The following is a 70,469-nucleotide window of genomic DNA, read 5'->3' on the forward strand; positions in this document are numbered from 1 at the left end:
AAACTTCTCCACAATTGACTCACAACGTATGTTATAAGCATACATAAATGATATGTAAAAGAACAAGTATTCTATACTTCACCTATAAAACACAAAAAGAACAAATGCTTTTTACAAATGGGGTTGCTTCTCAGTGACTCAGCAGTTAGAGGAAAAAACAACAACAAACATGAAAATAACTGCAAATTATGATTAGTCATAATCACCCTCTTGAATAGGGAATAGTTGGCATGCGTGCAAGGCAAAATTTAGCAGTGTTTTTTTCCCATTGAAATGGACCCTCCATATCATCATCAAAATTTATCTATTCAATGCTTATGTAACTAAATAATGCTTTACTCATGCTATTCTCCATAGTTTTATTATACATTTTGATTTCCACCCTCTCACCCCTTTAAATATATATTCTCTTATAATAAAATGATTCATTACTGGATCTTGATTTCTTATTTAATACTCCTAGCTTTTTACATGTTTAAATTACGAAATGAAAAAAAAAATAGAATGTGAAGTCAGCATGAGGATTATTCATAGAAGGACAAGACTGATAATGTTTGAAAACAAAAAGATTGCCCTAATTAATCTTAGATAAAGAAAAGAAACTCCTCAAACACACACCATAAGGTTGGTGAAAGCGACAAATGGAGGAGCCCTTTTGCTGATATCAGGTAAACTAAAAGACAGAAGCCATAGTTTCAAGTTTGTCATTACACCCAACCTTGCCTCCTCTCAAATCTTGTTGCAAATTTCAGTTCACACTCTAAACTCCATTTTTATACACACTAGCACAATATGTGAGTAGTTTATTTATTTTTGTTTGCCAATCTTGTTTGGACATATTTTCTCTGGAAATCTTGATATTCTCAAAAATAGTTCCATTTATTACCAACCCTATAAATAAATCCCTGTGTGGATTGATTGTTCACAAATCACAATCCCTGTCAGCTTAAATCAGTTTAGTTTGCCTGCAAGTTCAGATTTTTATTCTTGAATTCTTTTACCAGTGTGCTTTTTGACATGTTATATACTCCCCTATCCTTGTTTGAACACCTTCCTGTCTGAATTCCATTTGAAGGGCAATTTGTTCAAGTTTTTCTTGTTTTGTGAACTATATTCTTGAACTCTGAATAGCCCTCATTTTCAGTAGTTGTGTCATCAATGGGCAGAATCAGCCCACTAGTTCTCCTAGTGATAGTGATTCTTGCAATTGGCTTCTTCCTACTTGGATTGCTACAGCTTGTGATTAGGTTTGTGATGAAGTGGCCATCATTTTCCTCAATCTCACACTCCAGCAGGCTCCCTGATGCTGCTTCCCACACATTCCAGAGGCAGCTGCAGCACCTTTTCCGTCTGCACGACTCCGGCCTCGATCAGTCACTCATCGATGCTCTGCCACTTTTCTACTACAAGGACATCATAGGATTGAAGGAGCCATTTGATTGTGCTGTCTGCCTCTCTGAATTGTCCTTTCTTGACAAGCTCAAGGTCCTGCCTAGCTGCAGCCATGCCTTTCACATCCACTGCATCGAAACATGGTTGCTGTCGAACTCCACGTGCCCTCTGTGTCGAAGCCTAATCGGAATTGGGAATTATACGGAGAACCCCTTGTTCAGTACTTGTGATTTGGATCACCAATGGAGCAGCTTGTCTTTCCCTAGTGGCGCGTCTCTGCCAGAGACGAGCAATGCTGGGCCGGGCAGGACGCTCTCCATTCGTCTTGGGAAGTTCAGGAGCACTAATGAAGGAGTAGAGAGTGAAATGAAGATGCAAAATGAGGTCACTAGCAGCAGCATTGATGCTAGGAGATGTTATTCTATGGGTGCTTTTCAATACGTTGTTGGCGAGGCCAACCTTCAAGTGGCCTTGCCTCGTGGCAGTGGCGTTGCAACGAGGGCTAAAGTGCGACTTGGGGGTGATAATGTGGAAGCGGATGGGAAAAAGATTGGTGTTAGGAGTAGAGGGGATAGCTTCTCTGTATCCAAGATTTGGCTATGGTCCAAGAAAAGCAAGTTCACTACTACATCACAAGCAAATGAAAATATAGTAGCAAGTGATTTAGTATGAAAAAGGGGTTGTTTTATTATAGTGTTAGATGAGGAAATAGTATAGTTTTCTATACACACACACTACATTAGTTTTTCACCTTAGCAGCAATGATGATTAATTTTGTTTTACTATAACTAGTTTTGTTAGTATACTGCACACAGATGGAGGTGAACAAGTATGTGGCCATTTTTCACATCCCAGATTGTTTCTCAAGATGTTGGTATCTTGTTGCTGTCTGCTGATAATATGCTGTTTTTATGTTCATTTTAAAGCATCATAATGATTATAGGTTTGACAACCCTTTTTGACTAAATATTTGGTCAACACTGATCACCAGTAAATTGGGGATTGTGTTTTAGTGATTCTTATTGTGAGGATTTTGAGTAATAAAAGATGTTTCAGATATTACAAGTGGTTGACTACTTGACTGTTTTGAATATAAAATACCTTTCGTGCATTGTGGAATTAAAAAAAATGGCATTTTCTTGAGAAAGAAATGATACAATGCTTAAAGAAGAAGATTTTTTCTTGCACCTTTAGAGGAAAAAAGGGAAGGCCACAAAGTAAGAGGCATGTCGAAAACTTTATTCTTAGTGGTGAAAGCTGTGACTGGGAATTGGATTCCCACTTGCAAACTGTAGTTATTTGTGGAGTGATTTTCAGTTGATTGATCTTATTATTGTATTTGTATTATACTCCTTTAGACAAAATAAAAAACATAATTTAATCTAGAATGATCAACTATGGAGTAGTTCACTAGACACATTATACTTTCAATAAATCTGGCTGGTCATGTTTTAACTCAAAGACAAATATATAAATAATTGAAAAGTCTTGTGTTAGACATGTCCTGTAAATCTAGTCATTTTTCTTAAATTCGAAATAGCGAATTTAACGAAGCATAGATGCTGCGATGGCACAGTTAACGAGAGTAAATGTAGCATAGTTCGTATGAATGCTCTAGGTCGTGAGTTCGAGACTCTCTACCTCCATTCCTACTTTTTATTACTTAGTACCCCCTCCGTCCCTGATTAGGAGTCACACTTTAACCGGGCACGGATTTTAAGAAATGTAAAGAAAAGTTGGTTGAAAAAGTTAGTGGAATGTGAGATCCATTTTTTATATTGGTTTTATAATAAAATGCGAGTGAATTGAATTAGTGGAATGCAGTGGCGGATCCAGACCCCGAAAATGGTGGGGGCGAAAATTTAATATTTAAATATTTAATATTTAATTTATTAATATTTTTAATAATTAAATAAATATTATTGTATTAATATTTAAGTAGCACTAGCTTCGTTAATAAAATATATACATGAATTAGCATGCAAATATAGGCAAATTAGTAAAAGTTTAGATTTCATAAAGTATTTAAAGGTATTATTTTGATGATAATAAATAAATATGAATAGATTTTATAAAGTATTTAAAGGTATTATTTTGATGATAAGAAAGAAATATGAATTGATAAACTAAAAGAGTAAAAAATGAAAAAAAAAGGCTCTCGTTGAGGATTGATCCTTAGACCTCTTAGAAAAAAATCAACACACAAACCATTAGACTACTCCATTTTATATGCTATTTATTGAAAACAAAGTATATTTCTACACTCCACGGTGGGGACGGATATGCTATTTTCGGCTCGATTCAAGGGAAAGTTTAGGCTCTCCGAACGGCCGGGAAGGGGCGACCGCCCCCTCCTGCCCCCCCTAAATCCGCCACTGGTGGAATGTGAGACCTACTTACCATTTATGGTAAAAATGAAGTGTGACTTTTAATTGAGGACGGACCGAAATGGAAAAGTGTGATTCTTAATTGGGGACGGAGGGAGTAGTATTTTTAAAATATGTCATTCTCTCTTATTTTTATTTCTTTCCAATTTATATCACAATTAATCTCTATTGGCTATTTTTCTTTAGCTTCCTGATTCTGATTTTTTTTTTCCTACTATGTTCTTTATTACAAAGATAATAATATATTACTACTATTATTTACGTCGCTAGATATCGTTAGTGTTTTCGATGCAAACGTTTCTTCTATCGACAATTATTGTACTACATCTTTTTATCACCAATTTTCTAATTCATTTTCTCCCATTACTTATCTATTTCATGCAAATTCTACCGTCAATAAATACTACTAGTACAACCTTTTCGAGAATTCCAACTCCGAAAAAATCTCATAATTATTAAGTGTAGTTGGGGTTCCAACATTAAATGTGCGCCTTTGACTTGAAGCTTGCATCAAAGCATGACATCTGCAAATTAGACGTTGAAATTGATAACTCGTTATGCAACTATAGTATGTATGCTTAACTCGGATAGATCAGAGGACAGTAACTACAAATAAACTGATACCAAATTTCTGTATGCATTAGTGGCCAAATTGTCCAAACTCATTCTTTTTGGAATTGATAAATAAATTTAAATTTAAAAGTCGCGCCACCCCGACTCAAATCTAAGCAATTAACCTCTCTTCTTACCCATCTGGATAGAACATCAATAATTTCTTAATTTCACATTCTTCCAAACTCTTTCCATTGTGGAGTAACACTGTTTCACATTCAATTAATTTCATTGTCATATATATCTAGCTAATTTCAAATATGATTCGAAAAAGAAAAAAAGGAAAAGAAAAACAAAAGAGGAAAAACTGTAGGATCGGACCTCCGTCACGCGCCCACTGCGACGAGGCAGTGTGCGTGGGCCGCCACTTGAAGATTTCTCAAAATCCCCCCCTTTTGAAGTCCATCAAAATTCACACTCGACACACAACAGAAACACCCCGTCTTCTCTCCCTCGCTCACCATGATCATCCCCTGTCTCTCAGAGGCAAGACCCACTCTCACAGTAAAGGTATCCAACATCCCACCCATAGCCATAGCCAAAGACCTCCAGGCATTCCTCGAGTCCCTCCTCGGACCAGACACCCTCTACGCCGTCGAAATCTTCACGGAGCGTGACAACTGGAAGTCCAGAGGCCATGGCCGCGTCCAATTCGAGAGCCCAGAAGCCAAGATCGAAGCTTTATCCCTCTCCCAGCACCGGAACCTCCTCTTCAACGGCTATTACCTCACACTCGCCCACTCATTGGAAGAAATCATCATTCGACCCGTAGACCCGGTTTACCGGGTCGGAGGCGGCGCCGGCTCGCTCCTGTTTGCTGGGATCATGATTAGGCCTGATTGCATGGGGACTTTGGAATCTTGGGGTGGAATGAAGCTCTGGTTTATGCCTGACAGGAAAAGCATCCATTTTTTTGTGGAACACGAGCTCCAAAGCTACAAATTGGAGGTGCAATTTGGGGATGTTTTGGAGAGCGGACCGTGTTGCTTGGATAAGGGTCATAAGAAGGTTAACGCCATTCTTTTGAAGGTATGGTTTTTTGCATTTTTTAGTGGTTTGGATTTCTATGCTTAAGGTTTTGGGGTTTCTGCACAAGTTCTCCTGTAGAATGTGTTTCTTTAAGTATTGTGCGATGATGAATGCTGTATGGCTATAGTTTCCTTCTAGTTACTGTTTAGTTTGGGTGGTGATCAAGTTTCTATTGTTCTTAATTTGATTATTGGAGTAGGGCTTTCTGGTTTTGTTAGCAGTTGGCATTTCGTGTTTATTTTATTCCAGTTTGATCAGAATGATGAATTAATGTATACATGAACTGGTTGGCGTCTATTACGATGATTTCTTGAAGTTTGGTTGGTGTGAGTTAGTGGTTATGATTGATTTATTTGGTTGTACTGCTTAAATAATGTAGAGGCTTATTATTCGTAAAGGAGATCTGTGTATAAGGCTTGCTGCACTTGTCCTTAATAGATGTATGGACATACAAGATACGGTCGAAGAGCTTATACATGGTGATACGATGTGGAGAAACTGTTACTAAGTTTGAAGATTTGTGTTGGCTTATTCGGGTTTGGAAATTAGATGAGCAAAATGTCCTTTCTTCCCACTTGTTGGCATCTTAGGTTCATTGCTTTTGAATCTTTTTCTTTCTCAATTCCAAAAGAGCTAACTGTTGTTTATCATGACCAATGTTTAACAAAAAAAACAACTGCAGAAAGATAGTGAACTGGGTCATGTATACTCTATGAAGGCTTTACTTAGCTTGTTGTGTTTATATTTATGGTCATACGCGTGCCATTTATTTGTTTTCATTTTGTACCCATTTCACTATTCACTGATCATGTCCAAGTTGAAGTCTTCTTTGTTCTACGCCTATAGATCATGCATTGATATATTTCTGTTTGGAATTGTTTGTTTTGTTAGAATTTGTATGAGTCAATTCTAGTTGCAGTCTAGCTTTATTCTTTCCTTTCTATTCCCCAGCTTAGACATGCACCAAAAGTATTCAAAAAGGTTTCTGGGCCAAAGATTGCATCAAGATTCACTACTGATAGGTATCACATCTGCAAAGAAGATAATGACTTTATATGGGTTCGAACAACTGATTTTTCGGGTATCAAGTCAATTGGATATTTGTCCGCACTCTGCTGGGAGATTGAAGAAGGATTCTCAAATGTAGACCTATACACATCTTTGCCGTACTACGCAAAAGATGTGACTGAACTATGGTTTGAGGAAGTGCAGTTTGAACATGCCTCCAATTTAGTTCCAATTGTGAAAAATAACTCGGATTTTCAAGTACCTTATGAGGTCCTTTTTCAGATTAATTCACTGGTGCATCGTCAAAAGTTGAGCCTTTCAGCGATAAACAACGATGTATTTCAGGTCCTTAGCAACATGGACATGGATACTGCTCTGTTAATTCTCAAGGAAATGCACAAGTTGCCCTCTACTTGTTATGAACCTAAGTCATTTATCGAGAACCAACCTTCCATTACCACTCACAATTGCAAGAATCTTCCTTCAGCGGCTTCCAAGAGACTGATCGAGCATAACATAATGAGCTGTCATAGAGTTATGGTGACTCCAACTAAGATATTTTGCTTGGGTCCTGAACTTGAATCCTCAAACTACATTGTGAAGAACTTTGCTGATTACGCTTCAGACTTCATGAGAGTCACCTTTGTTGATGAAGATTGGGGCAGGCTTTCTGTGGGTGCAGTTTCCACAAGCATAATGAAGGGCATCTTTGCAAAGCCTTATAGAACGGACATCTATCGCAGAATAGTCTCTGTTCTCCGGGATGGGATTGTCATTGGAGACAAAAAGTTCGAATTCTTGGCTTTTTCTGCCAGTCAACTGCGTTCGAACTCAGTTTGGATGTTTGCTTCGAACGATCATGTCAAAGCAGATGATATCAGAGAGTGGATGGGATGTTTCAATAAGATCCGAAGCATCTCAAAATGTGCAGCGCGGATGGGTCAGATGTTCAGCTCGTCGGTGCAAACTCTGCAGGTCAGTCCGAGGGATGTAGATCTTATTCCTGACATTGAAGCTGTTTCCGATGGCGTGAAACATTGTTTCTCAGATGGAATTGGAAAGATTTCCACTGCATTTGCTAGAGAAGTTGTCAGGAAGTTGGGTTTGTCTCATGTCCCATCGGCGTTTCAGATCCGCTATGGCGGCTATAAAGGGGTGATAGCTGTCAACCGGCATTCCTTCCGGAAACTTTCACTGCGAAGCAGCATGCTTAAATTTGAGTCCTCGAATTGCATGCTCAACATTACAAAGTGGAGCGAGTCCCAGCCGTGCTACTTGAACAGAGAAATCATTACTTTGTTTTCAACTTTGGGAGTCAAGGATAGCGTGTTTTTGGCAATGCAAGACCAGCAACTACAACTGCTGGGAACAATGCTGACGAACGCCAAGGCAGCGCTGAACGTGTTGGAGAGCACCGGTGGGGGTGATATGAAAAGCTTCATGTCAAGAATGTTGCTCCAGGGCTATGAACCAAAAAAAGAGCCATATCTTCTGACAATGCTACAATCGCATCTTGAGAACCAGATCTCGGATATACGAAGCAGGGGTCGCATCTTTGTCCCAAAGGGCCGCGTTTTAGTTGGATGCCTAGATGAGTCCGGGACTTTGGAGTATGGCCAGGTTTTTGTTAGACTAACCATGAACACAGCCGAGTTGGAGGGTGGAGATCAGCCTTTTTTCCAAAGGGTGAATGAGACTACTTCCGTCCTTAAAGGCAAAGTTGTGGTGACAAAAAACCCATGCCTCCATCCAGGTGATGTCAGAGTTCTTGAAGCTATATTCGACGTGAAACTACTGGAGGATAATATGGTGGATTGCCTTGTTTTCCCCCAGAAAGGAGAAAGGTACATTTTTCTTTCTTTCTTAGGTTCTTGCGTATTAGCTATTCGTGTTTCTGGTAGGAATTGACGTGATGGTTTTGCAGGCCTCATCCGAATGAATGCTCTGGTGGAGATCTTGATGGTGATCTCTATTTCATAAGCTGGGACATAGATCTCATCCCACCTCGCACTGTGACCCCGATGGACTACACCGGGCGACGGCCACGCATCATGGACCATGAAGTGACCTTAGAGGTAGTCTGAATTCTGAAACTTGCTTTTTTATCTTGTTTTTATTAGTTCCATTACCTATTTTTCTGCATTTTTTTTTTCAGGAAATACAAACGTTCTTCGCCGATTACATGATCAGCGACACTCTGGGCGCAATCTCTAATGCACATTTGGTCCACGCGGACTGTGAACCCGAAAAAGCTCTCAGCTCCAAATGCCTCGAGTTAGCAAACCTTCATTCTATGGCAGTCGACTTTGCGAAAACAGGTGCTCCGGCTGAGATGCCAAGGTATCTAAAACCCAGAGAGTTTCCCGATTTCATGGAGAGGTGGGAGAAGCCCACCTATGTCTCACATGGCGCGTTAGGCAAGCTCTATCGCGCCACCATTCAGTTCATCAAGGAGATGAAGCCGGACCCGGTCTTTCCAGATGAGATCCCAGCAGACGCATTTGATCCGGATCTCATCGTCGATGGCTACGAGTCCTTCATTGCAGCTGCTGAGAGCCACAAGGAACAGTACATAGACAGGATGAATGCGCTTTTCAGTTACTACGATGCAGAGAGCGAAGTGGAGATTCTAACCGGGAATCTGCATCGCAAGTCGGGGTACTTGCAGTACGATAACCGGAGGTATGGAGAGGTGAGGGAGCGGATCTTGGTGTCGGTGAAGAGCTTGATGAAGGAGGTGAAGGGGTGGTTCAGGAGCAGCTGCGGGAGCGAGGGGGAGGAGCAGCAGAAGCTGGCATCGGCGTGGTATTATGTGACGTACCACTCGAGCTACTCGAGTGGCAGCCAGAACTGCCTAGGGTTTCCATGGAGTGTGGGTGATATCCTGATGGACATAAAGGAAGCTAAAAGTAAGATGCTGCTTGAGTACTCTGTTGAGTGACATGCTGGCGCGGATGTAGAAATTTGTTTTAGTAGGGACTGACTATATATTCTAAATTTCTAAGATCGGAATTTTGAGACGAAATTAACTAAGTTTTGTTGTGATGATAGGGGTTTCGCCAAAAATTCGACAATGCCATATGAAAAAAAAAATACTACTAGTACTACTAGTTTGGTTTTACTATTTTACACTTTCATGTAGCATAGCATCTACAGACCACTTCTACTACTATCATTGTTAGCTATTCTGCATTTTCAATCTTTTTGTTTTCCTTTTTATGTTTAATATTATCCGTAATTATGTTTTTGGAAAGTTGATCTGCTTAAAATTAATTAATTTTAAATTTAAATTTTATTAGTATTAAAATATATGTGTAGACATAATTTTTTGGAAGAAAAAACTAACTTATGAAATTTTTATTTTTATTTAAAAATAAATGCATTAGATGGAACCATGTAGGTGTGTTGATTCTTAAAGTTGAATTGTTAATGTTCATAGTAAAGTTTGAAATGCTAATGCAAGTACACAACAATTAACTAAGTTGCTATAATAATATAGTATGATAGTATAATACAATCAAGAGAACATCAGCTCTTGATCTGATTATAAAAGTAATCTAATTAATAAGATAGGAGTTATGTTTTTACTCCATCCAGTAAGTTGAATGTTTTGAGTTTAGAATAAATGGAGAAACAATATTAATTCTCTTTTAAAATACGCACTATCTTTGTCTCGTTCAATATGTCCATAATCATAAATGGCACGGAGTTTTAGAAAAAAATATTTAGTGCAATATAATAGGGAGATGAAAGGTAGTTGGATATTAAGTGTAATATAGTGTAATTTGTTTTCAAATATGAAAATTGAACATTTTAAATGAGATAAGCTAAAAAGGAATGGTGAACATCTAAATGGTGAGGGAGAAAGTAGTAAATAAATAAATAAAAAGTGCTTTTATCTATTCGTCTTTGTCCATTATTTGGTTCAAAATTCGCGCACTAAGAAAGTGGATATTTTCATGTCAAGAGTAATAAAGAAGCACTACCCTGTCATATCTTCTATCTACATGCTTCACCAAATGAGATAATGTTTAAAAAAACTCACGAAAAAGAAGCATCACTTCCAATTTGACTAATCCACATCAAAACTTTAAAGTTTAAACCGCCAACAAGAAACAACAATAATAATTAAATCCATGAGTCACATAAAACAAAAAATGAAATCTTTAAAGCTTGCACGCATCTACATATATTCAAATATAAACACAACAGTTCTAATAGTTCAGGAACAAAAAAGAAACGACGTCGGAAGAGCCTGCATTTGAGATCAAATACACTATCTAATTCGCAAACAAAACAATCATAAAAAATAATGTAGTTTTTTAATCCAAATAATTGACTGAACATGAAAAGAAAAAAACACAAGTGTGGCGTGTACAGCTAGACGAAGGTGGGCCCATCGGTGCCGAGGTCCATCGAGCCCTTGGCGTACCTCGACGAGAAATTCCGCGACGCGTAATAGTAGCCGTCGGCGTCGTCCCCTTCCGGCGCGAATTCCCCGCTGCCGTCGTCGAAATTCATGGCGTAGCTCAACGGATCGTATTGGAAATTGGCGTGCTTTCCGGCGCTGCGGTTCCGATTGAAGCGCCGGATGAACGTCTTCCACCTAGGGCCGGCGACCAGCTCCGACCATTCGCGGATCTTCATCACCGCGCCGACGCCGCGAGACCAGAAGGAGGGGCGTATTCTCTGCCACCACGTGGGGCCCGCGGGGTCCCGGTCGAAGCAGGGGAAGCTGAAGCAGCCGCGGCGGCGGAAGAGCGATTCGGAGGAATTGTCGAGCGGTTGTGTGATCTGGATCGGGGTTTCGCGAGGATCCATTGTATGTATAGAGTTGTATAGGCGGCGCGGGGGGAGAGTGTTATGGTCCGCGAAGTATTTTCTTCTCACTCATTTCTCTCTCGAGCTCTGCTTTTGCAGCACATAACGGCTGAAGAGAATAATTATTGATTTGGAAAAATATCGGCCCAAAAAGGGCTCAAGTGTAAAACGGTGCAGTCAGGAAGTTTGGTTAAACTATCGCGCCAATAATATAAAGTACTACTAGTAAAGTTAGTAAGAATACATTATTCACGTGAAAATCCACTGAAATCAAAGATGGTTCTTTTAACTTTAAATGTTCAATTGCTAATATGAATATAGTCACATGAATACTCATTAATTAGATATATCAATCTCATATTCCATTCATCCCATAAAAACAACCAATATCCATTTATGACAATATTTTTTCCTTTCTCTTTTACTTTAGTACTCCCCCATCCGGGATATAATCAATTGCTAACTAATTACCAATCCGTCCGGGATATAATTAATTGCTAACTAATTACCAATCCCAAATTGAGATCAATTTTCAACCATTAGATGAGAAGATCTTGTGGTTAATATAATGCCAAGTGTAATATATTTTAAATTTAAATAATTATTAATTAAATTAAAATGGTATTAATGTCAAATCCTATGTAGTAATTATAACTAACTACTTTCTCTCTCCTCAAAATCATCTCAAATCTTTAAATTTATGTAACTCTCTCAATTTAAATTATTTTTTCGCAAAAAATATATCAAATTAAAGATAATTTAATAAGGATTCCAACGAGATCTCAATTGCATATGTTCCGACAACGTTCGGATGATGAAATTTGATATTTTTTATTTTAGTTTTCGTAAATGTTGATACCCAGATTTTTATCAACAAATACATCAAAAAATCTCAATAAAACTATGTAAAAATCTCAATAAATATGTGTTGATATTTTCTTGTACTAATGTTGATATTCTTATATCATATTGTTGATATTTGTAATACACAATGTTGATATAAAAAAACACCCACGAAAATTATCATATGATAACATAATGACGATATTACCCTTTTGTTGATATTTTGTCTACTATCTATTGAGATTTGTGAGCTTTAATCTCATCCACTCATTTTAAAATCCAAGAGTGGAGATTTAGTCTTGATTTTAGATTAGGGTGCTATAAGCATTAGAATAAGACCCCTCCCCCGTCCTATAAAAATATACACACTTTCCATTTTCGTCCGTCCCACAAAAATATGTGCATTCCATTTTCAGAAAGTTATATTGATTTAATAATGTATGTCCCACTATCTACTAACATTATTTTTACTCTTACTTTACCATACCATTCACCTCCTCTCTCTTATTTTACCAATTTTTTCTTAATTCACGTGTCATACCCATTGCCCATACTTCTATGGGTCGGAGGGAGTATTCATGGGCTCCATCATCCGTTACATAATTTCAACTATTTTGTCTCTTTCTCTCTTACTTTATAAATTCCGTATTGAAATATTTGTCAATCCTAATTCCTAAATGACATATTTTTATTGAACGGGGGAGTATATAATTTTCAAAAGACTTGACTATGGTACTCATAAGTCATGCATATTCTGATATTCATATCTTACTTCCAAGTATCATCATGGAGTATAACTTTTGAGCATCTTTTTTTACTACTTCCTCCGTCCAAAAAAAAAGAAGACAAATTTGTCATTTTTTGTTGTCCACGAAAAATAAGGCACATTCAAATAAATGGACTCCACATTCCATTAATACTACTTTTTTTTTATATTTATTTTCCTTTTCTCTTACTAATAATATGAACTCCACATTCCACTACCACATTCCACATTACCACTACCAATTCTAAATTAAAACTCGTGCCACTCACAAAGTACCCTATTTTTCGTGGAGAGAGGGAGTATATTATAATTTCATGTTTATAAACGGAATGTTTAAGATTAGAAAACACTAAACTTTCGATGATGAAATAATCAAATTTGCTTCTTTTGTCACCATGTATAAGAGTATAATATATTGATCTCGCCAATTAGATCTATAAATTTAATGGGTCTTTTACATCGCATTTGATTTGTCAATAAGTACATTATATAAGTTTTAATTAAAATGAAGTATTAACAAAAGTTCTTAATTGTAATTGTAGGAAGACAGCCACCAACCTTGCCAAAACAAAAACATTTTTAAAGAAAACACATATTTAAAAGACAAGTCTCCTTTACCAAAACACCTAAGAATTAGGATATGCTAAAATATGATTGTTTGAAAATGTACAGATTATTTTATGAAGCTAGATGGCAAAACTAACTAACTTGAGACTTTACCGCAGCTGTATTCTATGTCTGTATTTAACAAAATCCAGATTATTTTAAGAGGCTGGATGGCCAACCTAACTAACTTGACCATCTACGGCAGCTGTACAAATAAATGGAAGATCTCTTTTCTAGCTTTTTATGTCTATTCATAAATATAACATGTTCTCAATTTTTCAATACTGGCAATGCATATACCAGCTAGTAACACACACAACTTTTTTAAAGACAAGGCAAGCATACAGCATACACATATATAACCACATGTGTGTGTGTACATAGATACTAGAATATCACCAAAAGAAGAAAAACAATCTGAAAAAAACTATAGAATAAAAAAATAGAAATGCAGACTGAAAATAAATAACAGAATGAATGTGTTATGTGCATTTCAACGTGTTACATCGTAGGAGTATTAATCTCCCAAACACAAAAATCTACATAAATGTCACTTTATATTAAATCCAGGATATCCCACTTTCTACTAAATGCAGGAAATGTCACAAAAACCAGCAAATATTTGTTGAAACACACTTTTGTTACATTATGTTTCTTCTTCACCCATCTCCATATAGGATCACAATCATGAGAGTTGACAGATCGAATAGGATAGCCCAAATGAGATACCTATCGTATCCAACATATGTGCACGACTATACATGAGCAGTTCTCATAGAATATGAACATGAAGATGGACGATAAAGTGTTTACTAGCAACAAACAGACACAATTTATCCCTACCAATAGAAAATATCTGGTTTCAAGGACGTTGAGGCAGTTATATAAGGATAGTTTATCCTAGGCTTGCATCTGTAATATGAGAATCCAAAGAGACCTGAAGTCCCTTTCCTTGTCCCAAGAAAGAAACATGAGAACAATGGTTGAAGAAAACTAAAAGTCATATTATGCTGCCTACATATGAACTACTCTTAGTAAAATAAGCATTTGTGAATATTGAACGAGGCCTTTTGCTTACAATTTTGTACTAATTTTTCACAAGTTCAAGAACCAGACTAAGAGCCATTTATAAGACAGCTGAAAAGTTAAAGAAACTAGCCTGTCAAACAAGCTGCAACCATCAATTTCACCATGAAATGCTTAAACACACAGTCAAGTAATATACACAGAACACTCGATATACCGAATTCAAACACATAACATTGAGCAAAGATCACAACTCTTAGAACTAACAAGTGCATACATCAGTGGTATTATACAGTTCCAAAAACACACATCTAATATTAACAGCCTTTACCTACATAGTCACCGCACTCCCAACTCCAGCACGGATTTTTCCATAGACCTTCCCGGCCTCATCTGAACTCCCAGCATCAATTGCAATTGCCCCGAAAAGTGCACGGAACGCACCACAGACCACAGAAGGAGCTGTGGCATCGGTGTTGGTTGCAACTCTCACAACATTCTGCAAACTGAGCCGAATTCCCTCAGCATTGCAGGAACCCTCCACCTTAGAGGCCTCAGAGATGGCAAGGTTCAAATCCTTGGCAGAAATATCCACATCTCTCCTCAGTGATTGCAGCGCCACAGAGGTTTCAATTACACTTTCTCCCAACACACTCAGAGCCTTGTTGTTCTCCTCTGAGTAGGAGGAGTGTGTCATTGCACGTCGCAGCAATCCCACTCCATTAAATGTATAGCTAACACAGAATAATTCAACAAATTTAAGCATAGAGAAAATTTAAGGTCACAAAATTGCATAGGAACAAAATACGCATAAATGGTGTTTGTGAATACACAGAGGCTTACTTGATCTCCTTTTGTAGATTAGCGAGTGATTTTGAGAAAGACGACGGCAGTGTTAACGAGAGCTCCGGCAAAGATGATTCTTCCTCGGAAAATGCCTATTGCCAAAAAAACAAAACTGAAGAAATGGAAAGCACCGACACGCACGAACACAAATAACTTAGCATATACATTTTTATGTGTGCTTTTTTTCTCAAAATGATGAAAAGCAAGGTTTTCAATGATCGTGCTTATGCAAGTTCATGTACCACATTTTAATTAGTTATTTAGAGAGAGAGAGAGAGAGATTACCTGCGCTGAGGAGGAAAGGACGGTAACCAAGAGAAAAAGGAGTAGAATAGAAACCCTAAAACCCATGGTTCGCTCTCCGTAATCGATGCTACGACGATGGAAAATCAGTGAATTTGAAAGATGAACTGCTGATAGTGAGTGATCTTTACCTTTACCCTTCTGAAACTCAAGTCAACAATAACACCATTTTTTTTTCACAGTTTATTTAGTGGTAAGTGATACTGATTGTTGGGCCTCTTGAGCCTTTATTTACAGGCCCAATATGTACATAACATCATTTCAGGGATGTGAATTTGATCCGGGCGATATCCATGGATTGACCCGAATAGCCCAACAATTTTATAGGATTTGAGTTAAAAAATTTATAGTCCCGAAAAAATGACAATCTGAATAGCCTTAAATTGAAAAAACTTGTAAACCAAGGTTGGCCAAAATTACTCTCAGCCCATAGGATTGGCTTAATTAAATAATTTCGTATAAAAGCTTTGTTGCATAGTTTCATGGGAGCGTACGATCCGTTTTCATTTCTAACGGTACACATTAATTAGGGAGATAATCTCCTTCCGCAAGAAAACACTAACAAATTTACTACACCAAATTCATAGCAATTGTGAAAGTCCTAATTTCCCGATATCCAAGCCACTATAAATAAGACCCATTCTCCCCCACATTTCAACACCACACTCTCCCCTATCGCCATGGACACCAAATCAAGCTCCGTCGACACATGCACGCCGGGCGGGCCCCACCACGGCCCCACCACCGACCCCTCGGCCACCCTCGGCCGCCACATCGCCCGCCGCCTCGTCCAGGTGGGCGTGGAGGACGTCTTCTCCGTCCCCGGCGACTTCAACCTCACCCTCCTCGACCACCTCATCGCCGAGCCCGGCCTCACCAACGTCGGCTGCTGCAACGAGCTCAACGCCGGCTACGCGGCCGACGGATACGCCCGCGCGCGCGGCGTCGGCGCATGCGTCGTCACGTTCACGGTGGGCGGCCTCAGCGTGATCAACGCCATCGCCGGCGCATACAGCGAGAATCTCCCCGTGATCTGCATCGTCGGTGGCCCCAACACCAATGACTACGGCACCAACCGCATCCTCCACCACACCATCGGATTGCCCGATTTCAGCCAAGAGCTTAAGTGTTTCAAAACAGTCACGTGTTATCAGGTACTACTAATATTGCAGGGCATGCCACGATTAAATTTTAATACTCCACTTGATTATGTTATGTTTTAGGCAGTTGTGAGTCACTTGGATGATGCACATGAACAAATTGATAAAGCCATCTCGACGGCACTGATGGAGAGTAAACCGGTCTACATTAGCATCAGCTGCAATTTGCCTGGTTTGCCTCATCCTACATTTGCAATAGATCCTATCCCTTTCTCTCTCTCTCCAAGGTATACATATTCATAACTCACCCATCCACTAAATTTTTCCACCCAAGTTTCATTACATTTCTTAAAATCCGTGTTGGGTCAACTTAGCACACTTAGTTCGATACCTACACCAATTGGTTTTAGGATGAAACCCATGGATTTTTAAAAAAAATACTCCCCCCGTCTTTGAAAATTTGTCACTTATTTCTATTTCCGTCCGTCTCTAAAAATTTGTCATCTTTCACTTTTACCATTTTTGGTAGTGGACCACATATTCCACTAACTCATTCTCACTCACATTTTATTATAAAACTAATATAATATAAAAGTAGGACCAACATGCCACTTACTTTTTAACTCATTTTCTATTACATTTCTTAAAACATGTGCCGGGTCAGTAATAAATTGGGAGTAACTTATGATTTCCAGCTCCATATGACTAATTTTGGTGGACGAACGAAAAGGGAATGAAAGGACTATACATAGTAGACGGATGGAGTAATGTTCATGTTATTCAACCAAATGATGTCGTCTTGTTAATACCCTCCCGGTTTCACAATAGATGTTTCATATTGTTGTGAGTTTTAAATAATTGTTTAATTTTGCAAAGAAAAGACAGTGTAAAAAGTTAGAAAATTTGAAATAGAAATTTATTGGATATTGTCCAAATAAGAAATAGGAGTATGAGAAAGTGAATAAAAGACAACATCGTTCAATTCACAAACGCAATATCCACGTATATAATTTTCAATTGTCATATCAGATTCAACTTCACTTTAAAATAGTCATGAGATAGTTGCGAACAAATCTGAACTTCATAATTTCTCGGAATGATTTCAAAAGTACAGATTAAGCAACAAGGTAGGGCTAGAGGCGGCGGTGAACGCGGCAGCGGAATTCCTAAACAAGGCGGGCAAAACGGTGATGATAGGGGGGCCGAAGCTCCGGCTATCCAAGGCAGAGTCCGCGTTCGTGGAGCTCGCGGACGCATCCGGCTACCCAGTCGCAGCGATGCCCTCGGCCAAGGGGCAGGTCCCGGAGCACCACCCCCGCTTCATCGGGACGTACTGGGGCTCGGTGGGCACGCACTTCTGCGGCGAGATAGTGGAGTCCGCCGACGCCTACATCTTCGTCGGCCCCATCTTCAACGACTACAGCTCCGTCGGCTACTCCCTCCTCCTCAAGAAGGAGAAGGCCATCATCGTGCAGCCCGACCGCGTCGTCGTCGGCAACGGCCCCGCCTTCGGCTGCGTGCTCATGAGAGACTTTTTGAGAGAATTAGCTAAAAAGGTCACTAAAAACACCACTGCATTCGACAACTATAAGAGGATTTTCGTGCCGGATGGGCAGCCTGTGAAGAGCGAGCCCGCGGAGGCGCTGAGGGTGAATGTGCTGTTCCAGCACGTGCAGAAGCTGCTCACCGGCGAGACCGCCGTCATAGCCGAGACCGGAGACTCGTGGTTCAACTGCCAGAAGCTCAAGCTGCCGGAAGGATGCGGGTAATTAACGATCTTCGTTTTAATTGTACATTTATTTTTATTTTTATTTATATAATTGGAGGGGGGAAAGTTGGTCTTTTAGGTACGAATTCCAGATGCAGTACGGATCGATCGGGTGGGCGGTGGGAGCCACGTTAGGGTATGCGCAGTCGGTCCCCAAGAAGCGCGTGATCTCGTGCATCGGTGACGGGAGTTTTCAGGCAAGGGCGGAGCCACATGAACCTCAAAATTTTGCACAGTATACTAATATTTCTTCAAATTTATACATTTATTTGAGGGATTGTGATCAAAACAAGTATACATCTTATTACAGAACGCAGAACTAATCATTTTTGGGCAACACAAAGATTATTGTTAGTTCGTTTTTAGGTCATTTTTCAAAATTCGAATTTTAAAAATATTCATTATTAAACCATTTTACATCATCCTTGCTGATGAACTCAAAATGTTGAATTTTGCATATTTGAGTTCCTACAATTTATTTGCTTATGAATATTTTTGTCCCTTCTAAATTTAAATCCTGGCTCCGCACCTGTAATTTTAGGTGACGTGTCAGGATGTGTCGACGATGATACGGTGCGGGCAGAAGAGCATAATATTTTTGATCAACAACGGGGGATACACGATCGAGGTGGAGATCCACGACGGGCCGTACAACGTGATCAAGAACTGGAACTACACGGGATTGGTGGAGGCGATGTGGAACGGGGAGGGAAACTGCTGGACTTCGAAGGTGCAGTGTGAGGAGGAGCTGGTGGCGGCGATTGAGACGGCGACGACGGAGAAGAAGGATTGCTTGTGCTTTATTGAAGTAGTCTGCCACAAGGATGATTGCAGCAAAGAGCTGCTAGAGTGGGGGTCAAGGGTCTCTGCTGCTAACAGCCGCCCTCCTAAACCTCAGTAGGATTTCAATTTATCGACCAATAATCCACTCCTCCAATTCAATCTTTAAAAACATTGTTCCACTATGTTTTTGTTGAACATCCGAAAATAAAGCTCTCAAATGGGACAAGTTATTTTAATATGAATACTGAACATAAATTTAAGGACAAGTATTTTATAGTGGACTGGAACTTGAAACCCTTAGCCTTAGAAACAAACACATTAACTCACACATACAAGTCACTTTCATTTTAATCCCATGCATGCTATGCAATAAGACTGAAAAATTTATTCTATCTTCTTTTTTAAAATATTTAATTTATTTCTCTTAATTTTTTGTCCCTTCTTTCTCTCTCTTATTTCCCATTTTTTCTCTCCTTCAATAAAGGGGCAAAAATAAAATTAAAATATCAAAATTAATTTTTAATAAAGGATAAAGAATAAATATATTGAACTGCCCTCATGTGTTTGAGGATATTTTCGTCCTTAATAGTTTGAAACAGTAAAAAATAGCTCAAACGATATTACATCGAAGATAATAGACCTCAGAACATATTTTCAAATATTACATACCAAAATTGATACTCCCTCCGTCCGCGAATAAGAGTCCCAGTTGAGTTGAGTGCGGGTTTTAAGAAAAGTTTGAATGTAATAATTTAAATGTGTGATAGTGGAACGTGAGACCCATTTATATTATTATTTGCAATCAAAGTGGATTAAAATTAATTGCAGCTTCTAAATTAAGGGAAAAGTGGGGTCATTTTTTATACTCCCAAGATAAAATGTCTAACCGGGACTCCTAATGGCGGACGGATGAAAATGGCCAACCGGGACTCCTATTCGCGGACGGAGGGAGTACCTTAAAAAGCTCACAGACCAAAAAAATTTCCCTCTTCTTTTAAAACAGAGCATGAAGTACGACATGTTATCGAAATAGTTCCTTTAATTTTGTCTTTTAGAGAAAATAAGAAACACAATAAAATTCAAAATTATGGACAACGACGAGATTTGTGCACTTAATTTGTTTAAATAATTCCATGATAAAATGTGTCATTTGATATGATAGAGAAGACAATGCTGAGTCCATTTTTGAATCCCCTGCTTAAATTGATCAATTTAAAGTATCTATATAAATGAATTGTAAAGGGAGTAAGAAATTAGGTGATGCATGTCCAACTAACTTGCTCAAAACAAAATCATGGTAAACAACAACATCGAAACTGTGACAAAATTGTAACAGCTGCTGCAGGTTGACACACGAGAAATGGATCCACCAACTAAGCCTTACCTAACACTAAATTTCAAATGAAATTATTGTTTTAGTTGAAAATTGATTTCAAGTAAGTACTTAAATCTTTACGTCATTTTTGCCTCATTTGTACTGTACTATATACATTTATTGTAGTGGGCGTTCCTGACGAGGTAAAAATGTAAAAAATAGCAATTAATTATAACAAAATTTTTATTGACTTTTATATTATTTGCGACGATTAGTTGATGGAGAAAGATGGTTGATAGCAGAGTCTAGGAGAGGAGAGAGTCCCCACGGATTAATTAACTAAAAGCTGCTTTAATTAATTTGGTGCAACATCTCTCTTTTGTTCCTTTAATTTCTCTGGTTGGTGTGCGATTAATTATTAAACGTAACTATAAACCCTCATTAAAAAGGTAAACCATAACTGTTCATCACTAAGTGTACTGTAGAGGCTGAAAGAAAACAAACATGCAGGAAAAAAGAGTGGATTCTGGAGAAAATAATGCAGTGTTTTGGTTCATTTCTCTGTTGCTAGATTATATGCATTTGGACGTCATATGTTATAAAAGGTGGTAGTTAAAAAAACCTATTTTTTACTACAATATAATTTTGCCATTTTGGAATATGCTTTTCCAAATAATTATTGAAGGATACCAAACAGGCCTTAAGGGGGGGCTTTGAGGATATATAGAGAGGAGAGTGAGTGAAAAAATTTAAACCGTTCTCATTACAACAGGAAAAGATTCATCATTCATGGCAGGTCGCAGAATCTCCACCATGCTCTCTCGTTCTCTCTCTCTCCCCTCTACTGTTACTTCACTTGGTAACTGACTTCACCTCCATTGTGTGTTTTTATTAGTATGAAATGTGTTTGATCACAAGTTTGTGTTTTTGGTCGTGATTTAAGTGTTTTAGGACTTTGAAACTGAAGGGTGTGGATATTCTTGATAATCATAGTTTTTGATAACTTGATAATTATGCAAATTAAAAGACATTTGTGTATGTGTTAGTTTTAGACAATTGATGTGTTTTTTTATAGGCAAAAAATATGGATTGAGGAGGGGAATGCAGAGGTTTAGTAGTGCTGCAGTTGTTGAGGAACCAATAGCCCCTTCTGTTCAAGTTAATCACACCAAGCTTTTCATCAATGGCCAATTTGTGGATTCAGCATCTGGTAATCACAACCTCAATCATTGTACTATGCAAGAATTAGATTTAATCAGCAATCCTCTGTTCAGGAAAAACATTCCCCACGTTGGATCCCCGGACTGGAGAAGTCATTGCCCATGTTGCTGAGGGCGATAAGGAAGATGTTAACCGTGCAGTCTCAGCTGCTCGTAAGGCCTTTGACGAAGGGCCATGGCCTAAAATGAGTGCTTATGTAAGGTTATATGCATTTGTACTTCCCTACATTTGTTAAATAACTGAGTGTGTGTGTGTGTTTATATGTGTGGTGATATAGGAAAGGTCGCGCATAATGCTGCGTTTTGCTGATTTAGTCGAGAAAAACATAGAAGAGCTAGCTCAGCTTGAGACATGGGACAATGGCAAGCCATATCTGCAAGCTTTGACATCTGAACTTCCAATATTTGTTCGATTATTCCATTACTACGCTGGTAACATATCCTCTGATCAATCTTTGAGTCGCCTATACGCTGTTCAATGAGGCAAAACTCATCTGAGTCGTGCAGGTTGGGCGGATAAAATCCATGGACTGACCGTGCCTGCTGACGGACCTCACCACGTTCAAGTTCTGCACGAGCCAATTGGCGTTGCAGGCCAGATCGTTCCATGGAACTTTCCGCTTCTCATGTTTGCTTGGAAAGTTGGCCCTGCTCTTGCTTGTGGAAACACCATTGTCCTCAAAACTGCAGAGCAGACGCCCTTGACTGCTCTGTATGTTGCCAAATTGTTCCGTGAGGTAGCTTCTTGATTCGTAACATGGTTGAATTTGCTGTTTAACAACTGAGCTAACTTAGGATAAGTACATGTGTTCAAGTCTGCATCCATATCTTGATTTTGTTTTCGACTTTTAATTAGGCCGGTCTTCCTGATGGTGTTCTCAATATCGTGTCCGGATATGGTCCAACTGCCGGTGCAGCTCTTGCCAGTCACATGGATGTAGACAAGGTTTTTGTCAATCTGTTATTGCAAACAAACATACTCTTACATTATATGTTGATTCTGTGTTTCAAACTGCTTAAACTTGTTACTATTAGTTAATGAAAACTCTGCTGCTCTTATGCAGATTGCTTTCACCGGATCGACTGAGACAGGCAAGGTCGTGCTTGAGCTAGCTGCGCGGAGCAATCTGAAGCCGGTGACACTCGAATTAGGAGGCAAATCTCCATTCATTGTATGCGAGGATGCTGATATTGATAGCGCCGTTGAGATAGCACACTTTGCTCTCTTCTTTAACCAGGTTACTTTAACTACCTTAATTTGTTGATGATCATCACATAATGTCATAATCAACTTTCATCACTTAAATCTACCATCAAATCTGTAGGGCCAATGCTGCTGTGCTGGTTCGCGCACATTTGTCCACGAGAAGATCTATGACGAGTTCATTGCAAAGGCTAAGGCGCGCGCTCTTAAGCGCACTGTTGGCGACCCCTTCAAGAAAGAGATCGAACAAGGCCCACAGGTAGCTTCCTGTACTAGTACATTGTCACGATCTTCTTAGTCGAAAGTCATGATTGATTTCGACATCTTATCAGATCGACTCAAAGCAGTTCCAGAAGGTTCTTGGTTACATAAAATCCGGCATTGATAGCAATGCTACTCTGGAGTGTGGAGGGGCGCAGTTCGGGTCTAAAGGCTACTTCATTCAGCCAACGGTGTTTTCCAACGTACAGGTGCTGTCTTTACACCGTCCGTATTAATTTTGATATGGTATCAAAGCAAGCCCAAGTCAACGTGGATTTAATCAGTCCACATCGACTTAGTAAATGATCATGGCTTTATGCAATACTAATTGAAGTGTGTGTGAATCAGGATGATATGTTGATAGCACGGGACGAGATTTTTGGACCGGTCCAATCCATCTTGAAGTTCAAGTAAGTCTTGCACTAATCTAGTTTGATTGCGAATTTGGAAAAATTGTTACACAAATGATCGATTTTGGGGCGGGTAGGGACATCGATGAGGTGATAAGACGAGCAAACGCGACGCGGTATGGCCTAGCGTCGGGCGTGTTCACATCAAACATTGACACGGCCAACACAGTGTCGAGGGGGTTGAGGGCCGGCACGGTGTGGGTGAACTGCTTCGATGTGTTCGATGCAGGGATACCGTTCGGAGGGTACAAGATGAGCGGCATCGGGCGGGAGAAGGGGATCTACAGCCTTAACAACTACCTGCAAGTGAAAGCTGTGGTTACTGCTTTGAAGAATCCTGCTTGGTTGTAAGAAAATCTTTGCTTCAGAAATGGAAGTGTCAAACATTTTTCATAAGGTCCAATAATTGTTAACTTACAACATCACTCTCAAATATGTGAGATTAAATATCTCACCAATTGAACTATAGTCTTTCGTATAGTACTAATAGGTTTGTGATTTATGAAAAACTTAATTGTAATATAAAATACAGAACTAAAATCCAGAGGTCATTTTTAAATTAAACAAAAGTTATTTTTTGTAAGTTTTTAGGTAATTTTAGAAAGATACCTAAAATAATCTAAAAATGACCTTAAATTTGGATTTTATAAAATGACCTAAAAATTAGTAATTAATAATGATATCCATGTAAAATGGGTTTTTATTGATCATTACATTGTCAAAAATCCAATCATCAAGATTTGACCTGCATTTTGTATTAAGATTAAATCTTGTTTTGATCAAGATTCAAAACCCTACTATACTAAAAATACCATTAGAAATATATCATTGAATTTGAGCGCAATTTGCCTAATCTTGTCTAATAAAGACAAAATTGTCCCTCAATAATTAGGATTTCAATTAATTCACTAATTGCCACTAGTCACAAAATAGGGGGACCTGACAAGAGACTACACAATTTTCATTAACTCAAAAATGGGTGATTTTTGTAGGATGAGGTCGACCTAAAAATAAATATCAGTGTCACAATATGTCTAAATCAAAGCATCTGTAGTGTATGTCTATGCATACAACATCGTATGGGCTACACGTTTCGTTTTCTTCACCACATGAACAAGTTACTATCAATATTATTAGTATTGGGTTCTTTTGTTAAAGAGAAGTTAGTGTTCGTCAACATATCCCAATCCCACTATACACACCATTGGGACCATTAGATCTTCGAAAATGATAAATAATTGCAAGTACAAAAATACAACTATCAGTCAACGTCATGTTGAAAGATTTTATAGGAGTTAAGTTTTTTCTCTCAATTGCATTTTACACTATAATTACCATAGATCTTCGACTAAATAACAAAAATAAGAGTGACTATGTTAATTATACATAGAGTATATGATAGAAAAAATGATTGTACCTTTCTTTTCAGTTCTTATTCATCAAAAATCTCGTTTATGTCATTTTATAATGTTAATCTCACATTTAATATTTTATCTATAATCTTTTCTCGCATATCTAATTCTTATGAAACTTCATCAAATGAAAACATATAGTATGTGCTAATTAGTTAAATACTCCATATCTATTCTCTCATTTAACAACAAATCGAACTTAATTATTTTATAATTACACTAATTAAATATTCATTAAATTATATGGTTAATAAAGTATATAGCAATTTTTTCATTGAAAAAATTAATTTGATCGAGTAAGTAATACGGTGTCGGATATATCTCCTGTCTCTACGTCTTATAAATAAAAAAAGCTCGAGTTGAGGGCAAACACCCTTTAGAATGCTTATTTTTAACCAATGCTAGCTCAGTTTTAAATGGATGTAATATTAAAATGTTTATGACATTAAATTATCAAATTAACTATGATAGGCAAGTTTTTCGAATAATTATCGATTCGTTTTTCTAAGATCTAGTATAATTTTGAATTGGATCAGATCATGGTGTGTCGGAGCTTCAAGATTCAGAGGTGCATAATGTGATTATAAGATTTTTTCTTTTAACAACTATATATTGACATGAAATGATGTTCTTTAGTCGAAACATTGATTTTTTTATAAAAAGTCTTTCGTCTTTTGCTTGGAAATTAGAAATGAATTGCGGTTTTAAAAAATCCTGACTAAGTGATTCTCGGAAATCAGAAGTATGTTAGTAAAGTTCTAGATGATACTATGCTCACAGGTTATTTACTCCCCCCGTCTCACTTTAGGAGTCCCGGTCACTTTTGCACACCCATTTTGTAAATAGCATAATAAATAGGTAAAGTGGTGAAATGGTAAAGTAAGAGAGAGAATAATATAGAGAAGACTCTTATCTACATTATTCTCTCTCTTACTTTACTATTTCTCCACTTTAAGTATTTATTATGATTTTTACAAAATGGATGTGTAAAAGTGACTGGGACTCCTAAAATGGGACGGAGGGAGTATGATCTACTATCATAAACAAAGCCATATCACACGTCGAATTTGCTTAATTGTAGTAAATTTTTTACCGTATATATTAATTTTTTATGAAACTATCAAATGAAAATTTAAATAAGAACTAGCTAAGATTAATATTATTTGGATTCCACTACTACTGTTGTTCGGTCATAGTATAAATTATTAATAATTATCATAAGTTGATTTACCATTGAATTATGTGCTAGTTTAACCGAAGACATCCACGCAATATAATCTACGTGGACGAACAAAATTGTGACGAATCCACGCGCTATAAATTGCCATCTTAACCAATTGAAATAATTTGGAAATTACGCGTGTGTTATCAGACTAAATTATTGAATAATATACCAATCAACTGCTAAAGTAATCAGTATGCACAGGTGGAAATGAAGTACTAGTTCCTTGATATTGAAATTGACATATGAAACAATTATTATTATTATTATTATTATTATTATTATTATTATTATTATTATTATTATTATTATTATTATTAGGTATGCAATTACGGTATAATACTACTAATTAGGATCACTAATATATAAATCAATAAAACCAATATAAAGTTTAAATATATACACAAATTAATTTAATCAAACTAACATAAAGTTGAACTAGACTAAAGTTGGGCAAAAGGTCTACAAATTCATGAACTGGTAAGTCGTAACTCGTAACTGTTACTATTTTTTAATGACAAATTCAATCCTGATTAAGAACTAGCTGTCGTGATAGGAACGGCTATTATATAGTATAGTATAGTATAATAGGGATGTGATAAAGGGAAGTGTTAGGATGTCACCATTTCTTAAAGTAACATTATACCAGTATTTCTAATCAATTATTTATATATGTGGACGAATAATTAGCTGCCATGTGGCAATAAAAAAATGTTCAAGAATAAAAAGAAAAAAGTCAGCAATATTTTATACAATATTCAACAATTTTTCTCGGACAACAATATCCAACATGCTAGACAGCAACCTATAGATTGTTGTCTAGCGTATTAAATATTGTTGTGTAGCGTTTATAATATTGTTGTATATGTGGTGTCACAGTGTCACTTTAAGAAGTGTTGTCATTTTAACACAAACCTGTGATCAAATACTACTAATCATCTTAATGTGCTACTTGCTAACTAAATCAACACATTATATTAAAAATGTCAACATAATGATATGAATGTCAACATAAATTTGTGTTGACATTTTGTAAATGTTAAGATAATTTTGTATTGACGTACTCATGTTATTGTGTTGACATTTTTAATATAATATGTTGATTAGTGAATAAGTAACACATTAAGTAAAATGTCAAAATAAATTTGTGTTGACATACTCTTGTTACCGTGTTGACGTACTCATGTTATTGTGTTGACATTTTTAATATAATATGTTGACTAGTGAATAAGTAACACATTAAGTAAAATGTCAAGATAAATTTGTGTTGACATACTCTTATTACCGTGTTGATATTTTTAATATAATATGTTGATTTAGTTACCAAGTGGAGTAGCATATTTAGATAGTTAGCACACTAAGCAACCCATAGTTAGCGTACTTATATATATCATGTTACCGTGTTGACGTACTCATGTTATTGTGTTGACATTTTTAATATAATATGTTGATTAGTGTATAAGTAACACATTAAGTAAAATGTCAAGATAAATTTGTGTTGACATACTCTTGTTACCGTTTTGATATTTTTAATATAATATGTTGATTTAATTAGCCAGTGGAGTAGCATATTTAGATAGTTAGCACGCTAAGCAACCCATAGTTAGCGTACTTATATATCATAGTTTTATAATATTGAATCATTTAATAAGTTAATAGTGTGATCATATCATGAAGCAAAATAGCCTTTAAAATTTGTATTTCTTTGTGTGTGAAGTTAAGGGGGCATTTGTATGAGTTCAATTAGATTGATTGTTAGATTATTTTGTTTTATATTTGAATTTATTGATAGGTGTGTATGGTAAATTGAAGAATTATTATTAAAATGCAACAAATTAGGATTTATTTATTATCATACAAAAATACATAAAATTGTGAGTAAATAAAGTAATAATAATTTTTATAAGTCTGTTTTAAGACCTTGTAATATGGATTAAAAATGATTAATCAACTACTTCAAGAGTGATAATATAATCATCCGACTGAATGACTGGGATGCGGAACGAGTTCTCCATTTTCTCCATTAGCATACAAATCAAAACATTTATATCTATTTATTTTAGTACGTACTGACATATACTCCCTCCCGTCCCCAATTAAGAGTCACACTTGTATTTCTGCACTAGTTTTGTAAAAATGATAATAATAAATAGTTAAAGTGGAAAAATGGTAAAGTAAGAGAGAGAATAATGTAAAGAAGACTCTTCTCTAGCTTATTCTCTATCTTATTTTACTATTTATCGACTTTAATTATTTATTATTATTTTTACAAAATGAGTGTAGAAATGCAAGTGTGACTCTTAATCGGAGACGGAGAGAGCAGTAAAATTTAAGCTCTTTCGATCCCTTCAATTAGAATTCTGATAGTTAAATTTTAAAAATATTACGAGCACTCACCGCAAGGAATTAGAAGTTTTGAAAGGGAGAATGACATTTCTTCAAATAGATTTGACCCAGATTTTTATTCAATTTTCACTGTAATCAATTTTCAATTGATTGCAAATTGAAAACTCCATTTTAAATATTGATATTGATTGATGAGGTCTATTTGTAACTCTGTGACACGTTACTCGTTCAATCCCATAAATATTACTTTTATATATTGTTGTCAAATAATAAATTCTTGCTTACATGGTGCAACTATGTCATAGATTCATATCTTCATGATCTAGTAAGCATATAAGACGTAACAAATGTATAAAAAAAAAAGGCATATTCACTTGAAATATGTATACATTAATTCAAATTACAGAATATTCTAATTATCATTAAACAAATAATTATAAATTACGACATCATAGTATATTTAGTTATTTGTTTTGTTCTGTCGTTTGTTTGGTTTCCCTTTTTTTCTTTGTGCTAGTTTCTAGCATCTACTGTATTTAATCTATCGATCAATTGGTGGTACGGTTAATGATTGTGAGCGGCCAAAATATTGATAAATGTTCCAAAGTTCCAACTCATCTTCTTAATTAATGATGAAATAGTCTAATTACTTTTATCTACTAAGCTAATCATAAATGCTGAAATAGTCCAGTAAATCACAGTTTTTAATTTCTAAATTAAAAATAAATCAAATCCCAAAATTAAAGCCCTTTTTTCTTTTTCTTACACGTAATGTAAGGTAACATAATTGTGTAAGAATGTGAGTTAATAAAATAACCAATAAAACAAGTCAAAATAAGAGTAATATAACCTCTGCGCTTCAATTTTGGCATAGGATGTATGTATTTGTAAAAAGTGGGCATTTTTCATTTTAAAGAAAGTGGACATTTTTACCTATCAATGCATTAATTTAGTGGGAAGTTATCTGAATATCTTTTATACCGATAATTGTTCTTGCAGTTGCTTTTCACGATGCTAGTTTACTAGATTTGGTTTCATATATATTAATTACACATAAGTTATTGTTAGGTACTAATAAACTGGATAGTCAAGGATAAGATAGTCACCAAATTTAGTAAGTGCAAAATTAACCAATGTATCAAAGAAATAGTAGTATATAATTATTCTAAATTATTTTTGTCAATCTATCGCACGATTCACAGCCACTCAAAAATAAACACAAAATATGATAGCAATACTGATAAAATCAATCTGTTGACTGTAGCTCTGAAATATGTGATTCGTAGGACATGTCTGCCTCGTATAGTCCAACTGATGACTGGGTTCAAACTCAAAGTTAATATTTTGTTACATAAAACAAATAAAACTAAAAGTCAGCTTGTGCATGAATCCATGAAGCATGATTTATATATTAATATTTGAAGACTTCTATGATAAGTGAAGATACGACCAAATTAACACGTTTAATTCTCCACTTATAAAGAAACCCCACGTAACTAATACTACTAATATATAAAAATTTAACTTAGTATGTCAAAAAAAGACAGTGGGTTGTCTCTTTCGGTAGTAAAATCTTAATTGCACCAAAAAATCTCTAACGCAGCCTTAAATTACCACGTGTACACGATGTCGGTCATGTAATCATTGTTTATACTACGAGTTTACCGTCCTCCAATCTACACTACAGTTTTCGAGTGTGATTTCAGTAAGATAATAAATTGATAAATTAAATTACTCCACTTTTTAATACTACTCCATTTTTAAATACTCCACTAAGAATTGCAAAACTGCGTTGAGGTTTAAATTAAGTGTGTACGGATAACATTTTCCGAAATGAAGGTTGATCAATAATAAAATAAATTGGGATCTACTAATAAACTTATATATTCTCCTGAATTCGTCTTCTTCGGAATAATAATTTAGTAGTATTAGTTTCTGCACTATGTTTGTGAATTTTGAAATGCGGTAAGGAGACAAGCCTCTTCAAAAACCTTAATATAAATAAATTAACTGATATTAGAAAAAATGGAGTACTTAATGATATTGATCGATAACTACCACAAAACCTAATAATAAATTCCGCTCAGCTCTTCCATTGATGCATTTATTCTTTGAGGCTATTGTCTAACGTGTGGATTAGGCAAGCTGCAATATAATGTGTGGTTTAGTACTTTAGTGAGATTACGTGTTAGCTTATAATTCATATGGAGTACTATGTAATTCCTGTAAAAGAGGGTATTAGAAGTTATGCCATTTATATGTAATTTGAATTGTAAAATTATACTCCCTCCGTCTCACTTTAGGAGTCCCGGTTGAGTTCGGCATGAGTTTTAAGAAATACAAATGAATGTAGGTGAAAAAAGATAATGGAATGTGGGTCCTACTTTTTTATATTAGTTTTATAATAAAATGTGAGTGGGAAAGGGTTAGTGGAATGTGGGGCCTAATACCATTTATGGAATATTTCAACCGGGGCTCCTAAAGTGAGACATCCAAAAATAGTAAACCGGAACTCCTAAAATGGGACGGAAGGAGTATATATTTGATCTACAGATAAACACACTATATCAACAAAGATCAATTTCTAAGCATTTAAAACAACTAAGTGCGTTTATTTGATCAAGAAAGTTGACTCATATATATACTCATATTTCAATCAATGACTAATCCCCACCTGATTTATATGCATATCAATGGGATAGCATGTCTTAGGATTTAAAACTGCTTCATACCTAAAGTCCCCTACCCATTTGATTAAAGATGGATGAGTCTCATTCACTCATACACACCCCTTAATTTTATTTGTTCTCTTATTAGTTATTCCATTTGTAGCATTATTCTCCATTACACACGTTAAAAACGTAATGAAAATAAATGCAATAGCTTAAGACCTAGCTCTAATATAGTTGCAACTTTCATCTAGCTGAACCTAGCTCTATAATAGGAGTACTACAAAGTTACAAATATCATCAACACTTTCAATCACGAGTACTTAAACATTAAATTTACACTAAAAAAATTAATATTAGTATTTTTTTTATCAGGAAAATGGTACGCCATCTTTGACCCGCGTATGTTTTAATAAAATAATTGGTCTTGTGGGGATAAATGAATTATGGATCACTATTTATAACCAATACTGTCTAATTAGAAATGAAATATTTTCTTTTTTAGTTTATTCTATTAAAAATGAAACATTTCCTAAATTAAAAATATCTCTATTTCTATTTTTTCATCTCTCTTACTTTACTCTCTCTTCATTAACTTATAAAATAATACTACATAAAAACCTGTGCCGATTTCCAAACATTGCATATTTAGTGGAATGAAGGAAGTACAATTTTTTGGTATATTCTGGGTAATGCTATGTGGCCATAATGTGGCTGGCCACACAAGGACATAATAGTAACTGCTCTTATTAAAATAATAATTGTAATCAATGTAGTTATTAGTGTTATAGTGTTTTTACATAATAAACCTTGCCTATTAAAATCTGTTGGAGTATTTCTTTTTAGTATGCTACTACTATTTAGTTTCAATCCGATTTATAGCATTAAAAATGAATCTAACAAGAAAATCAATAACCCTCTCGTCTACTCTTTCCTTCACTAGAAAAATCAACAAAGAGAATGCTTTTTTTTTTCTTTCTATTTTCTATACATATCAGGAATGCTTTTTATTTATTTTTCTGTTTTTTTCAATTTATCAGTTGCAATCAAAGAGAATTTGTTCACTACACCATAATCCATATCTTATAAAATGACAAGAACAGTAATGTTGATAATAATAACTTGATAAGTAACATTTATATTGTATCACACGTTATCGTTAAAAATTAATAGCTTCTAAAATATCATATAATAATATTTAAAATTTATCAATTATTTTATAATTGTGTTCAATAATATTTCATGGATTGGTATCATAATTATTTATTTGCGTATTATGAATTATGATATATTCATGTGTGTGCACTAATTAGAGAACTATATACATTGTTGTATTATGGCATCACTATGTTTGCTACTCCTTCCGTCCCCGAAAATTATGAAATCTTTTCTTTTAAGTTTGTCCTTGAAAAGTATTAACATTCTAATTTCGGAAAATATTTTCTCTTTAACGAGGTGAGACTAATTCTCAACTAATAATATTATGCATTAAAACTCGTGCCGAACAAAATGTTAATACTTCATTTGTACCACCATTAAGTGATTTGTATTAGTATATGATTAAAATTTTAACTATCGAATGAATTTTAAGAATTATTTTGAATTCAAATTAATTCATGTCTTAATTATTCAATGGAACCTAATATCAAATAAAATTACTAAAGATTATTATCAAATAAAATTACTAAAGATTATTCAATGGAACCTAATTATTTAAATTTTCAATTATTTTGAATTTAAATTAATTTAGATCTCAATTATTCAATTGAACTTAAGATTAAATAAATTACCAATTGAACCATGATCAGCCGAATTTTTCAATAACAATTGAAATTTTCAATTCAACATTCAATTGTTCAAATACATATGGATTTAGTATTAACTGAAACTACTAAGGTATTTAATTAAATCTAAAATTTATTTAAAATTTTCGACTACCAAAAATGGTAAAAAAAAAAGAAACGTGACAAATTTTATGGGACGGACATAAATAGAAAAATGTGACAAAATTTGAGAGACGAAAATATGATAATTTGTTATGATATAGAAAGATATAATTGATATGCTATATATCTTTCGTGAACATTATCTTTAAAAGTAAAGTATACTATACTATACTAATTTTTAGACAAAACACACCTAGAGATTCTTATACTAATATATGTGTGTTATTAGGTTCTTCTACAAATTTTTGGTTCATTATATCTTTGTACAAATGTATTTTGTTTAGTTGGGTCTTAGAATTAAAATAGTTGGACTTGGACATTTCAATCCATCTTAAATTCAATTTAAATTTAATTGATATTAGAGTCACTTTCCAAATTAAGGTTTTCAATTGAAGATTTTAGTTGATATTCGTCGGAGTTGAAATTTAATTAATTATTCACCAAAATTATACTTCATCAAATACTAGACTATAACACTATTGTTGCCGTAAATTATTATTGATTTGCAATTTCAAATCATTATGTTTTATAATTTTTTATTCGCAAAGTATCCTAAGTATTATTAAATTCAGTTTAACTTAAATAAATGAAACTACATTTAATAATGAAGTCTTCTTATCATGGAAAATTCATAAAATAGTTTTAAAATAAATTGTACTGCATATTAATATTATAGTTTCAATTTCAATAGATTTTTTTATTATAGACTACATAAAAGTGTCGCAACTAAGTTAAGATATCAAATGATTTAATTCACTTTCATTGTTAATCTTATACTATTTCACTTAAACGTAATATACTACTATTATTTTATTTTTTTATTTTTTTGTAATTTTTAATATTGAAAAGCAATTCTTTGTAAAAATATGTGTTACTCGTAAATCTAAATATTTTATATTATTATGGTTAAATGTATGTTGTAATAAAATATTGAGAATTAGTATAATAACAAAATTAGTGAATAGGTAATTAAATTCGTATAGAAAATTACGTGAAGATTAAATAATTTTTGTTGCATTATTTTGAATTACTAAGAAAAAAAAGACTCTTTCCGCATTGAAAACAGTGTATTTTATTTTCATAAGTATGGATATGGATACATATTATATTTTACATAAAATAATTAGTTAAGGGTACAACGGTCTTAAAATAAAAAATTACACTTCCAAGGTGAGCTGATCTCATTAAATGAGCATTAATTATACAAATTTTATTAATATTTTATTATTATGGCTGAGCCATAATATGGCCATTTAGCACTACTGGTTCTAAAAAGATTTGTATAATTCAAACACAGCTTAAGAAGTTTCAACTCTCAATCCCAACACAAAATCAAAGAAGCATCGTTGCCCACTTGATTCTCGACACGTGTCCCCAAAACGTGTCTAGTATCTTCTGCACCCGTACACCGGCAGATTCCCGCCACGTGTCACCAAAAAATCTAGCGGTTAAACCCTCCATATTTATTCCCCAACCGAATTTCAAATCATTCATTTTTCCCCAAATCCTAAGAAACCCACAGATTCAAACAAAACTGAATCGCTTCAAACATTCCAATCCAGATGATTCGAAAATTCGACCGGAACCACCGCCGGATACTGAAATTCCCGGCGGTCAGCCCCTGCGAGGGAATATCCCCATCAACACTCCTCGAATCTCTGATCGCCCTCTCCCACGACATCTGCAATTTCCGGTTCAAACCCTTCGCATCCCAGCGCAAAAACGCGCGCGAAACGCTCCGGCAGATCTCAATCCTCTCGATATTCTTCGAGGAAATCCGCGAACACGCCCCGCACATCTCCGATTCGATCATCCTCTGCTTGTCGGAGCTCCACATCACGCTCCAGCGGATCCAGTTCCTCCTCTCCGATTGCGCCCGCGACGGCGCCAAAATGCTAATCCTCATGAAATCCCACACCGTCGCGACGCAGTTCCGGTCTCTGATCCGTACCGTCGCGACAGCGCTCGACATCCTCCCTTTAGACGCTATCGGAATCTCCGGAGAGATCAAGGAGTTAGTGGAGATGCTGTGGAAGCAGGCGCGGAAGGCGAAGATGGAGGTCGATGCCGCTGATGAAAGCGCTACTAAGAGAGTGCTTTTAGTCCTCAATCAATTTGAGAACCGGTTCGAGCCCGACCCGTTTATGATCCGCCGGGTTCTCGGGTATTTAGACATCAAGACGTGGGGGGAATGCCACCGAGAGATCAGATTTCTGGAGGAGGAGATTCGCGCAGGATATTCGGACGGGGACGAGAGAGAGGTGCCGTTGCTGAGCAGTTTAATCGGATTGTTGAGTTATTGCAGAGGAGTTCTGTTTGAGGACTACGATGTAGAAGTGATCAATCAATCAGATGGGAGAGGTAGCAATCTGGAGGTGCTTAATTGCTTGAATCCCGAGGATTTTCGCTGCCCAATTTCGCTTGAGCTCATGACCGATCCTGTGACCGTGGCCACCGGGCAGACATACGACCGTGTCTCTATACAAAAATGGCTGAAATCCGGGAATTTTGTGTGTCCGAAAACAGGGGAGAGGCTGGCCAGCACAGAGCTTGTCCCCAACACCAGCCTTAAGAAGCTTATCCAACAATTCTGCGCTGAATACGGCGTTTCGTTAGCGAAATCGAGCAAGAACAATCGAGATATTTCGAGGACTATCTTGCCGGGAAGCCCTGCAAATGCAGCAGCCATCAAATTCCTGTCTGAATATCTTACACTGAGCCTAGGTTATGGAACTGACCGCCAGAAGAGCAAGGCCGCCTACGAAATCCGGCTGCTGGCTAAGTCGAATCTCTTCAACCGGTGCTGCTTGATTGAATCCGGTTCGATCCCACCCCTCCTAGAACTGCTGGACTCGTCCGATCCCACAATGCAAGAAAACGCGGTTTCTGCGTTGCTGAAGCTGTCTAAGCAGCCGAGAGGGCAGAAATCGATCATTGAAAACGGTGGCCTCAATCCAATTCTCGCAGTGCTCAAGCACGGGAAGAGGCAGGAATCGAGACAGATCGCAGCTGCAACGATCTTCTACCTCGCCTCAATACACGAGCAACGCAGGAAGATTGGAGAGAACAAGGAAACAATCCCTTCCTTGCTGGAGCTGATCAGAGATGGCACCGCGTGTAGCAAGAAAAACGCGGTGGTGGCCCTCTTCGCGCTGCTGTTCTACCACAGGAACCGCGACAGGGCCATAGCAGCTGGCGCGGTGGCAACGCTGTTAGGCCTGTTGGATTCCTCAGACAGGGCTGAGGTGAAGACAGACACGCTGGCGGTTCTGTCCAGATTGGCAGACAGCTTTGATGGCTCGGTGCAGATCATGCTGGCTTCGGATTCAGCTCTGCCATCCATCCTGAGGCTGCTCTATGGTATAGAGACGCGGGCCGGGAAGGAATACTGCGTCTCAATCCTGCATTCGCTATGCCTCAACTGTGGAGCTGATGTGGTGCCTATTTTGGCGAAGGACGCGTCTCTGATGACCGCGCTCTACTCACTTGTCACTGAGGGAACGTCTCACGCTGGCAGGAAAGCGCGGTCGCTCATCAAGATCCTGCATAGATTCTGCGAGACGAGGTCGTTTGATCAGAAGAGGGAGCTCAGGCAAGAACAAGGACAGTTTATTGATGTGTGATGTTTGCTGCAACTTTTAGTCAGCTGCATTCCTCTGTGTAAATAGGGTCAGTCAAAAGGTGTGTGTATCTTCATAGAGGATATGATTCCTCTTTGTATTAATAGGTTTTAGCTCGAGTTTTAGGGAGCTAATTGCCTGCATAGTTCATCCATTTTGGGACATTCATACATATGTCCATTCTTTGCTGTAATAATACAGTGTGATATATTACATTCTAGTATGTACTTGAATAATTGATTTGGTTTTATTATCAATTCTAAGCTTATAAAAGCAAAATGTCACTTATTAGTTTGAGTTAATATTTAGCAATTTTGATATATATGTTTGAAATTGCAAGATCATTGACCATGCAAGTTGCTAGTACTGGGGAGCAAAATCCAATTTATCTTTTCTTAAGGGATAACATTGTAATTATTCAAATACTGCTGATAATATAAATACGGCGTCGTATGGGTGCGAATTGTTCCTGAACAAATAGTCCGTGATCAGTATAATTCAGCCGAAAAATAAGCGTCAATAGTTGGAAATCTTCTTCGATTACTCTGTAAGTTACTGTGATTCGAGTCTATCTCTTCATTTGTATGCGTGTATACAGCGGTACGTGCTGCTCAATGTCCTCAAAATTTTTGTTTTTAATGCGTTTATTTTCGATAAATTGTTGTTTTTTTTCCTTGTAGCAGACTGGAATGGCGACGGAAGGGCAGAAGCCATCAGCTGAGGAAGTAAAGACCGATCTATTTGAAGATGACGACGAGTTTGAGGAGTTCGAAATTGATCGAGGTGTGTATGATGAATTAGATTTTGATATGTTATTTATTTTTTCAATTTTATGATGTGAATGCTGAATTGATTTCAATTGCCTAATGGAATTCTGTATGATATATGCATACTTGTTTGGTTTCTGTTATTTTGGGTGATAGTATAAATGTGGATTGATTTTTGTTATGAATTTGATGCATTGACATAAAAAGCTGGGTTTTGTTGATTGATCTACAATCTATATGCAGGAACTAATGCATTGAATGATTTGATCTGATTTTATCGCCATAACGTTTGTGTTTTTGATGCTGTTGATTGTGTGTGCAACAACTAATGCATTGCATGATTTGATTTGCCAACATATGGACTCTTTACTCTTTGTAACCAAGATGTGTCTCATAAGCAAACTGATGGATTAGGATCATATTTGTAGCCTTTAAATGTAATAATCTAGTAACAGCTTAGACATGCATATATATGGTTTCTGATGCTGTATATCTTTGCTTTTTTCATCAGTGTGTGAGGATTTGGCCGATTGGGATGAGCAAAACGAAGGCGAAGTAATAAATCAGCAATGGGAAGATGACTGGGACGATGATGATGTGAATGATGATTTCTCTATGAAGCTGAGGAAAGAATTGGAGAGCGAGGCTAAGTCCACATAACTTTGCTCATGTTTTACACCGATTTTTGTCTTAGGTTGTGCGTTGTGATTCTGGTTACTGAATAATTTTCTTAATTCATTTGCCTTATTGCCTATCATTTGTCTACTTGCTTTCTTTTTCATATTCTATGCTTACCTCGAACATCTAGATTGTTGTCTTGGCTCTTATGTAGAGGATGGAGAGTAGGTTTGTTGCATTGCATTGAATTTGTGGTTTTACGTTGATAGTATTTCTACGACTCATCTTCACTAAGGCAGAGACCTTTATGAAGGTAGAGACTCGAGTCAAGGATCATGTTCAAATTTTGGAATTTAGAGAGAAGAGAAGATGCATGCATTTGAATTCATCTTCTAGGCGACTTGTTGGAAATTTTTGTGCTAACACATAACCCATTGTGGTGAAGTCTAGTTGTATTTCCAACCCTTCTCTACTGTGGATAAATACTCTAGATAGATGGGGGAAGAAGTCCAATGATTCTTTCATTTGGCAATGGAGAATGCATTGGTATTAAAGCAGGGAAGTTCTTGTGGTAAACACTCCCAAACATCAATGATTAGCATAAGCAATTTGATTAACACACTGGGAATCTTTAAAAATTTGTTTTTAAAAGATGCCCTTAATCCAATGTTTACATTTGCTTTTCAGGTAGGAGTACTTAATATTTTGCACTAATTTGAGTGCAACTCGGATTCCATTAAATTTGTTAAACCGCATAAAAAAGTATTTAAAAAAACTCAAGTAAATCTGTTAGGAGTACTACTATACTACTATTCCTTTAGAAATTAGACAGCCTTTAGTAAATCTGTTAAATCTGGTATGTATCATCGCCACATATGTAGGTGTCATGTGTTCCCCTTGTGCCTGAGACGTCTTTCTTATCTCTTTGATGGAAACTTTGATTTGCTAGTATTAGTATAGGCTTTGTATTTGCTCTTCGTTATGGGTGCCCACAACTGGCTATGTTTCTTGCTTGTCTTTTTTGTTTTTGTTAGCATTTGGGAGATTAGCTTGGTGCAGAGTGTTTGCTCCTTTTGTGGACCTGTCCATTTAATTCGCTGATTTTAAAAGTTAATTTTGTGGGACAACTGAGAAATGTACAAAATTTATAATTTAATTTGCTTATATTGAAAGTAACTGGATTGACTAGAAGTTTGCCAAGAATTATGATTTAAATGACATTTTTCTATAATAAATCCTAATCAACAACACAGCACTAAACTAGAACAGAAAGAAATTAAAATTAAAACAATAAACATAAAAACTGAAATCAAGAATCTTAGTCAAAGAATAACGCCCATTCTAAAAACATTTATCGTGGCAATACTTCGTATAGTAGATGATACACCCTCTTCATGAAAACTATTTGTTCTCTCTCTTTCTAAAAAAATGCCAAGTTTTAACTCGAAGTATCCTTTAGAGAATCACCCTCGGTGGTCATGAAAATACAAAATTTTAAAGTAACCAAATGGTATAATTCAAAATATTATAATAAATGGACAACAAATTTTACCTTTTTTCTAGCTGCCTTAAACATAAGTAGTCTCACTCTCAGAAAAAGGTCGGGGTAGGAAATTCAAATATAGTAAATGGATACATTAAAGCATTTTCATTAGGATCTTGAGATTCATAAGTAGTCACACTCTCAAAAAAAGGTCAGGGTAGGAAATTCAAATACAACAAATGGATACATTAAAGCATTTTCATTAGGATCTTGAGATTCTCGATGTCTTTTGACTGTGGGCGTGATATATCCTCCTTTGGAACCTCTTGTTTCAGATCTCCGGTCATGTTGAAAAGTATTCCTATCGCAGTACCGTCTCGTTTGCTTTTTACGGCAACACCGTTCAACATATTCCCGTGAAAGACTTTTGCTTTGTTTATGGCTTCGAGACCATTAGTAGTGATGGGTAGGAGTGGGAATATGAATATCGGGTATTGGGTTTATCCATACCCGACCCGATATCCACCGGGCATTGGATACCCAATATCCAATTTTATAGGATTGGGTATGGGATAGGATATTAAAATTTAAAATAAATCGGGTATTGGGTAACCCGAATGGGTATCGGATATTATCTGAATATCCAATTTATTATTTAAAGCATTTTTTAAATTAGGTTTAGCCATTTTAGGCTTCAAGAGCTGAGCCAATTTATTTACTAATTACAATTTACTAGGTTAACTTTCTCTAAACTTATATAAATAAGTCGATCTCTCTTACTCTAGGTCACGGCTTCTCCAAACTCTCAAGTTTTACGTATTGCATAATCAACTCATGTGGTTTTTATATTTTAGTTAATTATTTTGACTTTTGAACAATATTATTGGTTGCTTCTACGGTTTAATTAAATGCATAACTTTTATTATTTTACTTACATATTGCATAACTAATCCCCATAAATATAATCATAGACTTGTGTTAAAATGATAACACCTTTTAAAGTGACACCGTGACACCACATATCTAACAATATTATAAACGCTACACAACAATATTATAAACGCTATACAACAATCTATAGATTGCTGTATAGCGTGTTGGATATATTGCTGTATAGCGTGTTGGATATTGCTGGCCGAGAAAAAATTGTTGTATTTGTATACTGCTGGCCGAAATTTTTTCACTTGAGCATTTTTTTTTTATTGCCACATGGCAGCTTATTATTCGTCCACGTGTACAAATGATTGGCTAGGAATGGTGGTATGGTGTTATTTTAAGAGGTGTTGTCATTTTACGCACCTCTATAATCATATACTTTAAAATAAAAGTAACATATTTTTTATAGTTTTATACTACAAAATAAATGCAACATTAAAGATATTAGTCAATTTAAATATTTCTAAATTTATATTAATATAATAAAATTTGAATTTTTTTTACTCCCTCCGTCCTAGTTTAAGAGTCAAATTTTGCCATAAAAGTCCGTCATAGTTTAAGAGTCACATTTATAATTTTCCATATTTGGTCATAAAATTTTATCCCATTATTCAACAAAATTACATCCAAATGTCATTATCTACACAAAAATAAACCAAAAAAAATCAGAAACTTAACCTACCCAACCCCCCCAACCCCATCCTCAGTTGACTTTCATTTCTCTCTCTCTCCACCTTCCCATCTCTCTTTATTCATAATCGAAGGAACCCTAATCGGCGCATACTACAATCGCCGATCTAAATCCGCCATTACTCCATCACCGTTCGCTTCTCATGGCCGATGAATGGGATGAAACCCCAACATGGGATGCAACGCCGGAGTTTGAATCGTTGCCATCTTTCGATACACCACCCGGAACCCTAATCGTCCTTGATACACCATCGGCGGTCATTGACCGGTGGGAAATCGAATGAGCGGTCGATTGGTACCACCGATCGGGAAATCAACGACCGTTTGGGGGCGTTGACGGGTCTGATATGCTTCTACCATCTGAGGTCGTCGACGAATCTGAAATTCCCCCACCGGCTGAGGTCTTCGACGGATCTGAAACCCAGCCACCGTCTGAGGGATTTCACGGGTCTGAACGTCAACCATCCCTGCCCTTTGACGCATCTGAAACTCAGCCACCATCCCACCCCTTTGACGAGAATGAAAAAGCAATGTTGTTGATCTTGTTGCCTAGCATGAAAGATCTCCTCTAATCTGTGAGTATTTTTTCAATTTTAAGTCACCCTCTTGTGTAGGGTTTGGAAGCTGTTTCTAGGGAATTGATTGAGGGTTATTGCTGTCTTGGCTGTGTTGGTTTGTATGCTACTCCATGATGAAGATTTTTATGATGAATTACATGTAATAATCTGTGTATTCACTGCATTCGTTGGATTATTGTGATTGGAGTCACCCCTGTGATGGTTTGGAGGCTCTGATTTTGTGTGATTGTTCCTCTGTGATAAATTTTTTCTGAGAGTAAAGCATGCTATTCTGTGTATTCACTACATTGGTTGGATTATTGAGAATGTAGTCACCTCTATGATGGTTTGGAGGCTCTGATTTTGTGTGATTGTTCCTCTGTGATGAAGTTTTTCAGATGATAAGTCACCCCTGTAATTGTTTTGGAGGCTTAAGCCATATGATGAATCTTCTCTGATGGTTTTTAAACAAAAACACATGCCTACATCAGTTACACCTAGAATTCATACAAAATGCAGCTTTAGAGTTGTAATGCTTATCTATGATTTCTCTGAATTGGTTGGGTTATTGTGAATTTAGCCACCCCTTTGATGGTTTGGAGGCTCTGATTTGCAATTTTGTGGCATTTGAATGGTTTGTTGGCTCTGATGTTGTGTTATTACTCCTCTGTGATGAAGTTTTTCTAGAGTTATGCATGTTGATCTATGATTCCTCTGTATTGGTTGGTTTATTGTGAATTTAGCCACCCCTTTGATGGTTTGGAGGCTCTGATTTGCAATTTTGTGGCCTTTGGCTGGTTTGTTGGCTTTAATGTTGTGTTTTTGCTCCTCTGTGATTAAGTTTGTGTGATGATAAGCCACCCATGTATTAGGTTTGTAGGCTTAAGCCTTATGATGAAGCTTTTCTGATGGTTTTTTTTTAAAAAAATACACACTTACAAAACTTACACTTGGAATTCATACAAAATGCAGCTTATAGAGCTGTAATGAAGTTAGTTACCCTAACCCAGAATGCAACCTAGTTACCCTAACCCAAAATGCAGGCTATAACCCAAAAAACAAGTTTACATCCTAAACACCAACCTATTTTGATGCTTATACTGTAAACCCCATGATCCAAGTGGCCGATCTAGAAACATTAAACATTGTTTAAATGCCCTATGTCTTATGAGGCACCCACATCATTCTCAAGGAGTAGTAGATACTCCAAGCTTTCCCTTACCATATTCTCTTCAACTTCAAGTGAGGTAGGAAGCCCCACTGTCCTACTCAACCTTTCTTTATTCAAGTGGGGTATTTTGTAGTTGTTTCCCCCATGCACTTCTAGGATCTTGCTGAAACAGCTTTCCAATGTTAAGAAAACATTGTTAAGAGTTTGTGGTGTGAGTTCCTCAAAAGAACTCCAAACATTACCCAACAATTCATCTATATTGGTGGCTAGTTTATCATCTTGTAGTGGTTATATGGCCCTAAAAAAGCCAAGGTCCAATACATTGGTGTCTGGGGAGTTGGCTGGTTGGCTAATTAGATGGAATTTAAATCCATCTGAACTTGCAAGAGCCTCAAATTGTGAGTCAGAGTAGTTTCGGTGAGGTTTGATATTATCTTGTTGGATATATATCTCCTTGCTTGCATTGGCTGGCCACTTAGCCTTGATTGCTGGAATAATCTGTGCATTATGTATGAATAAATGAATGAATGACTAAGTGATGAAATTACCAATGTCTGATAGTAATGTGAGTTGAAAAAATATACATACCTGATTCAAGAGACAATCTCTCATGGCTTCCTTGTTAACTGATGGGATAGGCTTTGTCTTGAGTGACCCTCTTGGCCTATTCTTGGACTTTCTTTTGACTGGAACTTGTTATGTGAATAGAAATATGTCTATTTTACCATCAAAGATGGTCTGCCCATCTGTGCCAAACTGTGGCCTACTTACATCACACATGAACATCACTTTAGTGATGAATCTTTTTTATTTACACGACCTGTAAGGCTCATCCTCATCCGACAACAGGTAGTATCTGTCTGAAACCTTTGTCATGTAAAACCATTTCTCATCGATATGAACTGTGTTGTGCATTGCATGATAAAGAAGCTTACCTTCAGCTATAGTTGGCTGAATATGAGTAAGACACCATCTCATTCTAGAAATTTTGTTTGCTTCAGTGAGTGCTGGCTTTATGGCATTTGTATGTGGCCTTATCAGGTTATTCTTTGCCCATCTACCAACTGTGGACTTGCTAAAATTCCATCTTAGTAGCAAGTTTTCTAAAGGAGGATCTCTCAAGAAAAGACAAGTGTCTAAACTTATCTTCATCAAAATTTACTTTACCTGTTTTCTTAGTATATCCTGATGCTTTGCCTATAATGACAACAGGTTCCCCATTTTCAATGTGCTACCTGGCTATCCTCCATAAGCGGCTGGCCGTCTTTCTGTGCACTTTGAATCTCTTGGCTGCCTCTTGAAATGAACCATGTGGAAGTGCTCCACCTTGGCATTGCTGTTGAAGGAACTGCACAATAAGGTTCTTCTCTTGGCTGCTCAAACTCAGAGTGGCCGTCGGCCCTTGCTCTTTTCTGCCTCTTGAATCTGCTCTTGGTCTATCTGTTGCTCCATCTCGTGAATATGCTCATGCTCTGTCAGTGGCTCTATCTCGTGAATCTGTTCATGCTCTGTCTGTTGCTCCATCTCTTACCCCATCAATTCCTACCCCTAGTGATGGGTCCAAAAACATTCTTATAAAATTTTTCATGATGTACATCCACCAACGCTTACGATTACCTTCATAACAATAGTCTTGGATTATTTTACTTCAACTACTCTCCTCTACTAAGAAAGACTTATGTTCCTCATCATAGCATACTAACTCACTTCACTCACATTTTATTATAAAGCCAATATAAAAAATGGTAGTACTAATTTTTCAAACATATTCCAAATGTGAGTACTACTATTCTTTAACTTTCTTAAAACGATAAGAGTCACATTTCTCTATTTCAGTTCATCCCACAATAAGAGTCTTATTTCATTTTTACTATAAATGGTATATAGGTCCACATTCCACTAACTCACTTCACTCACATTTTATTATAAAGCAAATATAAAAAATGGTAGTACTAATTTTTCCAACATACTCCAAATGTGAGTCTCTGCTAGGAAAGACTTATGTTTCTCATCATAGCACAAAATGCGGAGGGTATTGGAATATTATATCACATTAAAATGTGACTGAACAATGTAACAATCATACTCATTCTTGAAAATGGTGCACATAAGTGTTAAGTTTGACACATTGTTAGATATGTTGGTTTTCTTTAAAGACGTCCTAGGATTAGTCATTACTTCATAAGCAATTTTGCCCTTCAATCGTTGTTTTTTGGCCTCCATTCTATGTTAAGAAAATCACATTATACAATTAATTATATTATAAAATCAATCAAACAATACAATTTTATAACATTACAAAATACATCAGATTCACTCACATGAGATAGGACAATGATGTACTTGATTATTGCACGATTTTAGGGAGTAGTTGTGCATGATTTTGATCATATTTTATATATTATGACACATTGTTATATCTACTTCTCTATCAGACTAAAGTAAGTAATCCATGGTACAATTCACTGGGACAATTCACCGGAAGATCTCCTTATTGGTCTCTCCATAACATCTACAACCTCAATAAACAATTATCGGAACAATTCATAGAAAAATCCCCATAACCTCTACATGGATAACAAATTTTACCTTTTTTCTAGTTGCCTTAAACATAGTTGTCACACTCTCTCACAAAGAAGGTCGGGGTGGAAAATTAAGATATGGTAAATGGATATATTAAAGCCTTTTCCATTAGGATCTTGAGATTCTAGATAATTTTTACGGTAGGCGTGATATGTCCTCCTTTGAAACCTCTTGTCTCGGATCTCCGGCCATGTTGAAAAGTATTCCTATCGAAGTACCGTCTCATGTGTTTTTTATGGCAGCACCATTCAACATATTCTCTTGAAAGGCTTTTGTTCGGTGTATGGCTCCGAGGCCATGAGTGATGGAGCCAAAAACATTGTTAAAATCTTTCATGATGTTCATCCACCAACGCTTATGATTACCATCATGACAGTAGTCTTGGATTATTTTATTTCTACTACTCCCCTCTGTTAGGAAAGACTTATGTTCCTCATCATAGCACAAAATATGGAGGGTATTGGAATCTTCTATAACATTGAAATGTGACAGAACAATGTAATGATCATACTCATTCTTGAAAATGGTGCACGGAAGTGTTAATGTTTGACATATTGTTAGATATGTTGGTTTTCTTTAAAGACGTCATAGGATTAGTCATTACTTCGTAAGCAATTTTTCCCTTCTATCGTTGTTTTTTGGGCTCCATTCTATGTTAAGAAAATCACATAATACAATTAATTATATTATAAAATCAATGCAACAATACAATTTTATAACATTACAAAATACATCAGATTCACTCACGTGAGATAGGACAATGATGGACTTGATTATTGCACGGGATGTACTTGATTATTGCACGGTTTCAGGGAGTAGTTTTGCATGATTTTGATCATATTTTATATATTGTGAGACATTGTTATATCTACTTCTCTATCAGATTAAAGTAAGTAATTCACGGTACAATTCACTGGGAAAATTCACCGGAAGATCTCCTATCGATCTTTCCATAACCTTTACAACCTAATAAAACAATTCATCGAAACAATTCATAGAAAAATCTCCATAACCTCTATATGGACAACAAATTTTACCCTTTTTCCGGTTGCCTTAAACATAGTTGTCACACTCTCCAAGAAAGAAGGTCAAGGTGGGAAATTCAGATACGGTAAATGGATACATTAAAGCCTTTTCTATTAGGATCTTGAGATTCTCGATGTTTTTTTACAGTAGGCGTGATATTTCCTCCTTTGGAACCTCTTGTCTCGGATCTCCGGTCATGTTGAAAAATATTCCTATCGGAGTACTGTCTCATGTGTTTTTTATGGCAACACTATTCAACATATTCTCTTGAAAGGCGTTTGTTCGGTATATGGCTCCGAAGCCATTAGTGATGGAGCCAAAAACATTCTTAAAATCTTTCATGATGTTCATCCACTAACGCTTATGATTACCTTCATGACAGTAGTCTTGGTGTGACATCCCTGACCCAAATCATATATCAATTTGTATAATGATATAATTTGTTACTGTCATTAGATAATTATTATTTTATTTTATTCTAGCAAGTGAGTATTATAGAAGAGTTATTTAATAAATTATGACATATCTTATATAGTTCAAACGTACTACTATACACATACATAAAGTTAGTACTTGTAATGTATATAAATGTAGGTATTTACTTTATTACACTTTATAATTAAATGAAAGTGTACGTAATTGTGAACCTATAAAAAAGAGCCAAATTTTATTAGGCTACATATAGAAAGATGTAAATACGTGTCCCTCGATTTTCAACAATAAAAAGTAGAAGTACTACACTACATTTGGTATCACTTAGGGGTGGCGAAACGGGTTACCCGCGGGTATCCGCACCCGATAAGTCGGATACCCGTATCCGATTTTAGCCAAACTGTTGTCCCGATACCCGCCCCGCCACATACCGGAATTACCCGATACCCGTGTCGGGTATCCCGTACCCAACATTGCGGGTACCCGTACCCGATCCGAAATCCTAATAAAAAATTTGAAAACCATAACAACCGTTAATGTTACCTAATTTACTTTATTAATATCGATGGTAAACGTTGAATAGATTGAGAATAAAAGTTAGGGAACACTCTATAGCTAGTTCGGTGAGTTTTCAATTGTATGTTCGTTGGAATATATAAATGTTACAAAAGAACTCTTAGATAAAGTACTTCCATTGTTTCACCTTAATAGAGGCATGCAATTTTCTTTACTCATTTTGGAAAAACAATAATAGAAATACTCTTCTCTACATTATTATCTCTCTTACTTTATTTTTCCTCCATTCTAACTATATATTTTTAATTTTTCAAAATGAGTGCGCATAAGGCTATTATTCTTTAACTATTTACTTGTTTTTTTTCTCCGCTTTAACTATTTGAAACACGTCTATTAATGGAACGGATGGAGTATTAAAAGATGGAATATGGCTAATACTAATAATAACGGGCATTATTGGGACTAACGGGTATACCCGCGCGGGTAGTGGGTATACCCGCTACCCGTAAAACTCTAAAACGCACTACCCGATTCCGCCCCGTTTCTCGTTATCGTCGGGTAATGGGTACCCAATACCCGGCGGGTAGCGGGTCGAAATGGGAATTACCCATTATCCGCTACTCATTTTGCCACCCCTAGTATCACTTATAGAAAAGAGCCAAATTTTATTAGGCAACATTTAGAAACATGTAAATACGTGTCCCTCGATTTTCAACAATAAAAGGTAGAAGTACTACATTTGGTACCACTTAATATTCTATATTTTAGTTAGTTGATATATTATTTGATTATCATTATTCTACTAATATTACTTTATGACTCAATTTCCTCCTAATTTATAACATACACGTAAATGACTAAAACGAGAATTAGTATGCCACGTGTGATGTGTGAATGACTTGAATCCAAGCTAGTAGCCGACTCTCGGTAACATATATAAGTAAGTACTTATGCTAAAGCATGTATATGAAAAAGGTATATTATGTATTTATCTTCTTAAAAAGGTGAAATATACCCTTCTAGAAAGTAACACATTCTAGGGAGAATATATATAGAAAGGTTAATTATTTTTTAAAAAGAAAATAACAGTACAAAATTCATTAAAAAACATAAAGTGTAATACTTTCTCAAATACCTTTTCCCCTGGAGAATGATTTTTAATGAAAAGAAGACAAATATGGTAGTTATAAGATTTTACCTCTCCATTAATGGAGAGGTAAAGATACCTCTTTAAAATGGGAAAAGGTATAATATCTTCTCAAATACCTTTCCCCTTGGAAAATAATTTTTTATGAAAAAAGGTAAATATGGTAGTTATATTAGTTTACCTCTTCATTTACCTCTCCCTTGGAGATGCTCTTAGAGCATCCACAATAGCGGTTGTCCCGACCGGACGTCCGCTATTGCGACGAATGCGACAAACACGGACAATAGGGGCGGACGAGAGGTCATCCGCGGGTGAGAGTGGACGTCCGTCGGGTCATTCGTCATGACGCCCGCTATTGTGGTGACACGACGGATGTCCCGGCGGACGTCCCATTTAATTTTTTTTTTTTTAAAAACTCTATATATACGGCTCGTGGCAAACTCTATATATACAATTTTTTTATAAACTCTAACGCATGTATTATCATCGAAAATGAAGGCCTAAAAAAACATATCATACCGTCAGGCCGGGAGCACTCCGTGCCTCGGACCACGGCAAGGGGACGTCGCCCCCCTTGACCCCTGACTTGCTGACCGGCATGGTGAGTTTATGACAAGGGAAATCAGAATACCATTCTCACCTTCATCTGCCTTTTTTCTCTATTCTGTTTTCCCCTATCATGAACTCATTAAATAAAAAACCCTAAAGGAAAAAAATCTGAAAACAATGCATTAAACTGAATCAAAATAGAAAGAAATTTAAGAAACAAACATTTACAAAATTTAGATAAAACGACTAGGTGGCCAGAAATATATGTTTGTTTCTTAAATTTCTTTCTATTTTAATTCAATTTAATGCATTGTGTGTGTATGAAATATAATATAGGACTATGTTTTCAGATTTTTTCCCTCTTGAGTTTTTTATTTAATGAGTTCATAACAGGGGAAAATAGAATAGAGAAAAAAGGCAGATGAAGGTGAGAATGGTTCTTCGATTCACGGTTAACTGGAACCAGCCGGTTAATTAAGGAACCAGAAAAACCGATTCCAATTTCGGTACCGGTTCCAACTTTTTATATAAAATCGGTTCCAGTTTGAAATTGGAACCGACCGGTTCCTAACCGGGAACCAGATTATAATTCAAGTGATTTTTAGATTTAAACAGTAGTATTAGATTTGCGAGTTCTGTTTTGTGAAGTATTTAAAATGTTTAAACCATGATATTTATTTGAATTTTGTGTATTTATTTGTTATATTTCTAGATGTTGGATTATTATTTTCTTAGTATTGAACAACTAAAAATTATTAATAAATTCATATTAATATTACACATCGGTTCTGGTTCGGAACCGGAATCGATCGGTTCCGGTTCCGGTTTTGGTTCTAGGATTTATGAAAATTTAAAATCGGTTAACCGATCAACCGATCCTATTAGAACCGGAACCGGCCGAATAAGCAGGCCTATTTCGTCCATTACTAATCATCAATGCAAAGCAATTACTTAATTAATTAATTAATTAAACTTTTTAATTACTACTCACTAATTCAAAGCAATAAGTTTTAATTAATTAAAAATGATTCATAACTTTAATGTAGGATATAAATTTGTATTTGTACAACTTTTATGTTCAATCTCATTAACCAAACAAAATACTAAAATTATTCTAGACATGATCTAAGTAACTAAACAAATATGTATATCCTATTGTACTAATTTAATCATAGGCAAAGTCCATCTCAACGTATCCCATACTCAATCTCGCTACTATTTTATCTATCAAATCGAACAGCCCGAAGAATACTACTACTAATATTTTCTCTAGAAAAGTTTGTGGATCAAATGGCCCATTTACAATTCATTGAGGCTATATTGGGCTATGAAACGAAAGCCCAATATACTATGTGTTATTGCTGCATCTTTATTGTGGTTCCATTGAACATATATACTCTCTCTGTTCCATAATAGTGGAATTATTTCTTTCCAGCACGGAGATTAAGAAAATGATGTGTAAGATATTAGATAAAAGGATTATAAAGTAAGAGAGAAGAAGAAACAGGAAAAAATAAGTGAAAAGAAATGTGTTGACTTTTACTAAAAAGGGAAATGACTTCACTACCATGGAAAGTTTCAAAATGACAAAATGACTCTACTAATATGGAACGGAGGGAGTGTCCCACTACAAGTGAGGCGTTTTTTTTTGTCATTGTCATTCTTTTTTTGTCATTGTTTTGCGAAGATGATAATAAATAGTTAAAGTGGAGAAAAAGTAAAATAAGAGAGAGAATAATATAGAAGAGAGTCGTATATGCATTATTATCTTAGAGCATCCACAATGGATGCCCTAGTGGAAGCCCTAGTGAGAGCCCTAGTGGTTACCACGTCAGCATGCCCTATCTTTCTGCAATGGTGGAGCCCTAGTGCATGCCCTATCTCTTATCCACTTTTCATTTCAATTTTAAATCATTGTTTTTTTAATTTTGTTTATAACTACTATAAAATACCAAAATATATTATTTTAAACACCACAAATGCAAAAAAAAAAATAAAAAAATACATTACTTAATTGAAAAGTGGAACTACATCATACTTAGATAAAAAAAACTACATTAAAACTAAAATACTAAAAAAAAGAAAAAACCAAACTAGTCATCTAAATTCAACCTCTGCGCCAAATTCTTGAGCATATTCTTAGTCCTCTGTCGGGCTTCCGGATCGGTTTCTTGACGAAGGCTGATTTGGGCGTCAAGTATAAACCTATACTCAACCACCTCGCGATAACCTCCGAACTCCTCGATCGACCTGTCCATGAGCTGAACAGATGGAGGAGGCGCAGCCTGCGAGGGGGCCGCTAATCCAGACGCGCTCGCCTTCGCTTTCCCTTTGGCCTGGGCTTTGGCAGCCTTGGTACCAATGGGACGTCTAAAAGTAGACGTAGGCGTGCCGGAACTCCCTTCCGGCTCAGCGTTCAGATCCACAGGAGATGGGCCGCTGCTCGTGTAATCGCCAGCGGCGGTGTTCTTCGTCCGCTTCGGAGCCGAGGATCCAACCGGTATCCCTCCGTTGAACTTCCCCTTGTCCTTCAAGATCAGCCAAACATTGTACAACTTGAACTGCCCGAACTGCCATTGGTACTCGGACAACGACTTGTTGAGGACATCCTCCATGCTCTCACCGCTAGCCCTTCTGTCCATGTTCCTGTTGTAGATATAGCAGAAGTTGTTGATGTGGACCTTGATCCAATCCCAACACTTGCGCAGCTGAATCTTGGTCCGCTTGAACGCCCACTTCGGTTTCACCTCATTGTAGCGTTCCTCAATGCGATCCCACATCCTGGCCGAAGTCTAGTTGTTGGAGGATATCGAATCCTCCGATACATCGACCCAACACTGAGCCACCTTCAGGTACTCATCCAACTCGTAGTAAGTACGCCCTGTTGCGTACTCCTCGTTCTGCTCGTCGTGTGGGAGTGGGTGATAAGGCTCGTTTCATGCATCGGTTTAAGGTTAAAATTCTGTGCATTTGGGGCGCTAATGTGCGTTTATGAGTTCAGGTGCGTAGTAAATCTGCCGGACCCAGGAGTTGCTGTTACCTGACCTGGCAGATGCAAAAGTGATGGAATTGAAGTAAAAATCAGACGTCGTCGTTCGGACCTGGGAGAATCAAAAGTTGGCGACAAGAGCAGAATGGAGCGAGAGCAGATTATTTTAAAAAGTCTTACTCAAGGGCAAGAGCGTCAAATCACCAGAGGGATACCCTAGGGATCAGAGCCTCGCATATATAAGGAGCTCAACCTTGACGAACAAGGAAGATCCGTGAACAACCACTTCTACACTTTCCTAGCTCTAGCTCTAGTTCCACACTTCAAAATTTCATTTCGTCTGCTGCGCACTTGGACATGGAGGATTCTGGCCACCGTGGTTCTCATCGTTATCATCGTTATTTTGCTGTGTAACACCGCCTTGTGAAGGCGAAGAAACAATCTTACTTGCTTTTGTTTAGTACTTTGTGGTTTTTAAGTTCGTAACTCTAGTTTCTGACTTTGATCTACTGGATTCAGACCCATTTCTAGTTATTATGGAAGTTTATGTTTGCTTTTGTTGGATCTCGCTGAGTTAATCTTATTTCTTGCCTTTACTTTTGTTTTTTGTTTGGTGTTGGATGTTTGGAGCTGAGATCTGTTGGTTTGTTGTTGGAGGTTGGGGATTTGTATATGGAGATGTTTGGATTTGTTGAATCTTGGTGTTTTGGAGTTGAAGTTTCGCATATTTGGTACTTGATGTTTACGTTGTGCATGAGTATGGCTATTTACTTTCTGTTTCTGCATCCTTTAGGTCCAGTAGCGTAGATCTGTTAGTTTAGGCTTTAATTTCTCGGTTTAAGTCTAGATCTAAAGTTTGCTCTGTTTTCATGGTGTTTAAAACTCTGTTTTACCTGCTATTCTCGTTTGATTCCCGAAGAAGACGAAGTTGTTGGTAGTTAAAACTCTGCTTTATGTCAGTACTTTTCAGCATGTACTTTGCTTTTTCTGCATGTCCCCTAGACCCTGTCAGTACGATCTGCTTGTCTTTTTACTTTTCTGCATGCTTTTCCAGACCCTGGTAGTTTAAGGAAACTTGTCTTGCTTTTCGCTTTATGATTGTCTGTCCAAATTAGGAAATTCTGTCTAGTTAAGTTTACTCCAGTTGTCTTAGAACTTTAAAATATCTCAGTTTCTCTAAGTCATGTATGTTCCGTACGCTCTCAGTTCTTAGACCCAGTAGGTAGAGTAAAGTTCTTCTAATCTATTAGACCCAGTAAGTAGAGTAAAGTTTTGCTTATCTCTCAGACCAAGTAGTTTTAAGTTCTCGACCCACAAAAATTGCGTGGCAGCAGCCAACCCCCTTTTCCAAAACATCCTCAAATGCAGTTTCGTAACACCTTCTTCCTCGTGGGATCGACCCTTTACTTCCCTGTGCTAAGTTGTAGTATAGTGGGTTGAGGTTTTTGAAGGAATAGAGTGCACCCAACGACCCCTTTCTGATAGTTTCATGATCTTCTAGCCTCTGAAGTCTAGTCGAATCCTCTGAACCTGTTAGATCAAGTGACACATATAGCACAAACCTGCACTGCACTTCTAGGACCTGTCAGTGGGACTGGGACCGATGGCGCCTTTTCTTTCCGCGTCATCTTCTTCCTCCCTTTCTTCGGCGACGGCCGCACAGGGGCAGGAGGTTGCCCACAACTAGGCTCCATATCCTCAACCCGATACTCCTCGGTGCCGAAGAACGGATCGGACTCAGAGTCGGAGACGAAAGTGGATCCTACAGATCCGGGCGTCTCAACCCGGTAGTCTTCGTGGCCGGGCCACCGGGCGCCGCCGCCGCCACCCCCTCCAAACATGGGCATATCGTCGTCGACATTATTCGGGCTTGCCGCTTGGGTATTGACTCGGATCCATTGTTGAAAGTGTGGATATTGAGAGAATATATAAGAGAAAGTGAAAGATTTGGTGTGTGAAAAGTGAAGAAAATGGAGTATTTATAGTGGTTTAAATTAGGGTTAAATAATTATAAAAAAAACCAAAAAAATCGGGCTCGGGCTCGGGCTCGGGCGCGCCTCTGCAATGGGCGCCCGATCTCACGCCCGATCGATCGGACGGGCGATCGGTCGCGACCGAACTCTCGGTCGCGCTCGGGCGTGACCGACGCCTGCAATGGATGCCCGACCACGCCCCAGCCCAATCTCGGCCGATCGGGCGCGCGATCGGGCATCCATTGTGGATGCTCTTAGTACTTACTTTACTTTATCTCTACTCTAACTATTTATTATCATTTTCACAAAATAACATCTAATTTAAAGCGCTCATTCGTAGCGAGACGGAGGAAGTACTAACATAATTTCTTAATTTTCATAAAAAAAATTGTACTATCAGTTTAATTTGGACGGAAGGAATACTTCATACAATAACTAGAGTAATCATGACAGCAGTTTCATGATTGAAAGGAAACTTAAATATTTAGTGTAGAATCAAAGATCAATCATTTTCTATTGCACGTGGTTTATGCAATGATTCAATTAAGTGTTTTTTTCTTATAAAAAGAAAATAAAGAAAGGGACAATAAATGAATTTTGAACGATAGAGTTGTGGGCCAAACCGCTACAAATCATATTACTAATACTCAAAACAAGTTACAATTTGAATATTGCATTCAAACACATATTTGATTTTCTGAGTATGTATAATTATTGGTTTCTTATTATAAAATAAAACAACTAAAAAAAATAATGGCATGGTGCATGCATATCGAATATATCGATGAATGTAGTTATTGTCTGTATCTGTAGGCAACAGAAAACCAGTATATTTACTACTCCCAATTAATGAAAATCACAAAGGAACCTAATCAGTTCTGACCAAAGTTTATTGGTCTTATTTATTTTTTTTTTGAAAAAAAGTAGAATTATTTTAAATAATACTTTCAACGAGACACTAGAAACTCTCAATCAATCTATCAAAAGTTACTATACCAAACACTAGAAAATTACATTCCAAATTTTTTAAATGCTACTCCCTTTGTCCTTCACTTTTTTTCTACTTTTGTCATTTTCGTCCATCTTCCCTTTATTGTTAACTTTCATTTTTTACCGTAAATAATTAGTATGTCTCATGTTTCACTAATTCATTTATATTACTGAAAGTGAGATTCACATTCTTTCAACTTTTTTAATTTATTTTTCTTTACATTTTTTAGAAACCGTGCCACAATACAAAGTGGACTAAAAATGAAGGACGAAGATAGTAGTTTGCTAGTTAAAATCCTATATTCTCAAATGCCACAAGACAAGATCAACTTTAAAAATGATTTCCAGATTCCAGAAACAAGATTCCCTGTTTGTGCATACCAAATGAAGAATGAAAACAAGAAATAAATGAATCATGACTACACCAATTCTAGTCCATTTTGTTGAGAATTCACAGCAGCTCTACATATTGGGCAAGCAGCAGTCTTCAACAGCCAAGAATCTATGCAATGAGCATGAAAACTGTGATTGCATTTAGGCAAAATCCTGCATCTTTCACCAACTCTGAAAATCTCCAAGCAAACTGCACACTCCACATCCCTCATCCCTTTCTCCTCCACTGCATAATCGAAGCATGCCAGCTTCTTGATCTCCTCCGGATTCATGCTCGGGATCCTATCGATCCGAGGCAGCTCAGAGGGGCTCCCGGCCATCAGATCACCCCTAAAAGCCCTCCCCACAACACAAACATGAATGACTACCAAAAAAGCTATCCCAACAACTAGTAACAACACAGATATGATTATTTCCATAACCATTTCTACAAAATCAAGAATCCCAAATTCTTGATTTTTGCAAATGGTGCATTCTTGGCGGTTGATTTCATTGAATGAGAAGAGGGATTTTCATGTAATGTTTTGCCCTTGGTTTGATGATGGAGTAGAAATGAATCAATTTTGTTTTGGAGGTTTTTGAGAGAGTTTGGTGACTGAAAATGGCATTTGATCATAAGTGGCCTCAAATTTTCAAATTTTGATTTCTTGTGGGATTTATTTAAATTTTTGTTTGAAAGCAGCAGAGTCAGTTGAGGCTGGCCTTGGCCTATACTATTGGCTGGTGTAATAAAATTGAAATTAAATAAGCTTATAAATCAAGTTGATATAATATTACATCCACATCACATGATTCAGCAATGATTTAAACATTGATGAGTGACTGACAAGTTCAGAATTGGATCAAGGATCCAAATATTTTACAGTACTAATTTGGTTTTTCTTTCTTTTTTTTTCCTTTTTCTAGGGGAGAGTAAATGCCCAAGAGTATTAACTAAATAATAATAATAATAATAAACATTTACATTGCTTGTTAACGAATAACATGTTTCATAGAAAAAAGTGACTTAATTTTAAAATTAAACAGGCCGAATTCTTTTGTTGGTATGGAAAAATAAAAAGAAATGTATGTATGTTCATGCTTTTTTTTGACTAATGAGAACAGAATAATATATTCACTGTGTGACCTAAGTCAACCAAATCACACAAAATAATTTAGGATGTCAATTGTATAATCGTATGTTTGTTTTATCTCCTATTTCACCAATATATTGTGCAATGTAATTATAGAATGGAGAGCTTTTATAGAGTACTGCTTTTAAGTTTAGAGGTAATTTTCCCATAAAAAGAAAGTTATAACTTATTATAACAGTTAATGGGGTGTTTAAACGCCAAAAATTTAGCCAATTGGCTATAATTCTGATATTGAATAAGCAAGAAATGACTAGTGCTTCACAAAAACAATCAATATATTACTGAATTTTAAATTAATCCTAGTGGTTGCATGAATAATGAGTAGATAAGGAATCATGTCACTAACATACTAATCCCATTTTGTCCTCATATAGACGTCCTTATTAAAGTAATCATGTTTGTGTAAACAACGACTCAATCATGTATTATGAGAATTGTGATATCAAATTTATTTTAATTTTGAATCGGAAGAATAGTTTTATTAAGAAGGGATTGGAGAAATAGTCCAATAATCTTCTATTTTTTTCGTATATTCGTACATATATGCACATGCACTAATTGAATTTTCGGTTGGTTTTACAATAATTCCATATCTTTAGTCATATAGAGTTTGGGACAACTTTGTTAAAAAGTCTATATTTGTATAATTATTTATATCAATGTGCAATTCAAATAATTTCAGTTAAAGGTCAACATTTCGAACAATATTAAACTATAATTATCCCTTTTCTATAATTTTGCATAGCTGGTCTAGCTCAGAAATTTCAGAATATAAAAACAAAATATATATGCGAGAAGTGGTGCTATTTTTCAAAGTCTTAGTCAGAAAAACTTGCACAAGTATTATATAGAAAGAAAATACAGAATATTGAATATGCAGGACAAGTCAGATGTTCCCTTCAAAGTCAATTTTTTGTGGATTAATTGTCATGTCCCTACAATTATTTAATACTATACTTTAAGCAATTTAATAGTTGTAAAACTAGTTGATTATATAGATTCTCATTTAACTGACGGCACTAAATTTCATTAAACTGAGTAAATAAAATAATAAAATTACGATCTATATGAATAATTTTTTAAAGATATCTTCGTAGATACAAAAAAGAAGATCCATCGCTTCTGGACATTTCGATTTTTTTTTCCCCTTCTATTTTTGGAATTGTTTGCTTTTTTTATTTATTACTAAAAATTATAGTTTTCACATAAATGGGACAATGCCAAGATTACAGCCGAAAAAAACAATGAAAAAGACGTTTCATCTCAATCCTTAAATAGTTAAATAACTCTAGTTAGGCAAATACATATAGTATTTAGATCCTTGTGTATTAGTATTATATTTTATTTCAATACATCCTTGTATTAATTTTTGGCACCTCTATTTATATATTTAACCTTAAAATACCCTTTTTTAATATATATTTTGATAGAAATGACTCATTGAAACATATATAATCAAAAGTATGAGAATTAATTAAAATATATGATAAATAAAAATAATTATTAAACCATTATTTACGCATTTGGTTCTCAAAAATAAATCTTTACTATGCGATTGATAGTTCCTAGATTTCAAAAATTGAAAAATGATCCTATATAAATACGTATGATTTGAACAGAATTAGGTGAGTAGTTGGTGAATGGTGAGCAAAATTAAAGGACTTCGACTAGAGTAGCGACAATCAAAATTTGAAAGACGTATACAAAAGTGACGAAGAGAATTGATGGATAGGCGAAGAACACTCAATAGAGATGGTAAATAAAAAATATTGAATTTGTTATCTGGTTATTTTTATCAGAAAAAGTTAATGATCTGTATATGTAACTTCCTAAAAAGGAATTTTTGATGTCAAATAGTACTCCATATAAATTGAGAGACTTACGAATAAATAATTACAATGATCTAGATTTAAAGAATTACTCTCTCTGTTTTTTAAAAATAGCAACTATTTCCATTTTGGGTCGTTCCTTAAAAATAGAAACTTTAAAATCTTTCTATTTTAGGACATTAACCCCACAATCTACTAACTCTACTTTCACTACTTTTTCTCTTCATCTCTCTTACTTTACTCATTTTCCATTTCCTCTCTCTTACTTTATCAATTTTCTCACTTACTTTACCAATTATGCATTAAAACTCGTATCGTTTCAAATGTTTCTATTTTTTTTAATACGGATGGAATAGTATATTGTCTAAAACTAAATAACATGAGATTGCGTGCATTATTATGCATGCGTACCAGTAAATACATTCCTACATGCAACATGCTAGTGATATCAATTGGGCCAACCCTTTTAAATTCAGGCCAACTTGTTCGGATTGTCAAGCTATTTGAATTGGGTTGTTTGTTTTTTTCGAGTTATAAATTTTCAACTTTAATCCTACCCCTTCCAATTGTGTGCTAACCAGTAGGGTTAATCGAGCCTGCATCATGCACTAATTAATTTAGTTAATTTGGTGTATAGTAAAGATAATACTCTTACAATTTGCAATTACTACCATTTACTTTTCCATGCACCCACGTAACACATCTAAATATATTTATATTATATATCAACATCAATATTATATAAATCCTTTGCAACTAAATATTATCTGTATTTATATATTCACTTAATATACTTATAACAATTGAAATTGACAATAAAAGTACTCCATATAATTATTATGCAAACTAATGCATGCTTCGGATTAATGATAGTGACAATTATGCTCAAAAGTTAGTTACAGTAAGTTAAATATGAGATGTGGTTTTGTTCTTACAAAGCTAATTAGTCAATTATAATATTTTAAATAAATTATGTAAAGACTATTTCAGATGTGATGCACGGTAAACAAGTGTGATCCGGTTCATCTCAATCCAGTGTAAATTTAGTAATTTAATTTGACATAATATATAAAACAAGTGGAAAATAATATTAATCAAGACTATAGATAAGAACCACAATTCCCCCGAAAAACCTCACCATGCGATGGAGAAATTAAAGTGTTGTGTTTGTTAGTTCAGATCTAATTTTCAATGGTCAGAATGCATCGAAGATTACTCGAATTTTTCATATAAATATGTCTTCACATTTGCACTCAAATCACCATCACTCACAACAAAGAGTTTCTTACAACAAAAGCTCATTAATCATCTTAGTCTCATAAGCGCTTTAAAATGGCAATGGATGCAGATGCATTGAGGACCACTGTGGGGATCATTGGTTGGTTATTCAAACCCTAATTTTCTCTTCAATATTAATTTATTGGATTAATGTATAATGAATTCATCCCATTTGCAGGAAATGTGATCTCCTTCTTCCTTTTCCTTTCCCCACTGTAATTTTCTAACCCTAGCTATGCTTAATTAATTTAATTATACATATTGATAATTAATTGGGAATTATATTATATGCATGTAGTCCAACATTCCACAAGATATATCAAGAGAAATCCGTGTCGCATTTCAAACCACACCCTTATCTTGTGACGGCTCTCAACTGCGCGATGTGGTGCTTATATGGCATGCCCGCTGTGCATCCCGACAGCCTCCTAGTCATCACCATCAATGGCATTGGCTTGGTGATTGAGTCCTTCTACGTTGGCGTCTTCTTCATGTACTCCAACACCTGGGCTAAACGCGTACGTATTCATTCATTCAGTCATTCGTTCATTATTGGTTACTTAATTGATTTATTGATTGATCCTATTTAATCAGCGAGCAATGTTGCTCGTACTCGCTGGAGAAGCCGTTCTATTCTTCTTTGTGGTGTTCATCACCTTCTTCTGCCTCCATGGCACCACAAATAGGTCCATGCTCGTTGGACTTATTTGCATCGTGATGAACATCGGGATGTACGCATCTCCCCTGACCGTCATGGTACATTTCTCTCACAATCTAGGCCTATTTATTTATGTGTATATTAATAAGTATTACAATAGAATTTATTCATGCATGTTTGTAGAAACGAGTTATCAAGACACAGAGTGTGAAGTACTTGCCCTTCTACCTGTCATTGGCCAACCTCTGCAATGGCATGGTGTGGTCCACCTACGCTCTAGTCAAGTTTGATGCCTACATCTTGGTAAGTCAATCAATCATATATAAATTTATGATTGTAGTCCATTGAATGTTTTTTGATGAGTTGTTTTGGTGGGGTGTAGATTCCAAATGGGTTGGGAGTTATGTCCGGAATGGTGCAGCTAGGGCTGTATGCATACTACTACAAGACCACCAACTGGGATGAAGACGAAGGCCCACAGCAATCGGATTTGGAGCTCCACGACGGCCACAACAAGGCATAAGGAGTTGAGTTTCGAAGATGCTTTTGAATTAGAAGAGATGTGCTCAACAATAATGCTCGAGCGTCGATCTGCTCTTGCTTATCATTTATCATTTGTTTTTCCCACACATGAACAACTGTTTCCTGTGGTTATGCTGTAATAACAATAACTTATGAGTACATCAATATAAATTCTCTCATTCTTTTCCCTGCACATATATGTTTTCCACTTTTATGTTTTCAGTTTAGCACACTTTTTTTTTTATAAGATCACACCTTAATTAATTGAATTAAATTAATTTTGGGTTAATTACCGCAAATCAAATAACACATGACTAACTTTTACAAGACTTCTAAAAGTTAATTCGTCAATACACATCACCTTTATCTTTTCAGTTATGATCGCCAAAAATTTTCCGACTTGAAATGACAAATTAATTAAGAGGATAATGTTTTGCTACTATAACGACGTAGTTTTACCGATAAGAGAGTTTTTTTATCGATCGCACCCACCGAATAACAGAATTTAGTATGCTTTAAATACACAATTTTTAAAAGGTTACGGGGTGTGTTTGGCAATTGATTTCTAATTATGTTGTAATTGCAATTTTATGTGATTGAATTGAAAATTATAATATTTTAATTCAATCGAAAATTATTTATTTAGTAAATTAAATACTTGATGTAAAATTGTAATTTCAAATTCTCGTGTTTGGAATTGCAATGTGTGTTTCTTGTGTGTAGGAGAAATGAATGTCTATTCTACCAAACAGTAATACTAGTATTTATTAATTTTGAGTGTACAATTAATACTTAAATTAATAGGGTATAAAATTAGAATCTAATTTCAAATTCAAACATCCAGTATATAATAATCCCTATGCCCTAAAGATAAAGGTTTCAGAGAGGTTAAGGTTTTAATGCGAAATTGGTAAAATAAAAGAGAAAAATGTGATTGTAATGTAGTGTTAATGAATAATGAGACTCACATTCTCACATTGTTAGTACAGTATTGTTTAATTATTAGTAATAATTTTTCTAAAATGAATGCAGAATAATTTTGTAGGACAGATTAAAATGACAAAAAAGACTATTTTCTTTTTTGGGATGGATGAATTTGAAAAGAAAAATGTTTTGGAGACATAATGAGGTTAAAGTAGTAATTTTATTTTACATTTAATTTTAAATTAAATTTAAATTTTGTATATGTACTTTGTTGTCCCCTATTTATATATGGAAGTAGTATTATTTAAGATCTTGATAAGGTTAATTTGATTATTTATAAAATATAGAGTTCTTTACTAAATTTACTTTATCAAGAAAAATTAAATTATATTTCAAAATATAAATAACTTTAAATTATTATTTTTTTACATCATTGTTAATGCTAGTATTGATCATGATTAATATTTACTTTTCTTTATTAAATATTGAAATTTTACTATATTATGTAGCAACAAATTTGGAGTATGCAATTTTGATTTTAAAATTATTTGAGATGCAGTTTTGATTTTAATACTAATTGAGTACGTAATTTTAATTTTAAAATTTTTAAAATTTTAATATTAATTCTTTACATTTCATTTTTACTATTATTTCTGGAATTACAACTCAACAAAAAAAATCACATATTCTTAACTATACTCCTATATTTACCATTTTAAAGCTATATATTTAAAATCTTCTCATTTTCTTATATTAATATTACTAACTAAAAAAGGATATTATTAATGGAGCTTACGATTCTTAATTTTCTTAATTCTTAATATAATTAGTTGATGTACGATATATTAAATAATCTAAAATGAGAAAAATTGATTCATCCAATTATTTTCGTATTAAAAAATACAATAATTTTTTATTTTTGAAATATTATAAAGTTAATTTTCTAAGCATAATTTTATAGGGTTTGTGTTAAAATGACAACACCTCTTAAAGTGACACTGTGACACCACATATACAACAATATTATAAACGCTACACAGCAATATCATAAACGCTACACAACAATCTATAGATTGTTGTATAGCGTGTTGGATATTGTTGGCCGAGAAAAATTGTTGTATATAGTGTAGGAAATCGATGGCCGTCTTTTTCAGATTTTTTTTTGCCACGTGGCAGCTTATTATTCGTCCACGTGTACAAATGATTAGCTAGAAATTAAATGGTGTTATTTTAAGAGGTGGTGGCACCCTAACACTCCCTATTTTATAGAGTCGAAGTCTAACTAGTACTTGTCAATCAAAATATAAAAAGAATATTACATGTGATAAAAGTTAAAAAAATTAATACAAAAATACAAAAGATAACGCAAATAAATGATTCATCATAATAACTACTACTATTATTTAATCATACAATTCAAATTTGAATAAGAAATTTAACAAAAAAAATAATAAAATTAATCGGCTATGAAAGTATAACATAAAAAAAGGAAAATAACTCATAATTAAATTATCAACTGATTAGATAAAAATTTATTTGAAAAAAAAATAATAATATATGAAGTTATCAAATTATTTTATTATTAAATAATAATTTAGTATGCATTATAGTAACTAATTTATTATCTGAATTCATGATTTTTAAATAAATAATATAGTATAAAATTAACATGAAAAAAATGATATGTAAACATATAAAAAGTTTCGAGCATGATTGTAGCTTATCTCTAATCAAATCAATAAATATGCATTTAGATAAAGATATTTAATTTGATTTAATATTCCTTAATTAGATTTGTATCTATTTAATATGATATTGGGTAAAGTAGTCTTAATAAAAAATATATCTATGTCAAAATGCCATAATGGTATTATGGCTCGTAGACATTACGTCTCTAAATCACTACTCATTTGAAAATTACAAGCTCCAGTTTTAAAATCTGAAACCCGTGAAAATTATCGATTCATCAAATTCAAATTTATTTTATCTGTGGGCGATTGATCTAACTCTGTCCGACTGAGCGACTCAATCTTAAGTTATTAACTAACATAAGTAAACAAAATAAAAAGATAGTAGTAATAAAATGAATTAATATTGATAGAATATCGATGAAGAATAATACTTGTAAATCTTTACACAATGCAAATAATATGCAGCAAAGCTTGTTAGTCTATATCCACAACTACCAAACACATTTCTTGCTCTTCATCTTCTTGTTGCAAGAAAACTGAATCCAACTCTTCACGGACCTCGTTTCGTACGGAAGCAGAGACAGCCTTGTTGCTGGTCCACCGGGATCATTCCACCCCCTTTAGACGTATCGATGGCCTCTATCATGGCAACCACCTCGTCCATTTCGGGCCTCTTGTCTGGATTTGCATCCCAGCACCGTTTCATTACGTTTGCAAGGGAACTCGGGCAGCATCTAGGTATATCGGGCCTCAAATTCTGTCCACAAACAGAGCGATCAACCAACACAAAAGGCCAAACGTAAAAGTTTTGAGCCGGAGTTTTATAAATATAATACCTGCTGCACGACTGCTGATGTAACCTCCGAGAAGCTGAGGTCGGGATATGGCATGTCGCAACAGTATATCTCCCACAAACAGATTCCAAAGCTATAGACGTCGCATTTTCTGTTGTAAGGGTTTCCATTTAGAACCTGCAGCAGTTCATCGTTTTTCACATTTACGAATCCAATTTTCCACGAGCAAATCAAACGAATAAAATGGAAAGCACTCATACCTCCGGAGCCATGTATCCAAGAGTTCCCGTCTCCCCTGTCATGTCGTTTGGATTTGAGGCTTCTATGCGAGCCACTCCAAAATCAGCTATCTTAACCGTTCGCGACTTGTCCAACAGCATATTCTCTGTTTTGACATCTCTATGAACAATCTTTTGAGAGTGAAGGTAACTTAACCTAGGAAGCCAAAACGAGACCATGCTAGATATAAAAAAAAACACGAAACAATTATGTAAGAACTGTAAACGAATACGAATGGGGAAAGTACCCTCTAGCGAGATCTAGTGCCATTTGCACAACAACTTTAAACGCGAGCTTCTTTCTCCTGAACTTTATGAGGTAGTTTTTCAATGCACCGCCTGGAAGATATTCCACAACGACACAACATATGTTACTAGGCATACCAATATGGCCAGTTTCTGTCTGAATGTTTAGCCCCGAAGAGCCCATCGTTGCACCTATAAACTGCAAAAGGATTTTGGAAAATGTAAGGCCAGTGACAGGAAGATTCTACAAGGGTGACTACAGCTTTCACAAATACCTAAACATGATTGCTTTTCAAATATCAACAAAATAAGCCGAAAAATAGCAAGGGAGATCGACCTTTGTTACATTAGGATGCTCGAGTTTGTGCCAAACAGCAACTTCTTGAGTGAAAGCTGCTCTTAGGGATTGAATTTCAGCCTCGGTCCGGTGGCCCTCTTCCCCCCAATCGAGCAGTTTAACTGAGGATCACATAAGGCTATCAAATATTAATAACCACACAAACTTCAGCAAAATGATGATGAATCAACAGGGAAAAGAAGTAGTAGATGCGGAGTGATAACTTGTATCTGGAATCTACGAATCAACCCCAACTATGAAAGAGCTGTACATTACTCAGATCCCATGATTTCTTGAGGGTTATATTAAACCTCAGTGTACTCAAGCTTCGCTTTCTTTTTTTTCTAGCTCCAATAGTGAATACCAACTACAGTATCGTTCTAGTTGAAAATATAGGATTCAAGCTATTCGGAAAATATGTTACTATCAACTCTCAAAAAAGGCCCTTAGAAGAAAGAAAAAGCTATAATGTTTGGTTGGTCCTAAACATAGAAGGTTGCATTCTTGGTCCCCAACTTTCCCTTGACCCATTGAAGCTTTCTCATTTTTAAGTCCCTTTTTTAGAGTTTAATTATCTTATCCAAACATAGTTAGAACACTCCTCATTGGGATTAGACGATATCACTGATTCAAACTGTTCATTTTCCATAAGAAATGTTAATCAATTCTACATTTGAGTAAATCAATAAGTTTGCATTACCAAAGCCAACCAACTATGACAGCAATGCCATGAAACAACAAAAGGCAAATAAATCCAAAAACATAATCTATGATAGATTAACTAACGCAGGTTTCTAGATCACTGTTATTGAAGTTAACATCACTGCAAACTGCATCACAATTTATATTATATTGAAGCAGAAAGCCAAGATCCTGCATTCTAGGTACAAGTTAATATATTAACTAATGCATCCTCACTTAATCATTACAGTTAAAATAATAGGCCTCTGTTTTGCCAAGACTAAACAACTATTTTTTCATCTGATCATCTGAGATACACACAAGTCAAAACATTAAAATAAATAAAAAATGGTTGAATCACATGAAAGCTAAAATACCAGCTTAAGTTATGGCAGTCACCTTCAACCCCAATCTGAACCCGTGCCACTAGTCACGGCTTCCATAAGAAGACACTCAATTTCTCAAATCCACACACACACACACACACACACACACACACACACACACAAAAAAGCAATTCCTCCCAAACAAAATTACTAGAAAAAGATGAAATCTTCGGAGTTCTTGCAGCTATCCCACAAGAGAACATGGAACATTACAAACTGACACATCAAAAAGATTCAATTTTGGACCAAAATCAAATGTGTAGAGGCATCAACACTCCCTATTTCTACTATTTAAAGAAAAAGATTTGTTTTTTCATATGAATTGAATCAGTTTTGCACAGCCACGGTGGTAACAATGAGAGAAAGGATAAAAAGTTTGCATCTTTAAAGGATTCATAAAAAGGGAATCTGTTGATTGAAAAGGATAGGAGACTGACCGGCGACATCTTGGCCGTCATAAATGCCACGGTGGACGGTGCCAAAGGTGCCACGTGCAAGGACGCTCTTGATGATCAGCTTAGAAGGGTCAATCTCCCACTCCTGCCTCGGCCTCCTGACGACGGCGGCGGTGGAGGCGGAGAAGGAGGGGAGGGAGAAATCATCTTGAGTTTGACTCTTCCTGCTCTTCTCCAGAGTCAGAGCCCTATTCAAATGCCTCTCGAGCTGCTCATCCAAGCTCTTCAAATCTATCTGATCTGCTCTCACAAACCCATTACTGGCCTTCTCCATTTCTCCACTGCGCGTTGTGTGTGTGTGTGTGTGTGTGTAAACTCACTACATAGAGAGAGATAGGTACATAAAAATCAAATCTTGGGTATATATTAGTATAAGTTGGATGTTATTGTTGACTTGTTTTATGGTGGGAGAGGAATAGGAATGGGATTGATTAGTGGAGAGGGAAGAAGAGGAAGAAGGAGAAGAAGAGTAAATATGTGTGTGAATGATGAGAGAGCAGCGCCATGTGGGCACATGGAATTGCCTCAAGACAACGTGTGTATATGACCCACATACCCTTCTGTTTTTTCTCATTCAAATCCTACTTGATGGTACGACTACAATCCATTTATGTATAAATATATTTTACACATTTTATTTTTCATCATCTCTTCCTAGATTCATCAACACACACATGAAATGATATTGTACTTGGCTGTCATCATATGTTATACGTGTATCAAAATTGTTCACAAAACTTGTCTTAACATATGATCGATCAACTAGTCGAAAGATTTAGTGGTCGGATCCATGCTCGGAGGGCCTCTTCCATTTCCATTTCCACTATCACTATACATAGCACACGTATTGCCGGCGAATTTATTTATCAATGAAATATTATCCATTCTTAATTACCGACGAACTACTAGCCAATATTAGCTTCGCTCAATAGTGTACTGTAATCCCATGTTTAGTTACTAAGATAAAATAAATAAATTTGGTTCATCAACTAAAATACGACATGCATTGATTTTGTTTCTCTTAGCATTATAGTACTCTCTCTGTCTCATTCAAGATATCCACATTTTTGAGTGGTACGAGATTTTAGAAGAAGTTGTTAGATGGAGTTAATGGAGAGTTAGAGACCAAAAGTAATTGAATATTTTAACTAGGAGAAGAGGAGAGAGAGATTTATTTCTAAATATAGATAGTGAACATCTTGAGTATCTTGAGTAAGACAAACTAAAAAATGAAAAGGTGGACATCTTAAGTGGGACGAGGGAATACTTTTAATTCACTTTTAAGTCTTACCCCATCTTCGACCCCTTGGCTGCACCGCCATGCACCCTCACCACTCTTCCTTGTGTGTGTGTGTTGATTATGTGTACGAGTGCCGAGCTATGTGTGTGTGTGTAATTGTTAATTCTGCGTGGTGTGTGTCGATGTATGAGACGACGTTCCTACCCTTCCTCTTGTTGTGAGTCGATTATGTATATATATGTTGATTTGTGTGTGCGCCCGCACGTTGATTTTGTGTGGTGTGTGCCAATGTGTGGGTTGCAACGGTCAACAACAATGCTCCATATCTCTCGCTTCTTCCACCTTTGTGTTGTGTGTATGCATGTGTGTCAATTCTATAAGTTATGATTTATATGTGCGTGTGTTATGTAGTGTGTGTGTCGATGTGTGGACATTAACATTCGGGGAGGCACCTTGATGGATGCAATGGTGGAGGAAAACCCTAATCGATATGTAATTCATTAATTAAATTTTGATGCATACTTTATAGAAATAAATAGGCCTAAATGAGATTATTTAATTTTAATAAAAAAAATCAATTTTTAATAATAGTGAGATAAATGTAATAATCTAGTTTTTATTTTATCTATCAAATAATACACTCAAATCAATGCTGACTTAATTTTTGTTTTTTTTACTTTATCACCTACTAATTTAATATTGGTTGTATTATCTAACAAATCGAACAATGCCATAAAATATCTAGAATTATTTTGATTGGGGCACAAATTTCATGCTTAATTCCCGCAACGAGTGACAAATATTGTCAAATCTGGATATATAATCGTGAAATTGTAAATGCATTGCATTTGATATTTATCAAATCTGGATAGATATCGTAATTATAAATGCATTGCATTTGAGTCTATACTATAACTGATGTGGACAAAATGATAGTATTCAGCCCATTGCCTTCATGACTAAATCTACCAATTAGTGACAGTTACATAAAAATGGCTATTTTATTTTCCTTCTTAAAAGAGAAAAAGGCAAAATAAATGGTATTTTTATTGAATTACTGTGCCAATAGTCCTGTTTAATTTATTGTTATCTAATAAAACATTAACTTATCACTATTGAAAAGAAATTTCTGATTATATAAGTATATTCTACCTTAAGTAATACTAGTAGTATATTCGAAGGCACAAGATAATCACAAGAAACATGAATATATGTATATATTATAAGTATGGTCAATTAAATACGTGACATGTAGTAGAAAATTTTGAAGGTGGTTAACAATTCTGACACGTCTAGATAATGTGACATAAAATCCAAAAACTAAGAATGAATAAATTTAGTAAATAGTTAAGTTTAAACAATCCGAATAATTATGGGTGTTGATAAAAGTCAAGGCCTCTCACCACATAATGTTTTATTTATAATTAAGCTAATGCTGATTTGATTACACCGTCCTTAATTATTGAGCACTGCTGATTGGCTGGATAATTGCATTATAAAAATAAAAATAATACATGCGACACCTTTTATCATTATTATTCCAAAGCTATAATCATGTTGAGTTAGAAAAAGAAGCCAATAATTGAAAAGGAATTCTACAAGTATAATAAGGTTATGCTATAATTATGTGACATATAGTTGGGATCGATGGTGACAAATAATTGTGACATTGTTTGATTAACTCATTAATCTTTTTTGGTTCTTTGCAAATTTTGTAGGCTGGCCTGATCAAATGTGACGTAGAAAAGGCGTCACGGATTAGATCATTTAATTGGATAAACTCATAAACACACTGAGAAATATGCCTTCAATCTGCATGTGAGGCCTATTCTTCATTTGGCTTCTAGTTTTTAGCCTTGTACTCCTGAAAATGACACTTGATTTGGAACTAAAAGATTTACCATGTGAAGCCTATCCAAGTATGATTTTTGTTTCCCCAAGAAGAAAGTATGATGTGTATGAAAATAGAATTTGAGTACTATAATAAAGATTAAAATAAATATTGAAAAGTTAGTGTTTTAAGAAGTAAGCTTTTATAGCCCGAAATATATGTGGCCCACAATGAAAAAAAAACAGACGTTTGGGCTAATTAGTCTTCTGCAATTGGATTGGGCCCACTCATTCTCTATTGATGGAGAGTGTTTAATCAGAGATAACGAATTAACGATGTATAGAAAAGTTATTGTTTGTTAAAACATGCTTAACAATTTATTTATTTTAGTACTCCAAGAACAAGCAGCCCTTAACATTCGAATAAAAATAGTACTAGTAAGAAGTACAAA

General features: G+C 35.7%; 9 protein-coding genes and 2 pseudogenes across 12 annotated transcripts; 7 read left to right on the top strand and 4 right to left on the bottom strand.

Moving 5' to 3' along the window:
- The first annotated feature begins 669 nt into the window (after positions 1–669).
- On the top strand, positions 670–2,239 carry LOC125202124 (RING-H2 finger protein ATL46 pseudogene; annotated as a pseudogene).
- Positions 2,240–4,678: 2,439 nt separating this feature from the next.
- Positions 4,679–9,549, top strand: RDR2 (RNA-dependent RNA polymerase 2). Its single transcript, XM_048099378.2, has 4 exons — positions 4,679–5,420; positions 6,372–8,272; positions 8,353–8,503; positions 8,584–9,549. Exons 1-4 carry the CDS (start codon positions 4,854–4,856, stop codon positions 9,367–9,369), a joined length of 3,405 nt encoding a protein of 1,134 aa, XP_047955335.1. The 5' UTR covers positions 4,679–4,853; the 3' UTR covers positions 9,370–9,549.
- Positions 9,550–10,586: 1,037 nt separating this feature from the next.
- LOC148932285 (uncharacterized) lies at positions 10,587–11,435 on the bottom strand. The gene has a single exon (XM_089064406.1). The coding sequence runs from the start codon at positions 11,247–11,249 to the stop codon at positions 10,809–10,811; it is 441 nt and encodes a 146-aa protein (XP_088920532.1). The 5' UTR covers positions 11,250–11,435; the 3' UTR covers positions 10,587–10,808.
- Positions 11,436–14,704: 3,269 nt separating this feature from the next.
- LOC125199167 (protein NUCLEAR FUSION DEFECTIVE 2-like) lies at positions 14,705–15,796 on the bottom strand. Its single transcript, XM_048097287.2, has 3 exons — positions 15,622–15,796; positions 15,334–15,428; positions 14,705–15,224 (listed from the first exon to the last, which is right to left on the bottom strand). The coding sequence occupies exons 1-3, from the start codon at positions 15,685–15,687 to the stop codon at positions 14,822–14,824; spliced, it is 564 nt and encodes a 187-aa protein (XP_047953244.1). The 5' UTR covers positions 15,688–15,796; the 3' UTR covers positions 14,705–14,821.
- A 523-nt stretch (positions 15,797–16,319) lies between these two features.
- On the top strand, positions 16,320–19,620 carry LOC125194034 (pyruvate decarboxylase 1-like). The gene is made up of 5 exons (XM_048092037.2): positions 16,320–16,793; positions 16,863–17,026; positions 17,854–18,504; positions 18,587–18,704; positions 19,049–19,620. The coding sequence occupies exons 1-5, from the start codon at positions 16,320–16,322 to the stop codon at positions 19,406–19,408; spliced, it is 1,767 nt and encodes a 588-aa protein (XP_047947994.1). The 3' UTR covers positions 19,409–19,620.
- Positions 19,621–21,107: 1,487 nt separating this feature from the next.
- Positions 21,108–24,125, top strand: LOC125201933 (aldehyde dehydrogenase family 2 member B4, mitochondrial-like). The gene is made up of 11 exons (XM_048100233.2): positions 21,108–21,464; positions 21,681–21,815; positions 21,880–22,022; positions 22,104–22,257; positions 22,333–22,562; positions 22,682–22,771; positions 22,890–23,063; positions 23,151–23,288; positions 23,362–23,499; positions 23,639–23,700; positions 23,778–24,125. Exons 1-11 carry the CDS (start codon positions 21,395–21,397, stop codon positions 24,049–24,051), a joined length of 1,608 nt encoding a protein of 535 aa, XP_047956190.1. The 5' UTR covers positions 21,108–21,394; the 3' UTR covers positions 24,052–24,125.
- A 10,664-nt stretch (positions 24,126–34,789) lies between these two features.
- Positions 34,790–37,165, top strand: LOC125213140 (U-box domain-containing protein 19 pseudogene; annotated as a pseudogene).
- A 173-nt stretch (positions 37,166–37,338) lies between these two features.
- On the top strand, positions 37,339–38,436 carry LOC125202552 (protein DELETION OF SUV3 SUPPRESSOR 1(I)-like). Of its 4 annotated transcripts, none has more exons than XM_048100963.2 (3): positions 37,339–37,462; positions 37,596–37,698; positions 38,194–38,436. In XM_048100963.2, the coding sequence occupies exons 2-3, from the start codon at positions 37,605–37,607 to the stop codon at positions 38,340–38,342; spliced, it is 243 nt and encodes an 80-aa protein (XP_047956920.1). In that variant the 5' UTR covers positions 37,339–37,462; positions 37,596–37,604; the 3' UTR covers positions 38,343–38,436. The 4 variants fall into 4 exon arrangements, with proteins under 4 accessions (XP_047956920.1, XP_047956922.1, XP_047956921.1 ...); XM_048100965.2 differs by having other exon boundaries at positions 37,346–37,462; positions 37,599–37,698; XM_048100964.2 differs by having other exon boundaries at positions 37,372–37,515; positions 37,599–37,698.
- Positions 38,437–55,623: 17,187 nt separating this feature from the next.
- Positions 55,624–56,372, bottom strand: LOC125201153 (RING-H2 finger protein ATL74-like). Its single transcript, XM_048099115.2, has one exon. It carries the CDS (start codon positions 56,158–56,160, stop codon positions 55,762–55,764), a length of 399 nt encoding a protein of 132 aa, XP_047955072.1. The 5' UTR covers positions 56,161–56,372; the 3' UTR covers positions 55,624–55,761.
- Positions 56,373–59,964: 3,592 nt separating this feature from the next.
- LOC125201152 (bidirectional sugar transporter SWEET5-like) lies at positions 59,965–61,348 on the top strand. The gene is made up of 6 exons (XM_048099114.1): positions 59,965–60,075; positions 60,154–60,190; positions 60,274–60,493; positions 60,570–60,731; positions 60,817–60,936; positions 61,016–61,348. The coding sequence occupies exons 1-6, from the start codon at positions 60,030–60,032 to the stop codon at positions 61,154–61,156; spliced, it is 726 nt and encodes a 241-aa protein (XP_047955071.1). The 5' UTR covers positions 59,965–60,029; the 3' UTR covers positions 61,157–61,348.
- A 2,801-nt stretch (positions 61,349–64,149) lies between these two features.
- On the bottom strand, positions 64,150–67,463 carry LOC125201151 (serine/threonine-protein kinase 52-like). The gene is made up of 6 exons (XM_048099113.2): positions 66,930–67,463; positions 65,426–65,547; positions 65,091–65,287; positions 64,825–64,999; positions 64,607–64,741; positions 64,150–64,527 (listed from the first exon to the last, which is right to left on the bottom strand). Exons 1-6 carry the CDS (start codon positions 67,219–67,221, stop codon positions 64,321–64,323), a joined length of 1,128 nt encoding a protein of 375 aa, XP_047955070.1. The 5' UTR covers positions 67,222–67,463; the 3' UTR covers positions 64,150–64,320.
- Between the last annotated feature and the right edge of the window lie 3,006 nt (positions 67,464–70,469).

This window comes from Salvia hispanica, chromosome 2, assembly GCF_029641045.1.
Source record: "Salvia hispanica isolate PSC_SH4W2 chromosome 2, Shi_PSC_v1, whole genome shotgun sequence".
In the NCBI taxonomy this organism is placed as follows: domain Eukaryota; kingdom Viridiplantae; phylum Streptophyta; class Magnoliopsida; order Lamiales; family Lamiaceae; genus Salvia; species Salvia hispanica.

Excerpts from the sequence above, each read along its gene's own strand:
- RDR2 (XM_048099378.2), top strand. The coding sequence starts at position 4,854 with ATGATCATCCCCTGTCTCTCAGAGGCAAGACCCACTCTCACAGTAAAG. Across the intron at positions 8,273-8,352 it reads TTCCCCCAGAAAGGAGAAAG|GCCTCATCCGAATGAATGCT; the intron begins GTACATTTTTCT and ends ATGGTTTTGCAG. Across the intron at positions 8,504-8,583 it reads ACCATGAAGTGACCTTAGAG|GAAATACAAACGTTCTTCGC; the intron begins GTAGTCTGAATT and ends TTTTTTTTTCAG.
- LOC148932285 (XM_089064406.1), bottom strand. The coding sequence starts at position 11,249 with ATGGATCCTCGCGAAACCCCGATCCAGATCACACAACCGCTCGACAAT.
- LOC125199167 (XM_048097287.2), bottom strand. The coding sequence starts at position 15,687 with ATGGGTTTTAGGGTTTCTATTCTACTCCTTTTTCTCTTGGTTACCGTC. Across the intron at positions 15,429-15,621 it reads TCCTTTCCTCCTCAGCGCAG|GCATTTTCCGAGGAAGAATC; the intron begins GTAATCTCTCTC and ends TTTTGGCAATAG. Across the intron at positions 15,225-15,333 it reads AATCTACAAAAGGAGATCAA|CTATACATTTAATGGAGTGG; the intron begins GTAAGCCTCTGT and ends ATTCTGTGTTAG.
- LOC125194034 (XM_048092037.2), top strand. The coding sequence starts at position 16,320 with ATGGACACCAAATCAAGCTCCGTCGACACATGCACGCCGGGCGGGCCC. Across the intron at positions 18,505-18,586 it reads AAGCTGCCGGAAGGATGCGG|GTACGAATTCCAGATGCAGT; the intron begins GTAATTAACGAT and ends TTGGTCTTTTAG. Across the intron at positions 18,705-19,048 it reads TCGGTGACGGGAGTTTTCAG|GTGACGTGTCAGGATGTGTC; the intron begins GCAAGGGCGGAG and ends CTGTAATTTTAG.
- LOC125201933 (XM_048100233.2), top strand. The coding sequence starts at position 21,395 with ATGGCAGGTCGCAGAATCTCCACCATGCTCTCTCGTTCTCTCTCTCTC. Across the intron at positions 21,816-21,879 it reads ATTTGTGGATTCAGCATCTG|GAAAAACATTCCCCACGTTG; the intron begins GTAATCACAACC and ends TCCTCTGTTCAG. Across the intron at positions 23,289-23,361 it reads AGATCGAACAAGGCCCACAG|ATCGACTCAAAGCAGTTCCA; the intron begins GTAGCTTCCTGT and ends ACATCTTATCAG.
- LOC125202552 (XM_048100963.2), top strand. The coding sequence starts at position 37,605 with ATGGCGACGGAAGGGCAGAAGCCATCAGCTGAGGAAGTAAAGACCGAT. Across the intron at positions 37,699-38,193 it reads GGAGTTCGAAATTGATCGAG|TGTGTGAGGATTTGGCCGAT; the intron begins GTGTGTATGATG and ends TTTTTTCATCAG.
- LOC125201153 (XM_048099115.2), bottom strand. The coding sequence starts at position 56,160 with ATGGTTATGGAAATAATCATATCTGTGTTGTTACTAGTTGTTGGGATA.
- LOC125201152 (XM_048099114.1), top strand. The coding sequence starts at position 60,030 with ATGGCAATGGATGCAGATGCATTGAGGACCACTGTGGGGATCATTG. Across the intron at positions 60,076-60,153 it reads GACCACTGTGGGGATCATTG|GAAATGTGATCTCCTTCTTC; the intron begins GTTGGTTATTCA and ends TCCCATTTGCAG. Across the intron at positions 60,191-60,273 it reads TTCCTTTTCCTTTCCCCACT|TCCAACATTCCACAAGATAT; the intron begins GTAATTTTCTAA and ends ATATGCATGTAG.
- LOC125201151 (XM_048099113.2), bottom strand. The coding sequence starts at position 67,221 with ATGGAGAAGGCCAGTAATGGGTTTGTGAGAGCAGATCAGATAGATTTG. Across the intron at positions 65,288-65,425 it reads AGCATCCTAATGTAACAAAG|TTTATAGGTGCAACGATGGG; the intron begins GTCGATCTCCCT and ends ATCCTTTTGCAG. Across the intron at positions 64,528-64,606 it reads CATCAGCAGTCGTGCAGCAG|AATTTGAGGCCCGATATACC; the intron begins GTATTATATTTA and ends GTTTGTGGACAG.